This window comes from Phalangium opilio, unplaced genomic scaffold (assembly GCF_054372755.1).
Source record: "Phalangium opilio isolate 3A_F unplaced genomic scaffold, DU_Popi_V2 ptg000063l_1, whole genome shotgun sequence".
Classification (NCBI taxonomy): Eukaryota; Metazoa; Arthropoda; class Arachnida; order Opiliones; family Phalangiidae; genus Phalangium; species Phalangium opilio.
In genome coordinates, this window is record NW_028324180.1 from 5,155,183 (window position 1) to 5,216,130 (window position 60,948).

General features: G+C 37.2%; 4 protein-coding genes and 1 long non-coding RNA gene across 5 annotated transcripts; 4 read left to right on the plus strand and 1 right to left on the minus strand.

Annotated features, from left to right (window-relative positions):
- Positions 1 to 4,188: 4,188 nt before the first annotated feature.
- On the plus strand, positions 4,189 to 6,574 carry LOC149662798 (uncharacterized). Its single transcript, XM_089842319.1, has 9 exons — positions 4,189 to 4,338; positions 4,401 to 4,593; positions 4,660 to 5,035; positions 5,097 to 5,261; positions 5,344 to 5,530; positions 5,601 to 5,846; positions 5,934 to 6,099; positions 6,157 to 6,305; positions 6,369 to 6,574. Exons 1-9 carry the CDS (start codon positions 4,191 to 4,193, stop codon positions 6,572 to 6,574), a joined length of 1,836 nt encoding a protein of 611 aa, XP_089698445.1. The 5' UTR covers positions 4,189 to 4,190.
- Positions 6,575 to 7,180: 606 nt separating this feature from the next.
- On the minus strand, positions 7,181 to 8,041 carry LOC149662799 (uncharacterized). The gene is made up of 3 exons (XM_089842320.1): positions 7,800 to 8,041; positions 7,507 to 7,725; positions 7,181 to 7,432 (listed from the first exon to the last, which is right to left on the minus strand). Exons 1-3 carry the CDS (start codon positions 8,039 to 8,041, stop codon positions 7,270 to 7,272), a joined length of 624 nt encoding a protein of 207 aa, XP_089698446.1. The 3' UTR covers positions 7,181 to 7,269.
- Positions 8,042 to 33,452: 25,411 nt separating this feature from the next.
- LOC149662800 (uncharacterized) lies at positions 33,453 to 35,133 on the plus strand. Its single transcript, XM_089842321.1, has 3 exons — positions 33,453 to 34,314; positions 34,369 to 34,487; positions 34,561 to 35,133. The coding sequence occupies exons 1-3, from the start codon at positions 33,453 to 33,455 to the stop codon at positions 35,131 to 35,133; spliced, it is 1,554 nt and encodes a 517-aa protein (XP_089698447.1).
- An 81-nt stretch (positions 35,134 to 35,214) lies between these two features.
- On the plus strand, positions 35,215 to 35,763 carry LOC149662801 (uncharacterized). Its single transcript, XM_089842322.1, has one exon. The coding sequence runs from the start codon at positions 35,215 to 35,217 to the stop codon at positions 35,761 to 35,763; it is 549 nt and encodes a 182-aa protein (XP_089698448.1).
- A 2,646-nt stretch (positions 35,764 to 38,409) lies between these two features.
- Positions 38,410 to 39,805, plus strand: LOC149662802 (uncharacterized). Its single transcript, XR_016368669.1, has 3 exons — positions 38,410 to 38,839; positions 38,921 to 39,250; positions 39,311 to 39,805. It is a non-coding gene; the product is annotated as an uncharacterized LOC149662802 (long non-coding RNA).
- Positions 39,806 to 60,948: the final 21,143 nt, after the last annotated feature.

The following is a 60,948-nucleotide window of genomic DNA, read 5'->3' on the forward strand; positions in this document are numbered from 1 at the left end:
TCAGTATGATATTCAAGTTATTTTATTTTTTTATATTTTATTTATTTACTCTTGTTCACTAGCGAGCCCCGGGTAGCCAAGAAAATGGGGCTCCCGATGAAATTATCACTATTTACAAGTCTGTTACGAGCCCAACCCTTGGGTCGCCTTGTTCTTTCCTGCGCCTTCATCAAAGAACCGTTTACGTAGTTTTCCCCCTTTCTTCGTTATTTTTGTAAATTATCTCTTTTGTGAGCTGAGCAATTATTTAAAATATTTCAAATTATCACGAACACCCTGAATAAAGCTTATCAAGGAATCATAAAATGCAACTCCAGTGTTTAATGACGGTCAGTAACAACACGGATTCAAAATGATATTTCTTTCTCCGAGGATTGCGACTTCTGAAAATACATTTCCATTGAATTTTAAGTTTCTTTTCGTCTTTTTCTTTCTTACTTTATAAATTACCAAAATGTTTTTGTTTAAAGGATTTTTCAACATTAGGCTGCCGTTACATCTCACCTGGCTTTTCCATGGTGTCAGTGACGGTATGTTTCGGTAGAGAAAGAGGGGGAAATTTATTTTTTGGTTTTTTATTTTCTCAATTTTTGAAAACTAGCTGATTACGGGCCCCTCAGATATCCGGGCCCTAGGCAATTGCCTAACTTGCCTAGTGGTTAATCCGGCCCTGCTCGTCCAGCAATTGCTGGCCAAAGAGATTATTTGCAGGCGGCGGCAGGGGTTTTTATCCCCGCCAACAATTAGTTTTTTATCTTTTACAAAGAGCTAGTGGCACTTAAGGCGCCACTTGTGAGAAAAAATGTAACTAAGAAATAGATGAAGCAGACGACTGCGGAGGAACGTGGAGGACGTCGTTACAACATGTATACAGCCTTACCTTTATATAAATTTCTCTGTAAGAAGTTTCGCCGTTCCCCAGATATACCAAACCGTTTTAACATCAAAAAACAAAAACTTCCAGTTAAGACTTTATTTTAATTGTATTTATGAAAATATTTAAGTTGAGAAAAAAATTATTTTTGTCGGTAGAACTGCGACCGTCCCCTTTTTCCTCTTCCGCCCCTTCCCCATCTTCCTCTACCACCTTCCTGCAAGCCGGGATAACTGTCGTGCTCCTCTTCTTCTTCCGCCATGTGGGCTCCCTGTGGGCAAAAATATTATACCATTATCTCTTGATGTCTGCCCCTTTTACGTTATGTATTACACATGGACCGTGATTATATCTTACACCCCATAATGAGACTCCTTTACTCATGGCATTCAAAACACCTTACGCCCGGTAAATTGGTAATTCAAAACGTCCTTAAATTACAAGAAATCCCATACCCCAAAAAAATTAATTTTCTCAAATTAGCTTCACGAAACATAGGCCCATAAAACTACTTTGTTCAGACAATTAATACTTACAAATTTCTTGGTGGCCTCTTCTAAATTATTAGGGCATCTTGAAATTGAGGTCCGAATAGGTTCGCCTGGTCATTCCAGTCCTCAACGGACATCAAAGCAGACACCGTCCTGGCCACTAGCCGTGGCCTAACGTGCTGGATAGCGTTGCTTCGTCTTAAAGATCGCAACTGCGTAGTTAGTTTTCGTATCTCTTTCTTGTGTTTTTCTTTTTCCTCCATGTTTTCCACCGTCTACGTTAAGAAAATAAAATTCTAAGTTTGTTGGACTACGTTCATAATACGTTCTTCGTAATTACTTACCGCAATGTTTATAAAATTTAGGCTATTAATGCCGATTTCCTCTGCTTTAAAAAGTGCTCTTTCGATAGTGAGCCCCTCGGGAGTAAGCAGAACAGCAACAAGATTATAAATTTTGAGGGCATTCATGTTTCCGATAAAATAAATTTGACTAAGAAAATATAACCGCATCCTCACCAACTAACCAATACTCTAGAGTGACGGAGAACAGAATGTCTACGTAGTCTCGTAGAGCGAATCGCGAACCCCTATATAGATACAACCCGGACGTTCTCACGCTATAGGGTGCCCTCAAGCGGACCGAAAATGAAGCTCATGCCGTTTTCCAATAGGTGCTAGTAATCTGCCACCAAGGAGCACAATTTAATATGACGTAGCTGTATTTTAAGTCATTCACAAGGAAACTTTCACTCACTACTCAGCAAAACTTGTTGCAACCATAAGAGTGTAGAGGGATTTTAAGACCCCTAAATAACGTGTAGGGTGGTCGAAAGGACCCAAAACCCCACTTCACGGAGGTCGCTAGGTTTTAGGGAGAGAAAAACGTTCTGTCGTATGAAATGGAAAGTTTTCTGAGTCACGCTCTCCCCATACCCCTTTTTTTGTATTGAAGCTAGTTTTTTTTTGAAGAAAGAAAGGCAGAAGTAAAAGAAGAGCGCGAGTGGAAGGATGTACTTCCTCACGAAACATTAAAATTTTCAATTTTAAACCTAAAGAAGAGTATTCGTGATTATTTCGGAACTAATGTTACAACAAAACTACTCCATGGAAAGCGGCATTAATTTTTTCTGCGTATTTTAAAGGGTATGGGCAGCTTTAATTTCATATCATATTTTTTATCTAAAATGGACTAAACTTAAACTTTCGAGTCTCTTCTTTCTAAATATCAAGTTTTTAATTTAATTTAACAAACATTTCTATACTTAAAATTAATTTAAAAATCGCCAAAACACCGTTCTGGAATATGCTATACCCTTGGCTTTCCAGCTTGTTTTTAGGGGGATTGACGTCAGACAACGGACTCGGCGGACTCCCAATTGATGTTATGTGTCGTCTGCTACTATTTACGGCTACCGGCCCGCCTTAAATCTTTGCTTGTTTAAAGCGTGTACTTTTTAGTTTCTAAATTAAATATAAGGGACCGTCCATAAACTACGTCACGCCAAAAAACGCATTTTCTGATCCCCCCGTCCCCCCAGATCACGCTTCGTCACGCTTTTCTCAGACCCCTCCCCTAAAAACCACGTCACATTCCTTTAACCACCCCCTCTGCACTATGATTTGTCTGAATTTACAAATTTAATTTGATTAATTTCTTAAGTGATATGCCGCTCTCGCAGAAATATTTTGCTCGGCTGAAAATTCAAAGTTCTCTTCCGTTTTAAGCTTTTTCCCTCTGATTGACCTTTAGAATTTTAATGTCTGGATGTGCTTTTTATAAGCTTAAAAAAAGTTCCATAAAGCTTAGTTAAAGGGGCACACTTTTTAGGTTTCGACACTGTCACCGAATTCAGACTAATCGAGCTTGAGATTTCGAAAATTTCCCAAAGAATCGAAACCATTTCAATCGGCAGGGGGATTTGATTCATCCTCAAAAATAATAGGAGCGAATAAACAGAGACATAAGAGAGTTTACGCTGTTTATTTTAAATGCGCTATACAAAGGTGTAAATAGTAGAAAATTGCTTAAATTTTCTACTATCTAAGCGATGATGGAATAACAATTTTGGTAAATTATTGTAACGGTGGACTATGGAATGTTGTCTTTCCCTCTTCTATAACATAAGAGAGCCAATCGGCCTCTTACTGACTTCGTAACAAAATCAATGCTAAATGTGACGTCACGCATTGAAGAACCCCTCCCTCCCCCTTGTCACGGACCGTCACAAATTTAGAAACCCCCTCTCCCCCATAAGACTGTGACGTAGTTTATGGACGGTCCCTAAAATACATATCAAATATGTCTAAACAGCATACGACTTGCATAGTTCCACAATGTAAAAACAGCAACTTAAGTAAGGAGGATATTTCGTTTCATATGTTTCCTAAAGATCCTACTGTAGCAGAAAAATGGTTAGAAAATATTGATAGACCAAATTGGCAACCCAAAGCTAGATCACTCGTATGTTCAGCTCACTTTACAAATGACTGTTTTGAATATAATCCTGACGTTGTAAAAACCTTGGGAAAGAAAAAAAGGGCCCGTTTAATTACCTCGGCTATCCCAACTATTTTTCCTTCCGATTGTTTCATAGAGAAACATGTTGAACCTTCTCCAGGCTGCAGTGGCAGTGCAGAATTACTTGAGAGACCATTGCCCTTTAAAAAAACCAGCGCAACAAGCCCTATGCCATACCGAAGTCGCGCTTTTGGTCTTAAAAAATTATATTCAGAAACAAACGTGGCACCATCAACTAGCGGTCCGATAAATTTAGAAAAAAAACTGTGGATACACATGTTGAAACCGGTATAGATTGTGACATTATGGTTGAATCACTGAAAGAACTTAGTTACAAACCCCAGCACGAAAAATTGTTGCGGAAACATTCTGAAACTCGAGACAAATACATCCAAGTTTATAATATTGGCAAAAGTGTTGGTATTCAAGCTTTTCCCAACATACGGCATAAAGGTATTGTAATATTTGTAGTTAGATTTTATTTAAAAGTTTAATTTGAGACAACTTTAATTTAGCATGCCAAACGACAAAAGAAAACAGGTTGAACAGTACCGGAACCCAAACGGATTTTATGAATAATAGTACAACTTTGATAGAAGATAAAGAATCAGATATTCATGACAGTGTTGATGAAAGTATCGAGCCTGACCCACTTGATACTAGCTTTACTCCTTCAAGTCTTGGCTTCGGAGATACTAGTTTCATTCGGTATGTATTTGTAATACGTGAAATACCCTTTATAAAGTATAGAAAAAATCTTCATAATTACCATAGGTATTCGGATCATTTGGATCATAATACTGATGATCCTGTGTTAGAACCGAAATTCTTAGTTTTTCAGTCAGCGTTATTAGTATTGTTCAAATTTTGTTTTTCGTGTTTGGCACCATGCACTCAAACTCTATCAATTTTTGGATCACTGCTCACTGTTAAAGCTGTTTGCGAGAACAATCATACTTTTATTTGGGAAAGTCAACCAAAAATCATGAAAAAACCTTTGGGTAATCTCTTGACTGCGGGAGCCATCCTTTTTGCTGGATTAAATCCTACCAAAGTTTTGAGAATGTTCAAATCCATTGGTATAGCTATGATTGAGAAAAGAGCTTATTGCAACATACTAAATGCGTATCTGATTCCTACTATTAGAGAAGTAAGTTGATTTTGGTGTGTGGGTGACTATTATTTCAAATTTATTAGTGCCATTGTCGTAGGCATGGATAAGACAAGAAGACGAGCTATTAACGTCATTTGAGGGCAAAACAATTGATATTGGTGGAGATGGTAGGTGCGATTCACCAGGTTATTCAGCTTTATATGGCAGTTATTGTTTTTTGGAGAGCACCACTAAAAAAGTCATACATCTACAGCTGGTCCAGGTAAAGTTCCGGATGAAAGACTTTATATGGACTTTTAAATTATTGGTAGTTAGGCAAGCATTCGGTAATATTCTTTTATTAGTCTACTGAAGTTAAGAGCAGCCAGGCAATGGAATTGGAAGGATTACGTAGAGGTTTAAGATATTTGGCAGTCAGTGGTATAACAGTTGGAAGTCTCGTAACCGACAGACATAAAAGTATTCGGAAGCACATGAGAGAAGAGCATCCCACTGTAAAACATTTTTTTGATTGCTGGCATCTTGCAAAAGGTAAATCCCTCAAACTCATAGAAGTAGAGTTAATTTTCAATTAATATAATTATAAATTATATTCATCTAGGGGTTAAAACTAAAATTGACGCTGCAGGAAAGAAAAAAAACTGCGAAGTTCTTTTGCAGTGGAAGCGTAGCATTGTAAACCATTTTTATTGGTGTGCAATATCAAGCTACGGAAACGCGGAGTTAGCGAAGACCAAATGGCTTTCTATTCTTCGTCATGTCACGAATCAACATACTGGTCACGGTGGGTTGTTTCCAGAGTGTGCTCACGAAGAAATACCCACACTAAAAGAATGGCTAGTGGAATGTAAGATGACAAAAAACATATAATTAGTTAGGGGTGTGCGACTACTGGCAATTTCTCTCGATAAATTTTAAACAATAATAATTGCAGTATCCGAGCCATACAATAGACTAGCTTATATTGTCAAGCTCGCAAGCCATGACATAGGTCAATTATCACCCACTGTCCAAACATCAAATGTTGAAGCGTATCACGCTGTAGTGTTACACTTCGCAAGCAAGAGTGTTTATTACCCCTACAAAATTATGGAAGCTAGGTAAACTTATATTTGTTTAGTTTTCCCATATAAGACAACCATAATTTGGTTTTCCAGATTGTTCCTGTCAGTCTTACATTTTAATGAAAATTCTAACAAAGCTCAGGCTCGTAAAGCAGATGGCACTTTGCGTTTCAGCGTTTCTTTTCCCAAAGCAAAACAAGGGGAGTATAGTGTAAGACCTATCAAGGAACCATCTACTTACGGTAATTATATAAAATGTTTCAAGTAAATTACGTTATTAATTTTTGGTTTATTTTCAAATCTAGATTATGTAAACAACTTATTCACAATGGTAATGGAAAGAGCGGAATTGAGTATGAAGGATGCAAAAGATTTATATGATGGAGAAGTAGATCCCGTACCGATTCCCCGACCATTAAGTGCTCAATATGTTCACCCTGAAAAATCCGTGGCTATTGAATCGTACAAGCAAAAAAAACGTTTTATAGTTGAAGAGAATCAAGGCGAATGAAGCTAATTACTAGAAGTGGGAGTTTCAACATCACATTCCGTAATTAAAAATAATAAAGATAATTTGATTACTAAAACTTGTGTTTTATTATTTGTTGCCATCGCCATCGTAAAGTACTAGAAATTAAGTTATATTTCCAGGTATAGGGTCTTTTCACACGTGGATGATTCATACCATTTACAAGAGGAGGCTATATGTAGGGCAAAAGTGTAGACTATTTTGCCCTACATATAGCCTTGCCTCCTCGTGTAAATGGTATGAATCCTCCACGTTTGAGAAGACCCTATTCAGTAGATGTTCGATATTAGTCTCCATAATCCATGGTTAACTGTACCTATATAATTAAAAAAAAATCAGTTAATATAATTAGTAATAATTATTGAATTGTAATAAAACGTGTATGTTTTGGCCTTGCAAAACAAGTTTCCAACACTTGCCATGGGGAGGCAACATACTCCGCCCATGTTCACGATGTTATACTATTTAAGAGATTATATCGGAACTTCAAGTGTCACAAAACAGTAAATACCTTCAAAATAGAGAGTCACCAATTTTTTAAATAGCCTCCTCATTACAGGGTATCCGACTTTAAGTCATCATGCGTTATGATTCAGTTATTAAAAAAATCCCAACTCTAAATTTTTACAATATTTTACTGTCTAATGGCCCTTAAAAGGGCCGTTTTTTAACCCAATTTAATCGTTAATGCGTGGGTAATGAAATCCAGCAAATTCTTCGGATGGAAATGCGTTTCTTATCTTCGTCAAAACGCAGCTAGGAATTGGGAGTCTTTGGCCCCGTCTCAAACGCTTGTATATCCATCTAGTGAACTTGCGGTAGGCAATGTAGCGGTAGGTTCTTAAATGAATATTTAACCGGTCAAATGCTAATATCTTAGGGCACATATAAAAAAATGGGTGTAGCTGGTATACCTGTGAATTGTAGCATCATTGGGCATAACAAAGTTGTTATCACAATACTCATAAACGCCCGCCTCTAAGCTATAAATATTGAGATAGACATACTCCGTGCCTGGGTGCTGCGTAATGCAAGTGTGTTCTGCTTGGATTTTGTCCCACACTTTTCTTACCTCCTGGCAACACGTACTCTCTTCCACCGAGCTCATCGGAACACAGAACCCACAAGTACACCTTGTTTTTAGAAACAAAGTTCATTATCAAACGTTGTTTACAATATGATAGTCTTTATTAACTTAAATGATTACCAGTTATTGTTGTTTAGTCGTTCATGCCCTTCTATCTCTGGCTCCTGGGCAATTTCATCTGGTGGCTGGTTAACTCGCGCCTCAGGTTCAAACTGATAGGGTTGAGCACCTAGATTTCCGTGTATCCTACGCCTAACAACGGCACCCTCCCCGTCAGACTCAGACGAACCACTTAAGGTAATCGAAAAATCCGACAAAACATCGACAGGATTATCCGACTCACTACTCGAACTTGAAGACATTACAGGCGGAGGTTAATTAACAAACTTTCCGCAAAATTTACTATGTAGGTCTTCAAAAGGAAACCGTTAAGTTTTTATAAGAATCAATGCATACGACGCTTCATTATACGATAGTAGTGGTGGGGACTCCGGGACTCCCAACTGAAGATTTATTTTTCCCCCGAGTCCCGATCCAAATACCCCCTAGTGAAATGCCTGTTGCTGACGTCATACACATTGTTAGATGGCGGCCTATTTTAAAAAATGGGGGTAGGAACTCTACATATTTAAATACATATTACGAAATAACTACTAATCGGAGAGTTAAAATTTTGATATTTATCAATTCTTTGAAAGAGACTCTATCTTTTTTTAAATGAATGAAAGGTTTTTCAAATAAAGCTGCGCATACCCTTTAACGTTGCCAGGCAACGATTTTAACAACCAATTTTTATGCCGTATTATTCAAGGAGATCTAAGTGCGTTCAACGCTTTATTGATTAAAATTAAAGCGATTAAAGTTGAAAATGGCGGTTTTTACCTCTCCGTGTGACGTAGTCCAGGAGAGGTTCTGTAACGGCCGTGTCTGTCTGTGTGTGTGTCTGTCTGTCTGTGTGTGTGTCTGTCTGTCTGTCTGTGTGTGTGTCTGTCTGTCTGTCTGTCTGTCTGTCTGTTGTTACACCCACGTGATCGCGTTCGCAGTTTGCGTATCGATGCAAACGTGTTCGCCATTTCCGAACTGCTTTCACAGTCACGGAAATGACTCCTCTACTTGAGTTCTCCCACCACCATCTTCTGGTCTTTGTCCATTCCACTTGGACACCAGTCTGTTCTTACTGGCTTCTAATCACCACCATCTTCTGTTCTTTGTCAATCCCACATTGACACCAGTCTGCACTTACACTGGCTACTAACACCACCATCCACTGGTCTTCCGTCTATTCCACATAGACACCAATCTGTATCATTCGCTTCGAACACCACCATCTACTGGTCTTCCGTCTATTCCACATAGACACTAATCTGTATCATTGGCTTCTACTTCATTATCATCGTTTGGTTTTAGGATATACGCGGCGATCAGCTAGGGTTACGAGAAACGTCTAGCCTCCCTAAGGTGGGATCGCCACCAAAGGTTTTCGCAATTGCGCTTTTTCCTTACTATTATAATGGAAACGAATCGTATATATTATACCCCAAAATTTGAAGAAAGCGGGCAAGAGGGGTACCCTTCACTTTAAACGTCAATACTAGCAAAGTTTGAGATGATAATAGGTATAACTTTATTTTAAACGATTTAACTATTATTAATGTTAATTATTGAAGATTAAAATAATTAAAAATAATTATATTTATTTAAATATTAAAGATAAACCTCTCGTGCAAAGAGAGAGATTATCATTGCCTCCTATATCTACCAAGGCCCGTGCATGCGATATATTTCCTTCATTGCCTCCTATATCTATCAAGGCCCGTGCATTGTGATATATTTCATTCATTGCCTCCTATATCTATCAAGGCGCGTGCATTGTGATTAAGCATGGGCGAATACTCGAGTAACACGAATAACTCGATCGAATATCGAGACGAATAACCGTCTCGATATTCGATAAGCCCCATTTCGGGTATTCGAACGAATATCGAATAGTGAATTTTACTATTCGGGCCTGCTATTCGTTAAATATTCCATTAACTATTCGAGAAAACAAAAATATTAACCCTAAAAATGTTTTAAAAAAGTAATGGCAGTTACACTTTTTAATGTATAAGTTTCTATGGGAAAATAGGCCTGAAGTGCTACTACTCTATAGCGCATCTAAATTCTAAATATAATTTAAATTGATTTTAATTAATCCTTCTATTTCTAGGACTATTCGATAACTATTCGATAAGGGCAATTTTAAGTTAAGCCTAATTATTAGATATTCGGTTCCCAAACAACTATTCGTCTCGGTATTTGATAAGAAAATTTTTCACTATTCGATATTCGTCTCGACAGTCATAAACTGGTATTCGCCCATGCTTAATTGTGATATATTTCATTCATTGCCTCCTATATCTATCAAGGCCCGTGCATTGCGATATATTTTTCAAAACAACAACAAAAATTGGAAGCTCCTCTCAGAAACATAATAATTTCTTTTCTCTGTAAAAGAAATGAAAATATGGATAATATTGCGCTCCTTCTTTAATAGTATGAATCCTTGCCTGTCTATTAATATTTTACGTAGGAGTAATACGTTTTTAGCGAAGTCTAGAGAGGATAAACATAAGCGAGATTGTTTCGGAAAAAAAATACTGCTTCCACTCCTTGTTACTGTTGTATAGAGTAATCATGATAAAAGCTTAAAAAATTACGAGAGGACAGACCTTTTTACCTCTCCGTGTGACGTAGTCCATGAGAGGTTCTGTAACGGCCGTGTCTGTGTGTCTGTCTGTCTGTCCGTTGTTACACCCACGTGACCGCGTTCGCAGTTAGCGTATCGGAGCAAACGTGTTCGCCATTTCCGAACTGCTTTCACAGTCACGGAAATGGCTCCTCCACCATCTTCTCACACCACCATCTTCTGATCTTTGTCCATCCCACACGTACACCAGTCTGTTCTTACTGGCTTCTAATCACCACCATCTTCTGTTCTTTGTCAATCCCACATTGACACCAGTCTGCACTTACACTGGCTTCTAACACAACCATCCACTGGTCTTTCGTCTATTCCACATAGACACCAATCTGTATCATTGGCTTCTTCTCCATTATCATCGTTTGGTTTTAGGATATACGCGGCGATCAGCTAGGGTTACGAGAAACGTCTAGCCTCCCTAAGGTGGGATCGCCACCAAAGGTTTTCGCAATTGCGCTTTTTCCTTACTATTATAATGGAAACGGATCGTATATATACCCCAAAATTTGAAGAAAGCGGGCAAGAGGGGTACCCTTCACTTTAAACGTCAATATTAGCAAAGTTTGAGATGATAATAGGTATAACTTTATTTTAAACGATTTAACTATTATTAATGTTAATTATTGAAGATTTAAATAATTAAAAATAATTATATTTATTAAAGACAAACCTCTCGTGCAAAGAGAGAGATTATCATCGCCTCCTATATCTAACAAGGCCCGTGCATGCGATATATTTCCTTCATTGCCTTCTATATCTATCAAGGCCCGTGCATTGTGATATATTTCATTCATTTCCTCCTATATCTATCAAGGCCCGTGCATTTCGATATACTTTTCAAAACAACAACTAAAATGGGAAGCTCCTCTCAGAAACATAATTTCTTTTCTCTGTATATGAAATGAAAATATGGATAATATTGCGCTCCTTCTTTAATGGTATGAATCCTTGCCTGTCTATTAATATTTTATGTAGGAGTAATACGTTTTTAGCGAAGTCTAGAGAGGATAAACATAAGTGAGATTGTTTGGAAAAAAAATACTGCTTCCACTAATGGGTTTATACTCCTTGTTACTGTTGTATAGAGTAATCATGATAAAAGCTTAAAAAATTACGAGAGGACAGACCTTTTTTATCCTCTTGTTTTATTCTTAATAAGAATATAAAACAAGACCTATTAAATTTGCGGGAGCCATTCTTGAGAATTTTTCTTTGCTTGTAGGTTGTTAATTTATCTACCAGAAAATATTTGTGTTTTGAAGTTGGATATTAAGTCAAATTAAGTGGTTGTAAAGAGCCAGAAGGTTTTTGCCGCTTCTTTTTGTGAGTATTTGATTTTTGTATGTAAAATGGAGGAAGATAATGTTGAGAGAGGATGAAATGCGGAAGCGCAAAGCGCGGGAAAGGATGAGGGCAAAAAGTCGACGTTTTCATTGGATACTTAAGTTTATATAATCTTCTCGACACGGAGAGGTAATATTTTGGTTTTCCCAACTTGTTTTATTTTTCCTGATGGTTAAAAAATTTTTAAATATCGTTTAAAAATTCATTTGATCTTAATTAGCGAATTAAAATGGGAAAAAAACCTTTTGGGGGTGCCTAAGGGAGCAAATGTTTTAGAAAAGCATTCAAGAGGTTAAAAATGGCTTTTTAATCGTGATTTGTGAACGAGCGTTTATCATAGCACAATTGTTAGGATAAACGTAATGATTAGTTTTAAAGAAAATTAGTATAGTAATTGATGTGTTATACGGAGACTTTCGTATAATAAATATTAAAGCGATAAAAGTTTGAGATTTCTAAAATTTTGACTTTTCTTGTTTTAAGGTTGTTACAATTATTAAACTAACCCTTAGACACCCGCCGAGTGTGAGATATTTTTTCAACCAATAATAAAATGGGATCTTTACGGCGGCGATTTGAAAAAAATCTGTATTTTACATGGCGAGGGGCGATTTTTTGCCTATTCTAAGAAATTTAATGTTAATAAAACTTAACTAATCATGATTTAAACGAATTATTAATTTTCTAGAATAATAGTAAACAATATAGTAATCCCGACTCTAATGGTCTTTCAAATGTTTAATGAAATAAACTTTAATTTCTGTTCTCACCATTGAGTGACTTGTGTCTATTAGGGGGGAATGGTGAAATTAGGCCCGAATAAAATAATGGCAGATGGACGGGCCATCGTGGAGTATAAAAGGCTGCGTCAAAAACACAGACCTGATCTGCCACTTATAAAAATAGCGGAGTCGGAAGTAAAGAGAGGTAGAAAAAGGCCGGCGTCGAAGAGTGTTTTAGAAGGTGAAGGAGAGCGATCTGGTGAAACGGCAAAAGAAAAACCACAAAAAAGATCAGAGTTGGTCTTCAGAGTATAGACATTTTTCCCTTAAAAGGAATTTGAGAATGGAGATGGAGTAACGTGCTACGAAATAGCGTTTTACAATTGCTATTAATGGCTGCGTTCAGTAACCGGCATCAAAAACATCGATGACTAAAAGATGACATCGATGTCTTACTGAACGGTTTTTCGCGTCTTTGGGCGTGACGTCATGATGCTCATAAGCTGCCCATCAGAAAAATCAGCTGTGAGAGTAGGTTTTTTTGATGAGCATCGGATTCATGACGTAAATTTCGTCATTTTGCGGCGCGACAAAAAAAATTGGAGGGAACTACATCCGAATCTCCTGGAATTTTAAATAATAAAGAATTGACAAATATTATCCTTATATATAATAATACTAAAAAGCAATATATTATTTCGGTAAAAAAGGATTATGACAGAGTTTTGATTTAATTGATAAATCGAAGTACAATATCTTTGTAAATAGTTCGGATTTATTATTTAAGCCTCTACCGTAACGTTATCATAATATCGTCGCCATTAAGAAAAGCATCGATTACACAAAATTGTGCCGTTCAACAACTGCAACGTCATCATGACGTCAAAAGAACACCGATTTCATTTTTCCAAACATCGATGTTTTTCCTGATGAGTGTTACTGAACGCAGCCAATGATTCCGGAATTAAGAAACATAATTAAAGGGTATAAAGGATCATTGAGCGATAACCCTATTTTGACTTGCCTTCGTCACACTATTGAGCATGTAGAAAATTCAAATACGAGTTCCTGCGACGGTGGTATCAATTTGCGAACGGCTGTTGGTCTGCCTTTTACCCACAACCAACAATAAGATGCTAGTGAATTCTTATGGGTTCTCTTGCCAAAAACTAAGCGAATAAATGAAAACTTTTGACTCTAACGCTCTTCAAGAACTATTATGGACAAAGTCGCAAAACGTTACCAAATGCCCCAGTTGTCACCTTGAAAACAATTCCGGAAACATTATCCAAAGCTGCATCTTCACTCCTCCATTGCCAAACCTCGCTAAAATTGATTGGAAACTTCTAGTCGAAAGGATGAGACTAAAGGCTCGTTTACATGTGCGCGAGAATTAAGCTTAAAGCGGAGAGTAGAAGTTGAAAGTCGAATCTTTTTCTCGCGCCTAAAAAATCGCGTCTGCCAAAAGCGTTTGTTCCCGCTGCTCCACCCGCTCCTTCGTTTACATACGAGCTGGGCGGTAGCATGAGCCTAGATTGCAGAGTTGCCTTTCAGTCGGAAGTAAACAACTAAAATGGCGTCGACTGTCGTTAGTTTGCTTCTGGTTAAAAAGAAACTATTGGTTTTGAAAAACATTCGATATTTATAATAGAATGGAACGTCGTTGGTGGGTACATCCTATATGGAGATATAGAAACAAAGAAGGCTATTTTCTCCTTTTGGATTAACCTTATTTATATATATTTTCTCTACTTGGGCTTGAGAATAATGTTGTTTTAATTGTCAAGCTTAAAAGGATGAGGCAAATGATTACACGTATTTCAAAAATTTTATCTTGTTCTTTTCTTTCTTTTAAAGACATTCTCTATGGTGGTGCCTAGGCCTATTTCGCGAGATAAACAAACGCAAAAATATCAAACGATATTCGGTCCTTGGCTATTATTGGCTTGGAAAATCACGTGACTCTTTGCGACAAGCAAACATGAGCTGACAAATCTACCACGGCAGATCGGAGCTTATTCGGAGAACCCGCTTCATCTATGAGCAACAAGCGCGACTTAAAAAATTCTCGCTTGTTTGTAAACGGTACGCTAAGGGAACGCAAACCCCAACACGCCTCATCTCTCAGCTTTACGCTTCGACTTTTTCCATTTCTCGCGCACATGTAAACGAGCCTTAACAATGTTGGCATGCGAAACTTGTAAACGCAGAGAAATGGATGAACATGATATATTGATTTCTGCCGGTAAGTACGTAATTCTATAGTTTCCAGGAGATACCGTTGTAAATGGTCAACTAATTAAGATTTAAACCAAAATATCGGGATTCGAAAACCAGAAAGTGGTTTTAAACCAGAGCGTTATGGAAAGTATCTTTCTAACTTGACCTCTTTATTTCGAAATCTATCGGTGACACCGTGGGAAATGTCGAGACTCTGGGTTCCCCCAAATTAAGCAGTCTTTCAAACGAAACCCCTACCATCGAACTGTTTTTACCATAGAAATACACACTATTGTTGTCTTTTTAAAGCTTTCCGATTAAATTTATGGTTGAAAAAAATATGTACATTTCACTTGAAATAAAAATTTAATTCATACTTGTTTTGCTTCATTAAGTGGATAGAAGTAGTATAAATAGCGCTTCAGATTTATGGAAAGTAATTTTTCTAACTTGACCTGTCCGGAAGTAAATACGGAATAAGACCATGAAGTCTAGCAAGCCCACCATCTGTAGAATCATCTATACCGCGACTTTAGGGATAATAGCCCCGAATTTAGTATTAACATTTAAAATATTTGCGACGATTGTTCGAAAATATCGCCAATCATGGCATAATGGAATTTTTCTCGACGAACCAGCATGGTGGATAAGAGTTGATCTTCCTTACCACGCTAATTTAGAAAACATCAGGCAAAAGAGACTGAAAAAGAGTCGGGAGTAAGTTAATTTATCCGAAACTACTATATTTTATTTCTGTTTCTATTTATTTTTTTTTTCTTAAGGTGGAGAAAATCCCGTTGCCGGTGGACGGCGAGACGGAAATGGTGGAAATCCTAATTTTCTTAGGGTTTGAAGTTGACCTTCCATTAGCAGTGGTCACTCAACCTACCATTTTGACGTTAGATCTACCATCCTTCCAACCCATCCCATATGCCGTGCTGTCTCTGCCGTCCCCCCCCTACAGGCTACACATGAAATCCGGGGTGTCGAGACAATAACCGAACCGTCGATTGTCCCTGAATTAGGTTCCGCCAGCCATAGGAAAAGACCTCAGTCTACAGGTTCAAAGAGATCTAAAAAGAAAAGGAGAGTGAAGCCCATCATCGAGACGGACAAGTTATAAAAACAAATCAATGAGATAATGACCCAGATATTGGCAGATCCTGAACAGGATTAATTTTTTTTCACTCTTTCTTTTCATTTATATACTAAACAATAAAAAAAGTTAATAGACGTAGACTCTCCCTTTTCATTTATCTAAACACACTTTTATCTTTAAAGATAAGACAGAATGAAATCTCATAAGTCTCAAAGCAGTTCGAGGAGTAAGTTCACTCTGCCATTTAATTTTTTGATTAAGCATACATTTTAACACCCCAAATAGCCAGTGCGAGATTTCTATAGTCTCAATGTCGTTCGAGGTGAAGTCGCTATATAAACTACCGAAATATTCCTCATTATTACACCCTCCATAAACGTATTAGTATTTCATAAAACTGGGATAAATGTTTCTGTGTAACACTTGTGATAAGCGGTATAAGAGTGAAAACGTGCTGTTAAAACACGGATGCAAGCAGCATGACGTTTGTGATCGGAAATTTGAGATAAAATATATGTTGGAAATACACATCCGCGAACAGCATGGCGATACTAAATATTCCTGTGTTAGGTGCGGAAGAAGTTTCGCGCGCGAAGCTCATCTTAACCGTCATTCCCAGATACACAGTCGAAATCCGTTACCATCACCTCAAAGGTCTTCCGTCTCTACCCAACCTGACGATTCCTTTTCAGAGGATTATCCGATGGCAACCTCTTCTGAAGAGCCCGCCTCTGATAATTCCTTCACTAACAATGCCGAGGAGATGTTAGCTCTGGATGATGCCGTTCTTAGCGCTAGATATTACCCGCCAGATATTCACACCTACTTCAAACTCTTTATTACCCCTCTAATCCTCAGTTTAATTAAGTATTTGAGCGATCACATGTTTAAGAGAAAGGGTATATAGTGGAATAAATTGATTCGAGCACGTTATACTAAAGTCTTGGACGATGGTACAGAAGTTGAACACACCCCATACATCCGAAGCACATCTTATAATTAACGAACACGTTTTGTCAGGTTTCAATACTACATTTATTTTATCAGCTATCAACGATTTTAGTACGTTTTATTCTCCTTGTAGAGCCGAATGACCAAACCAAACTGTATATTTTTTAATTGAAAGTAAAATGCACATGCGTAATGTTTTTAAAACGATGCAGATATTTCATAATGAAATATTTTTACTAAAGCTATTTTGGTGAAAAAAACTAAGATAAGAATTATTTTCAAATATTAAATCTTTTATAATCATGGCATCCCATTGTTCTAGGATTCTTTTTACAACCGTTTCCAAAGACAGCCATCTTGTTTGACATGGTCGAAGTATTTTCTGGGGCTATATTTTTACGAATTCCTGGAATTCTTTGAATTCGGAAACTCTTTTTGCGCTATGGCTAAAATACGAATAAATGTCTCTAGGGAGATCTTCGATTGTACGCGGCAATGTCTTGCAGGCTGACGAAGCAAACAGATTGAATGAATGGCAGACGCAACCCATGACGTATAAATTAGGACAACGCACTTTTAAATGAGCTTGAACGCCACTTATGTTCCCCATCATTACAGATGCATTATCTGCAGCAAATCCGATCAAGTTTTTTACATAGATATTTTAAAAGGGTAGATACGCAATTCAATGGGAGGTCGACGCGGAAGGGGCAACGAGCAGACAACCGCTATTTTCTGGGGGTAGCCGTATAAAGCGACATCTATCGGTAGCTTTAGAAACTAAATTAGGTATTAAAGTCATAGGAGTCGTGCTCTGTTTTATTAAATAATTTCTCTTTATTTAACTGCTTTAGACATAGATTATTTCTCTATTATTATTCGCCAGGAATAAGTAAAAAGAAATCTTAAATATTAAATGGTAATAATCTGTACTCGTAACGTAAACGTAAGGTAAATGAATCTTTAAATAAAAATATTGTTTTTTGCCAAGGCTAATTCTTTATCTTTACTGGGTAATGGTAAACTATTTTCTGCCCTTGAAATAAAATTAGCTTTGACAGTTTATGCCTGATGGCTTGGCCCTTCAATTAAAGATTCTTATCCTTCGCCAATTTTTAAAGTCAGTACAAGTTAATAGGTTTTTAATTAAAGTGGTTGCATGATGTTCAATACCTACTTCAACATCGTTGATATTGACAAGATGCTCTTTGTGAAACGACCTTTCATCCGGAACTTGGACATCAGCGGGTTTGTTCATATTCTTAACGGGTTTATCAACATCAATTAACGTAGGCCTGTCTTTTTTTAACATAATATTTCTGAAGTTTATGCGCTACTTGACAACTTCTTCCTCTTTGAACTATCGAGTCTCTACTTCGGAACCGTATTTCTCAATTTTAATTTTTTTCTCTAGGTTAACTAGGGTAATTAATCAAGAATATGGGCTATAACCAGAGAAATTCTGTTCGAGTGTAATGATTACTCTATGCTAAAAACTACGCGTGAGGCGTGAAGAATTCAAAGTCAGATGGTCACCTGGAACTTCTTTTTCAACTTCGTGCAAATAAAATAATTATTTTAAAACTCTTGATTGCATTAATGTTTTAAATAGAGATCATCGTTTTTAATTTTGTCGCCATCTATGATGGAGAAAAAATATTACGGAGACATAAAAGACATAAAAACGGAAGATTAGCTCCGCCTTCGTCGTCAGCTCCGCCTTCGTCGTCGTCTCGCCTTCGCTCTCTTTAAACTACTCCAGAGCAATGAGATAGAATATATATATGAAACCTAGAGTCACAACGTGAGATCTCGAGATCGACGTTTCGCAATACACCTTTTATCGAGCATGAATCTTTATCAAATACGGGTGGCGCCACCCTAAGAACTTTTTTTATTAACGTCTGCTGCTATAATCTGTGTAACAAGCTGTCAAGATAGTTTTTAAACGTGTTAAATAAAATACGCATACGCGAGTATTTGAATTGTAACTCTATCTATCTCATAGAGATCTATCTCATTGCTCCAGAGCCGCATTGTAGCCGTAACAGGCTGAGAAATAAGGATTTTTTTTTTTTGCTGAGCGCGTGATCGAGTTGGCTTCGTTTGATTTTTGCACATAACGACTTCTAAAGCCTTCCGTTAACGGTAATCAAACTTAATTTTCAGTGATTTAAACTATTTTTCGTGTTATCGCCGTCTTTTGGTTTTACCTACTGGCAGCGTTTTGCCATAGGTCTTGGAAAAGCTCGTATTGTTTGTTCCTCGGGACTCATGACGGGGCTTTTCTATAACTGTGTTTGAGACCTTACTAAAAATACCTCCACTCTCATGTTTTCGCTGTTATTCTTTGAATTTCGGTAATTAAACGTGCGGACTCGACATTTTTTGTTGCTCACTGCATTCCGCTAACGGTGTTTAATTTTTTAATTCGGTTTCATCGTTATTTGGCTCATTTTCGCCGAAAGTGACGCTGTAACGCCGACGGGGATATTGCCTAGTCCTATTCTCAGACCGTCCTGAAAAGTTTAAAATTCATTATGCCGTCTGCTAAACATTATGAACTCATTTAAATTGTGCGGAAACGTGTTGTAAACTAATATGGGTCATTCCAAGGACACGTGTCTTTTGTGTGACCTCTTTATGTTCGGCTCCCTGTCATTGTAGCCGTAACAGGCTGAGAAATAAGGATTTTTTGGGGTTTGTTGTATCTCGGCTTTTGTTGGGGAGATATTCTTTATACGATTTCAATATTAATTAGCAATGTTACTGTATATAAGTAAGGCATTAATTATACAGTGCCTAAATATAGTTTTTGTAATAATTATCCTTTGCTATTATATCAATATGGAGTTCATTATACATTGCTAAAATACATTAGAAAGCGCGACAAAATTGTAAGGGTTTCCTTGGAACTCTTGTTATTAATACACCGTTTGCATTTTTGTAATTCTCTTTCTAAGAAAAGCTGACAACAAACAATCAGTCTTAGACGCTGCCCAATTATCAAGGTTTATGGCCTGCAGTAAATCAGGCTTAGAAAACGGAAAGCTACATTTTAAACCATACATAATACGGGAGAAAATTAATCATATACCTCTGAAATGAGAGTTTGTTTGAGGTAGCTAAATCGTTTCGACAGTGTTTGAAAGCACAGTTTATAACCCTTCTTAGATTTAAAAACAATGCATTGGGGAAATACTTCCATGACTCTTTAATGTTAAACCAAAAATCAAAGAAAGTTTCATTAGTAAAAACATTTATTCCAAGTAAATTATGTACGTTCCATGTTTGAAAATATTTATTAGCGGTTAAATGTGCGCTAGATATTGTAATTATCAACCTTTATCAACTGAATAAACCCCTTTCCAAAATATTACTAAATTGGAAGTTTTTCCCCTAAATCTCGCTACCTTTTCCAAATTAATGCTAATTGGCTTATTAATTGCCACATTTAAAACAATATTGCTATTTTTGTATCTTTTTACCCTAAAAAGAAGCGCACTTTTAGCCACTCGTAAAAATATTTTTTAAGCCTAATTTGAATCTCGCGCGATTTATTTGTTACCACTTCAATTTGTCTCCGATAGATGGCGTTTTATACGGCTACCCTCAGAAAATAGCGGCTGTCTGCTAGCTGTCCCTTCCGCGTTTTTTTCGTTAAGCCTAAGCCAGCGAAGTGGATCTAGACCCTTCATAGTCTATCTATAGTATATCTATGGTTTTCTAGTGGAAGCCCTAACGCTCTAAAAGTTCCAGAAATTTTTTAAATATCGTTTGTGCGTCTGCTTTAGGGACTTCCACTAGTCCCATGAACGAATCACGGACGCGATTAATTTCCTCGTCAAAATATCTTGCAACAAAAATGTTTCAAGACATTTGGAACGGTCATAATATTATTCTTGGATAATTGGTAATTATTAAGCTATATTGCTTATCTCGCGCATGACTAACAACTGACCCTCCACAAAATTACTAGTAATAAAAGGGAGGTAGTACGTGCCAACAATATATTCATTGCAACCGGATTTTATTGACCAAATTATTTAAACCAATTTTATTTTATATGGGAAGGTGTCTGTTCTTTTTTTTTCAATTTCGAGTTGGGATAGTTTAAAGTCACAAAGCCCAATCTTTTAATAATTGTTTTTTCATTTTTCTTTTTTTTTTGTAGAAGATAGTGGCTATCCATTAAGTGGTCCCCATAATAGGGCCCGAAGAGGGTACTCCGGAATTTTGGTTTATGTCAGCTTTTTTAAGGCTAGATGTACCATTGAAAGGTGTAATGGATGTCTATAGCAACGCTTTCGGTGTTTGCTGAAAGCTAGGGCTCTCCATTACAATCCGAAATTAGCGGTACATATCATTATTGCATGTGTTGTTTTACATAACATGTGTATGGCGAATGGCCTTTGCGAAGACATTGACGTAGAAGACGACGATGCCCCATATGTGTTAGCGTGTTACTATAGAAGATGGGAATTAAGAAAAATAACAAAACAGAAATTCAACGCTCGGAAAACTTCATTCTTTCAATTAACACCTGTTAATTTTGTTATAAATATGACAAAAATAATACAATAAATACAACGAAAGTTGAAGAACTTTGAATACACTTATAAAACTTAACATCCTTCGTAAAGTTTTTATTTAATTTAATCCTTAATAATTTCTTACCACATTATACAAGCCGTTAGACCAAGAGCCAGTGGCCTGGATCTTACCTCATAAAGTACAAAAGGTCTGACTATTGGAATGTGTTTAGTTTTGATGGTCATTAATAGATCTGGCCGTCTTACGCGTCACAGCTGGGGCATTTGAGGGGGCGTGGCCATGTTTGGCCCTAATGAGGTATGATTTCTTACCTCATGAGGTACATGAGCAAAAAAGGTGTCAAATGATAGAGCTGGAAATGGGGATTCCAAATATATGAAATCTGACGTCATCAAAGGGGGCCATCAATAAATCAGACGGGGGTTAAAATGGTCGAATGAGGTATGAATTCTTACCTCATGAGGTACATGTATGAATCCGGTGTTGTTTGATAGATCTGGTCGTGTTAAGTAACAGAATATAAAATCTGACTGGAAAATACGCGGCTAAGGTTTAATCTGACGGCTTGATTCTTGCGTCAGGCCATGAAAGCTTCGTGCCTCATAAAGCTAGATTCCCACTCGACCGAAAAAAACCGGGGCAAATCACGCAGCATACGGTAGAAATTTTAGCTTACGCTGTCGTCCGGCGAAAGACCGTTCACACTACGACTGAATTTTGAGTTTCGAAGATATATTTTTGGGTCACGTGACAGGTAAGAGTGGTTTCCATAACATTTATTTCGCACTCTGAATTGGTATCTCCGTCCCATTGTCGCTTAGAGCGTACAAGAGATATTATCTAACCTCCTCAATAAAGACTTCCTTATTAACATCTTTCCTCTATTTACTTCCATTAGTTAAATTTTTCTTCCTTCGTGGAATGTTTCCGACAAAAAAAAACATGGCGGCTATCAATCTATATAGCGTATGCGTGCGCTCTTGAAATTTATGACACAGTCTGTGGGATAATATCATTGCCTGAGACACCGGCGTAACGCCGAACACTACCGAAAAATAGAAAACAACTTACGCCCGGCCGAGCGGAAATTCCGTCGGGCTCGGCCTAAAGATTTTTTGGTCGAACCCCTTACTTCCTGGTTTTCGTCGTGTTTTCCGTCGAGTGGAAATCTAGCTTAAATGCAGCAAGTGTTATATTGTAAAAGCAGCCCCACTAATGTCAAGTATATTAAACTTACCTTGTTTGAGCGAGTTGCCTCTGATTCTAAGGAGGTAATGTGGTAAAATATTTGGGACTGTGATAAAGAGATGAACTTAAAGTAACAGGCGGCTCCATTATCACCCCTAGCATGCTGGTTAATCTTCTGGACACGAATTTCACCTTGCCAAAGGCAGGAACCAATGAGACCTAATGCACTCATTGGTTCCTGCCTTTGGTTTAACTAGCCTTTGCCAAGCTTAGCCAACGTGTAGCAGAAAAGGCATCTTTCACTGGCATCAACGGAGCCGCCCATTGCTTTAAATCGGCATCATTTAATAATAGAGCTATTTCAATTCGGGGGGTAAGGAGAGTTTTTGAGGCAGGGTTTCGCCAGTCCCCGCCCAGGTGCCTTATTGTGCGCAAACTTTAGCATAGAGTTCTACCACGGCCGCACGGAGGGAGGGTGAAAACCAGCTCCGTTTATTGGCAGGCCCAACTGTGACGTTTTCCCCTTCAACTGATATAGCTCTACACAGGCCCATTTTATTTCAAACTCAATGAAACCTTCTAAGGTTCACTTATTATTTAATGCAAAGAGAGATACAAAAATGTTACATTTTAAACGTCATCTGGTTCATCATCCGAATCAGTCTGATAATCAATATTTACGGTTTTATCGTCATAGTCATGAGGTTCATTTTGTGGTGTTTCTTCTAAAGAGTTAGGAACTAGGTCACCATTGAGTTAATAGGCCTTTCCGAAATAAACCAAAGGAATCCTGGGTAAAAGGTCCGACAGCAGTTAGTTCGAGTCAGTTCCGTTCTAGCAGCAGCCAGTCACACCAAATTTACTTTCACAGTCGCCTTGCGTGGCGTAGCATGGTTTTCACTTGACCGAAAAAAACGACTTTGCAGCTGGACGTCAAACGTCAGATTTGCTTTTCACGTTGTCGCCCAGCGTTATAGCGTTTTCACTTAGCGTGCTTCCCGCAAATAATGAAACCATGGCTTACCAGATAAACTGAACATTACACCAATTGCGGCCCATCTATTTTCTTTCTTTTCTGTAATCTCTGTGTCTAATATCATAAATATATGGATGGTTACTAACCTCTTCAATAAAACTTTCAGGATTGAACTTCGGCATTCTCTGGGATTTGTACTAGTAACCGATACGATTAGGAACGAAATAAATAAAAACATGGCGGACCGCGGACGTCTTTTTCCGAACAAGCGTGGTTGAAAATGACGTTAAGACTCAAGCTTATTGCTGATTGACTCGCGCAGAGCGTTAACGTTGAACGCGACCGAAAAAAATAGAAAGCTAATATCGCCAAACTCAACATAATTTCTGTCCAGCGTAATCATGTTTTTATTCGGTTGTCGCTTGACGTCGGGCGAAAAGTCGTGATTTACGCCAAGTGAAAATCATGCTGTACTTTTATTGGCCGCTTTCTAAGATTTAAGGTCGTAATAGTAATTTTGTACTTTCGTTTGCTTCAAAAACTCTCCTTACCCCCCCGAATAGAAATAGCTTTATTTAGAAACGATGCCGATTTAAGTTCATCTCATTTATCAGAGTCCCAAATATTTTACCACATCACCTCGTTAGAATCAGAGGCAACTCGCTCAAACAAGTTAAGTTTAATATACTTGATATCAGTGGGGCTGCTTTTACAAAAAAAACCCTGCTACATTTAAGCTAGATTCCCACTCGACGGAAAACACGACGGAAGCCCGGCAGAAAGGGGTTCGACCGAAAAATCATTACGCCGAGCCCGACGGAATTTTCGCTCGGCCGGGAGTAAGTTTTGTTGTATTTTTTGGTCGTGTTCGACGTTACGCCGGTGTCTCAGGCAATCAAATTAACCTACTGACTACGACATAAATTTCAAGAGCGCACGCATACGCAAGATCGATTGATAGCCGCCATTTTTTTGACCAAGGCTTATCGGAAACATGCCACCAAGAAATAAAAATGAAACTAATGGAAGGAAAAAGAGATTAGACGTTAATAAGGAAGACTTTATCGAGGAGGCTAGCAAATATCCCTTCTTGTACGATCTAAGCGACAATGGGACAAAGATACCAATTCAGAGTGCGAAATAAATGTTATGGAAACCACTCTTACCTGTCACGTGACCCAAAAATATATCTTTCAAACTCAAAATTCAGTCGTAGTGTGAACGGTCTACCGCCGGAGGCCGGCGTAAGTTAAAATTTCTACCGTCAGCTGTGTGATTTCCGGCGATTTTTTTAGGTCGAGTGGGAATCTAGCTTTATGAGGCACGAAGTTGTCATAGTCTGACGCAAGAATCAGGCCGTCAGATTAAACCTTAGCCGCGTATTTTCCAGTCAGATTTTATATTCTGTTATTTAGCACGACCAGATCTATCAAACAACACCGGATTCATACATGTACCTCATGAGGTAAGAATTCATACCTCATTCGACCATTTTAACCCCCGTCTGATTTATTGATGGCCCCCTTTGATGACGTCAGATTTCATATATTTGGAATCGCCATTTCCAGCTCTATCATTTGCCACCTTTTTTATTTATGTACCTCATGAAGTAAGAAATCATACCTCATTAGGGTCAAACATGACCCCGCCCTCCTCAAATGCCCCAGCTGTTACGCGTAAGACGGCCAAATCTATTAATGAGCATCAAAACTAAACTCATTCCAATAGTCAGACCTTTTGTACTTTATGAGGTAAGATCCAGGCCACTGGCTCTTGGTCTACGTCGATATTTTGTATTTAAATACGGAACTTTGTGTAATAAAATGGTAAGCGCAAAATGACTAGCAATGGTAGTACGTAGACGAAAGCCGTTTTAATTTTCTCGTGGCCAAGCGTCCGAGTTAAATTTCACCTTCAAGGAAATGGTTAACACAAGTCATGCACAACATGTAGTTTAATGAAATGGTATGCAAGGAGGGAAGGAGTGTCGTGGAGGTACATCTCCCATACTTCCCGAATGTAAGGAAACTGAAGGAAAAATTCTGCAATTGCGGTGGGGTGATGGAGGTGAGTAATGTAAGAAACTTTTAAATAACTTATAAATAAAGAGAATGAAAATGTAATAAATATGTGGGTGGGTGTGCGTGCGTTAGGTGCAGCTATGGGACCCGAGAACCTCCACTGAGAAACGAGCACGGGGGGAGATGTTTCCAAACCTTTTCGTTGAATCGATAGATGTGACAACATCGTCCCCATCCGGAGTTCCTGTTGCACCTCACCAACTTCAGGAATTCACAGTAACCGTACCATCAATGGCACCACCACCAACTCAGCCGCCAACCCTAAGACGGTCTTGTAGTCAAAAGAGACCAAGATTCCAACAACCAACGGAGGACTCTAGACCGTCCCTAGAGGATGGATTCTTAGACGGTGTCGGTATTTCAAGTTTATTTTGAAGAAAAATGAAATAAAAAAAGCAATTTAAGATAATAAAATATTTTCCCAATTGGATAAAAAATTACTACTTGTTTATTTGCTAGAGGGGAAGCATACATTTTCTTTTCTTATTTAATTGCTGTTAAATATGCAAAGTCATCATAATATCATTTAACATAGTATTATTGCAATAGTTATTAATAATTTTTGAAAGACCACCCTTTAGACATTACTAACAGGAAATATATTACATGGAAACCGCAGACGAAGCCCCAAAAAATTGCCTTGTTTACCATAACTACAAAGTAATTACTAAATGGGAAAATTTCTTGAAGGGCAAGTCCCGAACCAACGGAATTTTAATATACATAATTTTAAAAAAAATAGTCCAATTCTATTGTCCTTATGGCAGTAGTAGATGCTAATTACAGATTTATAACCGTTGATGTTGGGAGATACAAAAATATTTATAAAAAATTAAGATTAATTGAAATTAAATAAAAGATTACGGTCGCTATACGAGGTCCAGGTTTACCTCCAGAAAAATAATATAGCTAACCTAACCAGGGAAGATTTTCCTTTTGCCCGAGAGTCAATCTCAGTTTTCCCTTGGGAGCATGGACGAACCAATACTGAAGGACGGATGGTAGAGTGAGAAAGTTGAAAAATACTTGTTAATTCGCCTTCTAGCGGCAGATAGTAACAAACCGGATTCGGGGGAATCAACGTTCCCGAATACGCGTAGTATGGGGCTCTATGGGCTGCCATCGGTCCTTCAGTATTGGTTCGTCCATGTTGGGAGCTTATCTCCCAAGCCTAAAACATAACTACTAAACCGTAAAATTTCAAATGGACGAGGGAGGACGCGAGGTCAATCGACCGATCTCTTTTGATCCGCCATCAGGCGCAAAACCAAAACCACGGAAAGCAAGGGCCCAGTCAACACTGAAAAAAAAATTGTGATAACCCCTGTTAAACATTTTTTGGTTTCTCGGGGTAACCTTTGTTCCTTTTATTACTCAGTATTTCGGATATAGAAAAAAAATATATGTAAAAACAGTTCCTAAAGAGCGGGGATGCAACATGGCTGCCAGATTCCTTGGAGTTTCTACTCCTTGGATCTGGCAGTGCCTAGTGCCTCCATGTTACATGCTTCTCCCCCTTTCTTTAGAAGTAAACTTTAGGATTTTTTTGTAACTAATTATCAGCATAGAATATACACAAGAGAGGAATAGAAGGTCGTTCCCTAAACGCCTCGGATATTTTTCATAGTTAACTTCCGGTTTGTTCCTGGGAGGAGTTTTCCCAATGTCGTCTTCTTACAAACGTTTTTTTAAGCTGATTGCTGAGCTGATCACGAAGATGTTAAACGTTGATCAGAGTGTGGCGCACTCCTGTAAGCCAAGCTTCTGGGCGGCAAAGTTTGAGGGAATACGACACATGTCGGCGATCCTACCCTTTGGGTGCCGACTGTCCCGTGTCCGCCGGAGGTGACTTACCCCAATTCCACCTTCCGTCACCTCCCAAGTAAACCTCATTTCCTTCCCTGCTTATACACATACGACCTAGCGGCCCCCGTCAGTGCTGGGCCGCGTAGGGTCTCCCGCTCAATTCTTCCTGGTGCTCAAGGCCTAACGGCTAAGCACTAGTGTTAGTAGGTGGACAAAAAAAAACGTTGATCAGCTTAAAAGTATGTAACAAACTAACTAATTTGATATTTTTCTTAAAATTAAACGGTTAAATTGTTTGTATGTTTTGTAGTGTATTTCCGGAAACGTTTACCTGAGGTTTGTTCAGAAATTGAACGGGAACAGTTAAATTCAAACGAGGAAATAAATAATTGGAAAGTTTTTTTTTAATATTCCTCTAAAATATGGAATACGAATCACGATACTCCGGTCGTAGATCATATATTAAAACAATTCGAGCAATTTAAAGTGCTACAGAGTACCATAGAAAATGTTTTTATCTAAAGTACTCTACCTATTTCCTTTAAGAAAGAAAAGAGGATTTATTACTGTCGATAATATTGTCAGCAAATCCAGTGCCGTCTTATCCATTGGGCCCGTTGGGCACTGGCCCAGGAGCCCCTTAAGAACAGGGGCCCCATAATTGTCAAATAATAGTATAATACTCATTTTACATTTCTTGTCATATGAAAACCACTAGAAAATATAAACTACTCTCCATCGGCCATTCGGTCTTTTCAAAGAATAATTTCGCCTTCGAACTTGAAAAATGTAAAACTAAAAATCTGAGACCTATGAGGTAGTCACCCATTGCCAAGGCTTTTACATTATCCCCCTCCCCATGGCCTCACTTCACAACCGCACATCGGCTTATTTACTTAGTTTGAAACCTTCACCCTAAAACAGACTCAGTTTAAACTGTCATTTTGCCCATGCGCAGAGAGAAAACATGGAATTTTCTGGCTCATTCTCGGTGTTAGGTGGCACGTGGGGTACAAGTCTATTTCTTTCCCTGCTGAAAGTAGACAACTCTGTTTAAAATATAATGCCTCTTATGAATAAAATTATGGCTGAGATGTTAGACAAACTATAAATAGAGATCGACTTCGTTCCAATTGTAAAGGAATTTTCAAGGAAGAAAGTGCGCAAATGTATCTGACTTGACTGTTAAATTTGTAGTCTTTTGTTTGAAGGAAATAATAAATATTTTTATTTCTAGATTAATGTTTTGTATAGGGAATTAGGGGGCCCAATATACTGCACTGCCCAGGGGCCCATATAGCACATAAGACGGCCCTGAGCAAATCCAGGATTCGCAACATTATCCAAATGTGTTCAAAAAACATTTGTGCAAAGAATTTATACAACGGTGTTTTCTGACATAATTTCTATTGCACAAATTGGATTAGAAGAATTTAAAAAACATACTCATGAAATGAGGGCAAAAAAAAAGCTTTGGGTGTGAAAGATTCTTCCTGGAAATCACGTAATTTTCAAATAAATGAAGATGTACTTCGGTATGTAGCCGGGTTTTTAGCAAGATCATTAAAAAAGAAAAATTGCCCGAAAGAGATTTTAGATGAAATAGAAAAACAAAGACAGAACTTATTAGCTGAACATGATAAATCTGAACGATGGATAGGAATGGTCAACAGAGGAGGACTAATCAGAGTTGAAGAAGTGTTTTTCAATCTTGTCATTCGAATGAAAGTAATCTCAGACAGGCACTATTCCAAATCTTTCAGCAATATCACCAATATCAATATAAATGACATCGCAATAAATGAGATCCTCAAAGATCCAATTATTTTAGAAAATTGGGTAAAGATTGGTAAGATCGACACAGGTAAGAAGTGGCTGAAAATTGTAGCCGATCCATTTTTGAATACTCGTGGGAAAGTTCTCGTTGGTGACGTGTTTCAGCATTACTAGTGTTCAATAGTAGTAACTTTTTAGAAACATAGTTAAAAAACAGTAATCTACCAAGTAATTTTTTACTCTTATTTGTATCATAATTTTAGACTTAAACTATTTTAATGTTAATATTAGCAAAATTGTAGGACAAAACTGTATGTATAAATTGACTTAACTGGATGATTTTTGTTCACTTTCGTAACAACTCTTGACTTAGTAACATGTTTTTAACCTAACGGAATCAAATAAATGATGAACACAAGTTAATGAAATTACTCTCTTTTAATCTCCTATCTGACCACACAAACATTTTGGTCCGTCGAGCCGGATACGCGTAAGTCGCGCATAGAGTAATCGTACATATTACTTTAACGACACCAGTATTCGTATATCGTGAGATTCAGTACCGCGAATTAAAGAGTCAGTAATCATTCATTGAACTACAACCATGGACAGTTACCTCAACAGACGACGAATGGTCAAGGGTAGACCACACAAACATTTTGGTCCGTCGAGCCGGATACGCGTAAGTCGCGCATAAGTAATCGTACATATTACTTTAACGACACCAGTATTCGTATATCGTGAGATTCAGTACCGCGAATTAAAGAGTCAGTAATCATTCATTGAACTACAACCATGGACAGTTACCTCAACAGACGACGAATGGTCAAGGGTAGAATCACCAGAATCGAAAAAATAGTTGCCGATCATGCCAATACACCAAAAACCTCAATCGCAACAGGGGTATACAAGGAAAAGGTTGACGCACTTGCAGTCGAATTAGAAGAAGTACATGAGAAAATTGGAACAACATGCACGCCGGACGCCTTTGATGCCCACGAGATCGAGTACAATCAACTTGTCACCCGTATGGAATCCTTGGTCATATTTTTCAATACTCTCACTACTCAAGGTCCGGTAGCTCAACGACTACTAGCAGCAGACATCAAGCAACCAAAACTAGAGTTACCAGTCTTCGGAGACAGTTATATCGAATGGTTTCCCTTCCACGATTTGTTTACCGCAACAGTTCATAACAATGATTCACTATCTGGAGCACAAAAGTTTCAATACTTGAAGTCGACCTAACGAGACGAAGCAGCGATGTTAATCAAAACAATACCAGTAACCGACGTAAATTATATCGAAGCTTGGGAAATTCTACTCAACCGCTATAACAACAGCCGAGAAATTATTAACGCCAGTATCAAGCGCCTGTTCAGCCAACTTTATGTAAAGCTAGATTCCCACTCGACGGAAAACACGACGGAAACCCGGCAGTAAAAGGGTTCGACCGAAAAATCTTAACGCCGAGCCCGACGGAATTTCCGTTCTGTCAGGCGTAAGTTGTGTTCTATTTTTTCGGTCGTATTCGGCGTTACGCCGGTGTCTCAGCAAATGACATCATAAATTTCAAGAGCACACGCACACGCGAGATCGATTGATAGCCGCCATTTTTTTGTGGTTGACCAAGGCTTATCGGAAACATACCACCAAGAAAGAAAAATTAAACTAATGGAAGTAAAAAGAGATAAGATGTTAATACGGAAGACATTACTGAGAAACAGAAAATATCCCTTCTTGTACGATCTAAGCTGCAAGGGGACAATGTTGTGGAAACAACTCAAATCTGTCACGTGACCCAAAAATATCTACCGACAAACTGAAAATTCAGTCGTAGTGTGAACGGTCTACCGCCGGACGCCGGCGTAAGTTAAAATTTTTACCGTTGGCTGTTTGATTTCCGCCGGTTTTTTTCGGTCGAGTGGGAATCTAGGTTTAAGGAAGAATCTTCAACTGCATTGCGACGTCTCATTGACACCACAGCGGAATGCATCCGATCACTCAGGGTCTTGAAGGAACCAGTACAACATTGGGATTCAATTCTGGTATATATCTTTGGCGAGAAACTTGATAATGAGTCCCGACGCCAATGGGAGTTGTCGCTAAAAGGGACAGCCATGCCGAAGTACGAAGATTTCACGCTATTCCTGGAACAAAGTGCAAGGGCATTGGCTGCCTCTCAGGCCGCAAAAAACACAAGGAGCAGAAGCCAGCCACCTCAAAAACGAAGCACGGTGTCACATCATGCTGCCGTACGAGACATCACGTGTACTATTTGCAACCAGTCACATTCATCTTCAAATGTCCACATCTTGAAGGCCACGGTTGAAGAACGTTGGAATATGGTCAAGAAGCATTCACTGTGTTTCAACTGTCTCAAAACCGACCATCTGCTCAACGACTGTAAATCAGGAAGCTGCAGGAAGTGCAATTCGAAGCACAATACACTCTTGCATCAAGACACGCAAGAAAGGAGTTCCATTCCAAGAGCAAACTTACATCCAGAAATAGTTTCGCACGTATCCGGTAATGTTCGTGGTGTATCGCAAGTGATACTCCCCACGGCAATTATCCAAGTTCAAGGTAGAGCTGGACACACTTGGTCAGGCCGAGCGTTATTGGATTCCGGATCACAAGCAAGCTTCATATCAGAGCAGCTCATTCAAAAGCTACAACTTAAGCGAAATCACCATCACAGCATCATTGGAGGAATCGGCGCTTCTGGAACAAGTCAATCACGTGGTTGTGCAACACTAAGTGTACGTTCAAGTACAAACTCAGCTGCCAATATCACGGTCCAAGCTCTGATTCTCCAACAAGTGACAGAAAGACTTCCCAACTTCGCCTTCAACACTCTACATTGGACTCGTATCAAGGGGTGACAGTTAGCAGATGCCACGTTTAACAGCCCCGGATCAATAGACATATTACTGGGAGCTGATGTCTATTTGGATTTAGTCCAAGATGGAAAGGTCGTGGGAAAACCGGGGGTCCTGGAGCTTTCAACACCATTTTTGGATGGGCAATAACTGGTCCTATGGGAAGTCCGGATACAACCATAATTGCGGCTCCACTCCAAGTAAATCATTGTCATCTCGAAAGCCAACTCGCCAAATTCTGGGAACTGGAAGAGGTCGGAGCTGGACGAATCCTTACGTCTGCTGAAAAACGCTATCTTTCAAACCACCTATGATCGAGATTCCTCGGGAAGATACATTGTAAAGTTGCCTATCAAGGACACTGAACAGGCCTGGAGAATCAAGGGTATGCTATCGATTGGCCGTGTTATCAAAACAGCATTGTCCAAAACGGCTTTTTCATAAACGCGTTTGCCATTATAGCCATTTCTCGTTTTAGCGCATTTTGATTACAGCGTTTATATCTTGAGCGTACGAAAGTACGCCTTTTCCAAACTATTGCTGTTTATCTTTATTAACTTCCCAAAATAATATGCCTTTTCCAAAAAAATATATTTTATATTTACTTCCGATATAACTTTACTCCTTTTTGCATAATATTGTTCTTTGTCCTATATACTTAATATAATAGAGATTTCCCTCCATATCAATTACAGTTTGGGCGGAAACAGCAACCGCTGTTTTGGGAAATAGCGCTGTATTGAGAACCACGGAAACAGCAACCGCGGTTTTGCTTGTACGCGGTTTTGCAAATTGCTGTTTTGGGAACCGCTTTATTCCAAAACGCTCTTTTGAAAACCGCTCAACTACCCGTAAACCGAATCAAGGACCATAGCACTGCGAAGATTTCTATACCCAGAGCGAAGATTACAATCGACTCCGCAACTGTACGACCAGTACAAGAAATTCGTGGAAGAATACCTTTCATTAAAGCTCATGGAACTCGTACCCCCAGAAGATCTTTAAACGAAAAACTCTTATTACCTACCACATCATTCGGTCGTCAAGGAATCAAGTACAACAACGAAGGTTCGAGTGGTCTTTGACGGATCAGCCAAGGCATCGAATGTCCTTGAACGACATGCTACTTGTTGGCCCGAAATTACAAGATGACCTTGTAAATCTATTGATACGCTTCAGAACTCACGCCGTTGCCTTGACTGCCGATATAGAGAAAATGTGTCGTCAAGTCCTGATTAGTTCAGAAGACACCAACTATCAACGAATTCTTTGGAGACGAGCAAAGGAAGAGCCTATTCAAGATTATCGTTTGCTTACGGTGACCTACGGAACTGCCTCAGCACCCTAGCTACAAGGGTATTAAAGCAATTATCAAAGGACGTGAAAACAAGGTATCCACTAGCTTCTAAGTCATTTGATTGCGACTTCTACATGGACGACCTCTTATCCGGTGCCAATGATACAAATGCAGCACTGGAATTACAAAGGGAATTACATCGAGCCACAAAGGAAGCCGGATTGCCATTAAGGAAGTGGGCGTCAAACGACTCAGCCGTCCTGGAAGCGTTACCATCAGAGTGCCGCGAACTTACTGTTCCCTTGAACATCGAGAACGCTGAATCAATTCAAACATTGGGGCTACAATGGACTCCTGCTACTGATGTCCTGTCATTTTCCGTCAAGTCTCCAAGAATCACAAAACGTTCCATCTTATCGGACACGGCAAGGGTGTTTGATCCGTTAGGATTAGTATCGCCAGTCATAATTCGAGCTAAAATCCTTCTTCAAGAGGTGTGGCAAATCAAGGTTAATTGGGATGAAGAATTACCAATGGATATGGTTAACAATTGGCACTCCTTCCGTGAAGACTTGCGAGAAATCGAAAAACTGCAGATCAAACGATTTATCAGTCAACCACACGTGAAGCTTTCAAGTATCCATGGATTTTGCGACGCATCAAAAAGGGCTTACGCAGCAGCTGTGTACCTGAAAACTATCAACAACGCTGGACAAATCAACATTCAACTCGTGGTCGCTAAAACTAAGGTCGCTCCACTTAAGGAAACTACCTTACCGAGGCTGGAACTATGTGCTACTGTCTTACTTACAAGACTCATTAAGCTAGTTCAAACATCTCTGGAAGTTGCCATACCGGCAGTTCACGCTTGGAGTGATAGCCAAATTGTTCTATCATGGTTGTCATCTCCTCCTCAACGTTGGAAGACTTTCGTGGCAAACAGAGTTTCGGAAGTCCAAGACGCTCAACCAGAAATACATTGGCACCATGTATCCGGTCAATGAAATCCCGCTGACTGTGCATCCCGCGGCATTAACGCTTCTCAACTAGTACATGATCCGTTATGGTGGCAAGGACCAGAATGGCTACGAAAGGAATCCTACAATACGACCGAGGCTTTGATCGAGCCAGCTGAATGTCGCATCGAAGAAAGAACCACCACTACCATCGTAAACCACTGCAAACTGGACCAGAGTCTACTCATGAAGTACTCGTCACTCAATACTTTACTGCACGTCACAGCATATCTACAACGCTTTATCCGGAATTGCGAAGACTTCCAGGGAAACGGGACCATTAACGAAAATTGAACGCGACATGGCGTTAAACCACTGGATAAGAGTTGTCCAACTTCAAAACTTTGGGGGCGAGAAACAGCGGCTAGAGAATCAGCAAACCCTTCCATCTAATAGCAAAATTATATCACTCACACCCTTTGTAGACCAGACAGGCATCTTGAAAGTTGGTGGACGGCTGCGGCACGCAAAGGTCTCCATAGATCAGAAGCATCCAGTAATTCTGCCTCGAAGAAGCAAACTCACAGACCTCATCATTAACCACGAGCACATCATGACTTTTCATGGAGGCGCTCAACTAATGCTAGCCTCGCTACAATCAAAATATTGGATCGTGGGTGCTCGTGACGCAGTCCGGTTTCATGTCAAGCGCTGTATGAAATGTATCCGACAACAAGCTCAAACTGTCTCTCAACTAATTGGTGATTTACCAGCGGCTAGAGTAAATCCAGGAAAAGCCTTTCTCAAATGCGGAGTCGACTATGCCGGACCGTTCCACCTGAGGGTTATGAAGGGCTGAGGATGTAAAGCATTCAAGGGTTACATTGCTGTATTCGCCTGTTTCACGACACGAGCCCTACACCTCGAACTGGTTAGTGACATGTCAACAGATGCTTTCCTCGCAGCATTAAAACGATTTGTCTCTCGTCGAGGCAAATGTAATGACATCTATAGTGACTGTGGGTCAAACTTCATTGGAGCAAGTAGAGAGCTGAAGGATTTCCTAACGACCATCTCGAACACAACGAAGAATCAAACGGTAACCAGGTGGATGATTGACGAAGGCATTAGCTGGCACTTCAACCCTCCAGCGGAACCTCATTTCGGCGCCCTCTGGGAAGCAAGGGTGAAATCAGTGAAGTACCACATGAAACGAGTCATTGGCAAAACCCGACTGACCTTCGAAGAGATGCAGACGCTTTTATGCAAAATTGAAGCCTGCCTCAATTCAAGACCACTTACACCTATGTCATCCGAGCCCACGGATCTTACTGCACTCACACCGGGTCACTTTCTAATCGGAACCGCACTTACAGCTATACCGGAACCAGACCTTACATCAACAAAGATCAACCGTCTCTACAGGTGGCAATTAGGCCAGCAGCTTGTACAACATTTTTGGAGACGTTGGCAGTCCGAATATTTATAGAGATTGCAGCAGCGACCGAAATGGCTTAAACCGACCCGTAATTAACAACCTGGAGATCTAGTGTTGCTGAAGGAAGAACTCCCACCAACAAAATGGAAAATGGGCCGTGTGACTGAAGTACACAAAGGGAATGACTAGTTGGTGCGTGTAGTGACAGTCAAAACTGCTGATACAGAACTCATACGGCCTTTCGTGAAATTATGTTTATTGCCCTTGGACCCTTAATTCTGAGAGAGCGGTAGCTCTCTTAGATAAGACTTCATACTGCTTTTAATGTATAAGGAGGGTTTTTTGTTTGGATGTAGTTTTTTTTGTATTGTATTAATTCATTCGAAAAAATTCCACAGAACTACAATTCGGGCCCTTAATATGTGGTTAAAATTTCAAAGAGATCCATAAATTGGTTTATTTTAAAAAAAATAAAGTTGCTAAGGGTGCTTTTCATTTCCATAAAATTAATCACACCTTTTGATGAAAAACAGGAATTTTTCACATAGAAATAACATGGGAAATTTTTCGAAAAAAACAAATCGGTTATTCGTGATTTAGGAAAACTATACGTTGGTTAGTTTTGGGAACGGTCTTAAATTAAACTTTAAACTATAATCTAGGATCATTTTTCTTGTTATTAAGAAACATTAAGTATGTTTAATTTTAAATTTCAAAAACTACCCCAATCTGCGATATTTTGGCATGGATACACTGTTTTATTAGCAAATATCAGCGCAACCAATATTGGCCTTTTTTACGTATAGTTGCCTCATAATAATCCGATTGTTTATTCTTAATGCCTTTTGGTTGAAATGGCCTATCGATAGTGAGATAAGACTGCTTTAATAGCTCTTTTCCCCTTTTTCACCCCGTTTGTGGCCGCCATTTTTTTAAGGTAAAAAAATTTGAGAGTGGGTCCTTTTTCGTTGTCATTTTCATATATTTTGAGGATTTGCTCATGGATGGATTTTAAATATAATATAAAGTAGGTTTCAAGCTTTAACATAGGCCCAATTTCATAATTTTCCACCTTTTTATTGTCCCACAATCTATTTCTAAACTTGGCACTTTTTTTAAGGCGGTGAAACCCGTGAAATTGCGCTAAGCCTTGGCTTACCGTTAATTTTGCCATTTAAAAAAATGTTTACCTCTCGTTGCCCGTTACTTAGCCTTCTCGTATCGTCGAATTTTTAAAGTTTAGACTTTGAAAGTAGTGCTTAGTTTTCTTAAATATTACTTAATTGTATAAAATTTTAATATTATAATTGCGTAAAACGAATTCAATGTTTTTTTGTTGATGGAACGCGCCTTGCATTTGAATTTCGTTCCCTCGAAACTACCCCATTTAAGTTACTGGCCGGACTCCGCCGGAGGCTTTTTCTTTATCGCCGCGGTCGCTCCTTCAGCCCCGAAAACAGCTGTAGTGAGAATTATTATTTACTAAAATGTATACGCTCAGTGTGTTGTTGTGTTTGCATTTTAATGCTTCTAATCGTAGTGCGTGTCGAGGTTTACGAATCCAACGTGTGTTGCGAAATGAAAATCAAGGGTGGATACTATATGATCTATGCTTTAAAAGGAATTTGACGGCCACATGCAGCCAAGCAAAACGGTATTAGGCCTTGCCAAAACTTGACTGAGCTAGTGCACCTTGTCAGATTATCACATATAATAAATTCACCCTCGGATATCCTGTGACGAGGAGATGGTTTTAAAGTTACTAACACTCGATTTTGGAGGTAGATATTGTCTTGTGACACTTGAAGTAACGATTTAATCTCATAAACAAACTAACATCATGAGCCCATATCGTAAATTAACCGATGTTGATATTAAAGCTTAATTGAAATACTGATACCAATTTTTTTAACTCAATGAATCTTTAATATCAACATCAAAAATTATCTACTGAAAGAGATAACTACTTATATTCCATTCAAATTTCTCGCAACATTTCAAATTAACGGATAGAAATGTGCAAATGAAGTTCAAACTGATTAATTGGGCAAATTGCTATATTGTTCACCGTTACCGATCACAGATAGATTTGCGTCCTTCAGTAGTGTTTATTATGCTTGTGAAATGGTAAGCGAATTAAAGTTTAAAATAGACATGAGCAAAAAGGGCTTTATAAATATCAACTCGGTTACCGAATATCTAAATTTGACTAAAATTAACAAAATATTCTCTTCATGATTAAAAATGTTGGAAGCAGCAAGCCATCTAATCCTTATTTACCTTCTTTTGAAAAAAATAGGTTGATAAATCTTTCAGATGATGATTGATTGATATTTCAGTTTCATCGAGTTTAAAAAAAATTGGTTCCGCCATTGGTTAATTTTCAATATTGACCAATCAACAATCACAAATTTTAATAACTAAATTACAAAAACCGGTTCAAAACCTTATTAGTTTTGAAACGATTAAATTCTAATTTTAAACATATATACTAGTTAATTCCTTAATTAATTAATAAATTAACTTTTAAAATTTAAATGCAAAATGAGTGAATTATTTCCCAATTAATAAAAGATATCCACCTATTTTCATTCTAATTAATTTCCCACTTAATCTTAATTAGTCCTAATAAGCTTAAACTATCAAATTAAGAGGTTTCTTAATTTTACAAAATTATTACAATCTAACATGCAAAAATCCAAGGCTTAAAAACATTTTACTTTTATATTAAACGTTGCAAAAGAATTGACCAATAAATACTAAGTAAAATTACGTAATGAAAGAGGAAGTGACACACATTTGGTTTCGATAAAGGTTTGGCGGGAGATCCAAATGTCGATTTGGATTTGGGTTATAGAATACAGTTTTAAGCGCCCTGTCCAAATGGAACCGATCCAAACGTTTAGATTTGGATCCTTGTCCAAATGATTTAGATTTTTAGAGGTTTCTCATATCATCTGTTTCCGAAGTCTGCTTAGTATTATTATTTATGCTATGATTTTATGCTTTATTTATCTTGTAAGCATAGGTAACAGTACCGCTAGTTAATTCAGGATCCACTTTTATCATATTATATTAATTATGGTTATTGATAATTGAAGCTCCGTTAGGTGCTATGCCACTTTACGTAAGTTAACAAACTAACAGTGTTTCTAACTAATTAGATTAGATTATTGTGAGTAAATCAAAGTGAGTTAAAAATTCCTAGGTCTCTGTAAATATTTCTCTTGAAAGAGTTGATGGAGCAAGTTTTATTTTAGCAATAGTTTTCTGCATATTGGATCATGGGCTATTTTCTGAATATTGGATCATGGGCTATTTTCTGAATATTGGATCATGGGCTATTTTCTGAATATTGGATCATGGGCTATTTTCTGAATATTGGATCATGGGCTATTTTCTGAATATTGGATCATGGGCTATTTTCTGAATATTGGATCATGGGCTATTTTCTGAATATTGGATCATGGGATATTTGAAGCCTGTCACCCAATAAAACAAACATTTCCTGCCCAGGCTCTTTCAACATTGGTTTTAGGTAACAATTAAATTTAAATAAATCATTTGCATAATGCACATTTTAGATTTTTAATTACAGTACTAACGCTTCCCACGAAAAGAATGTATAATTGTCAGCCTTTTCCAACAGTATCATTAGGTGTTTATGAAATTAAAAATAAATAATTTTTTTTGGTTTAATTATTGATGGTTGTTAAAGAGGTTTGGACTACCTTAATCTGGTCTCTGATGGAGAAAGCTCTGCGTTAGTGTAAACAATAGTTTTTAAACTTTGAATCATGGGATGGTTTAGTTATTATTTAGTGACAATTATTAGGTAACAGTTAAATTTGAAAATTTTTTGCTGTCCATAACTCCGTTTTAAAAATTATAATTTCTAATTTTGTAAAATAATTATCTCTTTACGATAAATACAGTTTATTTCCCTAACTTTCAACTTAGGCCCTCGACTATGGGAGCATCTAGTTGTGCTACCCCCAGATATTTTCTTATATCACTCTAAGAAAAATTAATTATGTTAGGAACGAAATGATTAACGCAAGTTGATGAAGAAATTCATTATTATTTAATAGATATTTTTAATAACAGTAATTACATTAATCACCCATTTATGTTAGTATAAATGATTTGTGTTAATATACAACATGTGATTTAGTGGAATAATTATAAAAATTGATGAAGCCAAAGCTAAGGAATTAAAATTGAATAGGCATAAAACAGCGATTAGAGCTCGACTTTATCTCGCCATTGTCAACTTCACTTTATCTTAATCCATAATTGAAAATTATCCACAGATCTTGCATGTTAAATCGTATTATATCCACAACTTTGTTTATAAACAATTGGTTATCCACTGATTTGTGGATTATGGATAGAAAATGTCGAGCTCTAAATGCGATATAGCTAAAATCAAAACCACTGGCTATTTATAATACAATATAACCTTTGTCCTATGTTTACTGTTTTGAAAAAGTACTGATATGATTTATTGTGTTAAAAAATAAAGAGTTGTAAAATCAGGATTGTTAGGCTCCACAGCTTTGTAAATCATTAAAAACACGTTTTATTTTGGAAGTAATTTTATTTGTTATATTTAAAACATAAAATAGTAATACAATTTTTTTAATTAAATAATTATTAATAAATTTCAATAACTGTTAATAATTTTAAATAATTTTTAATTAGTAAATTTATGTGAACAAATGTTAGTGAAATAATTATGTTGAAAAATTTTGGATGATTAATGGTTTATATTTTTAATGAATGATGAATGGTTATAATAAATTTAATTTTTGATGTTAAATGATGATGGTACCTAAAAACCATAGAATTCTATTATACGTTGGAACACGAGAAAGCAGTTGACCTGTATAATATCAAAAGTTCATAGGAAAACAAAAAGGATCATTCACTGAATCTTGTTAGCATCGTGTAATATGAGAAAACCACCATAACGCTTACAAAAGTGTTTTTTGTTTCCCTTAACAACCGTAGCAAGTGTCATAACTTAACAACGTCAATAAAGTGGACGATGTTATAGTTTGGATCGCTAACATTGAGTACTTATAGCTTACACATATTATAAATCTTTGACCTCAAAAAATTTATTTATTGGTTGAGGTGGGTCGTTTGCTTCTCATTTCACATGGTGCTATAGACTAGGGCTGGGAACTATGATAAAAGTATACTTTTGGTTTTCAACTATAAGCCTTTGATAATACCATAAGTTAATAAGATATGCTCCATAAGTATGAGATACCTCGTAATGCTAAAGACAGCTCGAGCTACTTCGAGAACGTCAAACGAGAACTAAGTACACTCGGTCAATTTTGTAGAAATTTCATCGTCCTATTTATTAGTCTGCATTACTAAGCCTTTGAAAGCGCCTCACCAGGAGTCCAGGACTGGGATTTAGAATCTATGATCTAGGTCACTTAATGACAAGCTTTAAGTAACCAGTGACAAACTTAATTATGGAACATACTTTATGAACTTGGGGTAATACCAATAGAGAGCCCTTCATGGTTAAATCAAAATATTCCTTGAGTCTTACTTTAAATTTCGAAATTTCACTGATTCAGAATAATTAATGTTTAAGTTAATTGAAGGTAATTTTACTTTTGCGGTGTCCCAATTCAATACAGGTTATTTTTAATAATACTTACAATTACACTGATAGTGTATTCATTTTTTCCACAACAACCTCTTTGTTCAGGCGCTTTTTCTTTTTCGCCCTCGGGGGCTTTTTTCTCCGCTTTACGCCCTTTTTTCACAGAATTTAAGTTAGAAAGATCAATATTATTAATTTTCTCTAAGGAATTTAGTTGCTCTATCAGCTTGTAAGTTGCCTATAGCGATTGAAGTTCATCTAATTTCTTATTCAATTTCAAACATTATTCAGATATCCTATTTTATAGCATAGCGCGGCTTCAGTGGATTCCCTTCGAAGTGACTCTCTCCTAAACTGCGAGTATAGGTTAACGAAGGATAGTATGCGAGATTTATAAGTACACTGAGAAATCCCTTCCACAAATCTCTCCTGCTTTTATCAAACCAAAACTGGAGTTTGTAAAGAAAATCACCTTGTAGGGATCCACTTGAGCCGCACTCTGCTTTAAGAAAGTGAAATCTGGTGAAATTAACGATTTTTTAGTCTTGAAAAGCGCAGCAGAATGGAAATTGGAAATTTTAATGGCAAATTTATAAATATGACAGTAAAAGCATGGACAAAAAAGGGCGTGAGTAAATTTGTTTTCACGCTATAGGATAGGCAACTCCCTATCTCGGACGACAGCTTATTCCGTATAAACTCTGTTACAACATCGGTTGACAGCACGCGCAAACCTAGGTCTATCTCCTAAAATTTTTGGCTCTTGTCTGCACGTATAAAGCTACGTTGCATAGAGACCTAGGTTTGCGCGTGCTGACAACCGATGTTGTAACAGAGTTTATACGGAATAAGCTGTCGTCCGAGATAGGGAGTTGCCTATCCTATAGCGTGAAAACAAATTTACTCACGCGCATTCTTTATCCATGGTAGAAGATTGAAGATAAGATTTTTTAGGGATCCTTTTCAGTATAAATTAAAAGTTACATCAAAACACAAGTCAAGTGGTTCCCCTATAAGTTGACTTTCCTTTCGAACACCGGATTTTGCTTGGCGGTATTTATAACAGCATAATTCCAGCCTGCAAATGTCTCTGCTTTCGCCAAGCCAAAACTGGAGTTCGTAGGGAAACTCAACTTGTAGGGGAATCCACCATATTCCCTTTCGCCGGAAGTTAGGCTTAGCTCGGGATTCATGGGGGTGAGTAACGGGAAGAAATTGGTCTGTCGTCCGCTACAGTACATATTTTTGGCTTATGTAGCAGACGACAGACGAATTTCTTCCCTTTACTCACCCCCATGAATCCCGAGCTAAGCCTAACTTCCGGCGAAAGGGAACAAGGTGCATTACGTGACTTTTGCGGTGCTTTAATCACTGTTCCAAATCGGGTGGTAGGAACGAAGTATAGCAAATTCTAAGAGCGGTTTTGATTTTAAAATATTCTACGATGTTTTTCCCAAGGGCCACCCTAAACAAGCTTTATAACTGGAGTGTTTTAGTAATAACCACTAAATTATATTTCTCCCCAATAAATACTGAAAGGGGTCATTCATAAAGCACTCTAATAATAACCTATTTATGGGGTTTTCCTTGTGATTCAATGTCGTACAAGTTACATTTTCGACCTAAAATCGCTAATATGTACTTTAGTCCTATCACCCTATTTATAAAGTGCCTAATTTCATGGCTTCCACTGTAAAAACGTTTGTCCTAAACGATGCCCTTCCTTATTAACTCTAGGTATGCCTCTTTATACAAATAAAATCTTTGTATGGAAAACAAATATTGAAAAATTGGCCACTACTATACAACCGACTAACTAGAACAACCTGATGATCTTTTTTCTACCTTTAATATTAGGGCAATCACGAGCTATATGGCCCGGCTCCCTACACTCGTAGCAACGCCTTTCGTACGGTTTTCCCGCATTTCTCGAGCGCGGATTTCTTCCACCGCGTCCGCAACGCCCACCGCGTCCACCTCGACCGTAATTGTTTACGTTTAGGGTAACGTTGCCGTTAAATGTGGCAGCTCTCAATCCTTCCATTTTTCTAAGCCTTAGCCAGTTAACAATAAATTTAATATACTTAATAAATTAACGTCGATTAGTTTGCTTACACTCGATTTCTTAAACTTGGTCATATAATTTCATATCGAGTTGTTAAATATATGACTTAGTTTAAAAAAGATATGTGAAATTACAAATTATTGCTAAATTGTTCATGAAACTTACTTGAGTTTTTCGATCCTCCAAAGTTTAAATTTGACGGTTGACGGTTTGGCCAAAGCACAGCCCACTCGATCATGCAAGCGCGTGCAACTTGCGTGATCGAGTGGGCTGGTGCCAAAGATACGGCCAACTTGTTATCAAGTTCTACGGCGTACGAACGAAATACAAGCTGGCCGTCCCTAAACCTATACAATATTTTTTACTAACCTATAGCAGTGCTGCCATGATCACAAAATTTCCTGCTAGCCTTTCAGTCTTTTATGTCTATGGTCTTTCAGTTGAATCAGTTTGGTAAACTTTGGTTTTACTCTTAAAAGGCCTAACTTTCTATTTTGACGCCACTTTCTTGAGATTTTGAGAATCTTGATGCCCTAAGGTAAATATTCTACCACAAGACTAATTATTGCTTTCATTTTTAAGTAATTTTAGTTAACACATTCTTATTTTGTTTTAATTTCGATTTCCTTATTCATTTTTTAAAATCAGGTTAAGCCTACTTTTTAAAGTGTATGTTCTCATTATTCTTTCATTTTTATATATATATATATACTCCAATTTTATTTAACGAAATCTGTGTGCCATTGCAAATACATAAGGATCTGTGTGTACCCTTGCAAATTCAACAGGATCTGTGTGTACCTTTGCAAATTCAACAGGATCTGTGTGTACCTTTGCAAATTCAACAGGAGGGGTTTCTTTAGTAACTGGGGCAAGTAGAAAATTATGCAGCTAAAATGATCACGTAGATAATAGTATGGACTGTGTTCAGATCTATGCAACATTGTACTAACAATAGTATATGGACATAACGTTAACAAAGTTAATTTTGTCTGTTTTCCATCGAATAATATGAAAATGTGGGGAATATTTTTGATAATTCGAGGCAGAGTGTAATTCTGTAGCCAGTAAAGACAATTTTAACTCAATATTACGATAATTTTGGTTAATTTTTGCATTTCAAAATGTGTTTTTATCCTAACTTAGCTAGACCAAAATGAATATATATACTAAGCCAAATCATCTCCACGGCACCGAGCTCAGTATCCTAAGCTTGGAGCAGGTAAATCCTGCTGCTTCGCAATCGTGGCTTTAACGGTCTGGAGTGGACCGAAAGTTAATAACACACATAAATTATGCCTACATTTAAGATTAGTGGAATAGTCAGAATTCATTACATGGCCTCTTTTTTTTCAGGGTTATTAGGGTCAAACACATTTAAAATCGAAAGTTAAATACACTGCCTATCTATCCTAACCTAGCCCAACCCAACGTTGTTTGGAGGTAAGATGATTATTTATGAGTATTAAAAGCCCGCCTCTTATCACGAACAATTTATTACCAATTATATTTTGGAAAAGGTGTCAGCTAAGTAATTTGAGAATAGTTTGAAAAAGATATCAGCCAACTATTAGGAGAATGTTTTGGAAAAGGTGGCAGCTAATTAATAGGAGAATATTTTGGAAAAGGTGGCAGCTAATTAATAGGAGAATATTTTGGAAAAGGTGGCAGCTAATTAATAGGAGAATATTTTGGAAAAGGTTGCAGCTAATTAATAGGAGAATATTTTGTAAAAGGTGAAAGCTAACTATGAGGACAATATTTTGGAAAAGGTGGCAGCTAATTAGTAGGAGAATAATTTGGAAAAGGTGGCAGCTAATTAAAAGGAGAATATTTAGGAAAAGGTAGCAGCTAATTAAAAGGAGAATATTTAGGAAAAGGTAGCAGTTAATTAAAAGCACAATATTTTGGAAAAGCTAGTATTTGTCGAAGAGGTGTTCAAACCAAGGACTTGAACATGCACCTGTGCGAGTATTTATGGCGCCGTGCAGCAAGTGGAGATGAAGTGTTTTTTCACTTTCTTAAATGTGTTAAAAATGTGTATGACCCTAATAACCCTGAAATAAAGAGCCCATGTAATGAAATCTGACTATTCCATTAATCTTAAATGTATGCATAATTTAAGTGTGTAATTAACTTTCGGTCCACTCCAGACCGTTAAAGCCTCGATTTCGAGGCAGCAGGATATACCTGCTCCAAGCTTAGGATACTGAGCTCGGTGCCGTGGAGATGATTTGGCTTAGTATATATATCCATTTTTGTCTAGCTAAGTTAGGATCAAATTCATTTTGAAATGCAAAACTTAACCAAAATTATCGTTATATTGAGTTACAATTGTCTTTACCAGCTACAGAATTACATTCTGCCTCGAATTATCAAAAAATATTCCCCACATTTTCATTTTATTCGATGAAAAACAGACAAAATTAACTTTGTTAACGTTATGTCCAAATACTATTGTTAGTACAATGTTGCATAGATCTGAACACAGTCCATACTATTATCTACGTTAGTATATTAGCTTCATAATTTTCTAGTTGCCCCAGTTATTGAAGAACAGCCCAACAGGATCTGTGTGTACCTTTGCAAATTAAACAGGATCTGTGTGTACCTTTGCAAATTCAACAGGATCTGTGTGTACCTTTGCAAATTCAACAGGATCTGTGTGTACCTTTGCAAATTCAACAGGATCTGTGTGTACCTTTGCAAATTCAACAGGATTCTGTGTGTACCTTTGCAAATTCAACAGGATCTGTGTGTACCTTTGCAAACATAAAAAGGTCTGCGTGTACCTTTTGCAAGTACAAAGGCGTTCTGTGTATACCTATAACAAATACAGTAAAAAAGTTCCACTCATTTTTGAAAAATTGAAATGTTTTCTCGAGAAAAACGAAAGAAAGTAAATCAGCGTTTAGTAATGCAAAAAAGAAGAGCGGAAGCCAAGCTAAAATTGCAAGTTCAGAGTAAATCATTGAAACATGATCAAACCAACAAACTTAAGTGTAAACGGTACTATCTTAAGAACAAGGGGTTCTTTAAAAGAAATAATGCAAAAAACTATGTGGGGCGTAAATCTCTACTTGAGAGAGGGAAAAAAACTAAGAGAACTACTCCGCCAGGTGGAGCAGCTAATTTGCGTTCAAAAAATACAAAACCAAATAAACGGGATAAATTTGTCTTTGCGAAAAAAACTCCTTAATGTGGGGATTTTCAAAACGAAAAACAAAAAAATTATTGCTGAAAGCTATAAAAGGTCTCTAGTCAAACGTCTAACTGAAAGACTGGCACCGTCAAAGTCTTTTGACACCGAGACTAAAAATAGACGCATGAAGTCTATCTCTTACAAGCTAAAATGCCAAGTGCTAGCTGGTAGAATATTGCATTTAAAAAGGCAATTGTATTCGGCTTACCACGCCCAACTAACAGCCGTTGTTAGTGAATTTAAGGATTTTGTCGAGAAAATGAAAGAAATTGGGTCCATTGATCCTGACAATTTGGCAGAAGTTGTGGGTGGAAAAAGGCTTCACAGTTGCCTGAAAGAGGCCTATTTCCATGAAACTACCTATTATCTGATTGGAAATAATGGTAAAATATTGGAAAATGACGATGAGTCACATTATGGCAAAATTTTTCAACTGGATTCTGATGGTCGTGTACGAAAAGTTCTGAAAGACCGTGCTACCAGCTCGACTAAAGAATTGTTTGTTGATGAAATGGGAAATTCCGTTGACATGAAAAACAATAACGAGACTAGTAACGTAGGAACGAGTTTTACAAGTTAATGAGTCGGGAGTTGTTACAAATCTTTTTAACATTGTTGAAACTGAAGAGAAGAATCCGAAAGCAAATTTTGTGATCAATGAAGGGGGGTTTATTGAAAACCAAAACAAAACTGTATACTGGGAATGCAGTGATATTTGTAATGTTCGAACTCGAGCCATTGCAAAAGTACTAGCTTTCGTAAACACAGTTGCCAATGCGAATGAAAAATCTTTGACTAAAATTTTTGAGTCTGATTTGGACCTTTGCGAATTAAGAAAAGAATTTTGCAAAAAATCAAACTTGTCTATACCATCAGATGGGGACCAAGTAGTGGTGAGAATAGTTCCGTTCCTAGGACACACTGCTTACTGCGCTGATAGCGAAGAGTGCCAAAGTAATTTGCGTTCTTTCGCTTAACTCGCTCCTCATTATTCGGGAATTAGAACTATTCTGAATAATATTTATCGCGTCAAAGCGTTGCTCAACGCTTTAACTAAAATTTCAACTGAAATTGAACGTGGTGATTACGAGTCTCTGACAAAAGTCATGGCGGATTTGAGAAAAATCCTTGTCACACGTGGAAAAAATTTGAATAAGGAACAAAACGATGCTCCTGCAGGAAGCGTTAACGCTCCTCGGCCGAGTCTCGATGAAAGTGAAATCTTGAGTCTTTACGAGAATCAATTCGCTCGGGCAATGCTAAACACCAACGAGTTTCACGGCACGCCCTGCGACTGCTGTTTAAGATTACTGATTTAAGAGCAGTAGAAAAACTGGTAAACATAGCTGTTTTTGAGAACGAGGCCTATCTGATTTTAAGAGCTGGCTGGATAATGAATAATTCCGACACGAGAGAAGCAGACATGCTACTATGTCGTTACTGCGCTACGGATTTGGGAAAGGGTAAAGTTCCCATCAGATGTTTTCTGAACAACTTGGCGGTTGACAATCCTCCACCAGATGTCACCAGTTTAAACATGTTTGAGAAAGTTTTAATTCAGCTTGTGAAGGCCTTCCACACTGTGGTGCGGTTAGGCACCAAAACCAACTCCAACATGCAGTTTGGCACGGTTAAAGCTTTAAAGGGAAGAGTAATTTATCTTCCAATTCCCGTGGAGAAAAATTTGAAGATGATTCCCAAGACATTGCCCAAAAATCACGAACTGCATATCTTGGTCAATGGCGTTCCCACAGCGGACAAAAAAGTGTGGCAACAGGTTGTTTGCCTCGAAAAAGTGTTGAAAGCATTCAGTGTGCTGAAAAAGATAAACCCTTTTTACAAAGACATTGACATTTCGACAATGAATGAGGAATATATTTGTGGCACGTAAGAAATTGATGGAAATGAAAATTCATTGACTCCCGAAGAATTACTGAGCGTAACAGATCCACTTGCGTTAATTAATGATGGATCTGATGCGTTGACACGCGCTTCCGCTGCGCTTCCAACAGAAGGACCAGCGGATAGTAGTCACGACGTCCAAGGTGACCAAAACGCTTCGAACATGCAGGAGCAGGATGGAAATCAGTCTAGCCTTGCCCCCGGCGACGCCTACAAAATTCTAACACAGCCCGAGGCTTTGTTGCGAAAACTATCTGAGGGTGAAGCCAATGATCTGTACGATCATTACTCTATTCATCCAATGAACGTTCAGCCACCGAAAGATTTACTTGGCGCTTACCAAATGAAGCGCGTCGAAGCCGAGCCAGTTAGCACTTGGGACAAAAACTTGGAATACATGAGCTTTGTTCATTTGAATTTTGGGAAATGAACCAACCATTTGGTGGAGTTGTAATTATTCTTGTTTTGGGAGACTTTTTCCAATTGCCTCCGGTTCAAGGAAATCCCGCTTTTATCAAAATCACTTCCGAAGAAGCCAGACTTAGATTCAATTGCATCGGAGGAAGTGATCTTTGGAAGTTTTTTAAATATGATGAACTAACGCAAAATGTTAGACAAGCCAACGACCAAAGTTACGGCGACATTCTAAGCAGAGTTAGAATTGGAAATATTTCCGAAGCTGATGTTGCAACCTTAGGAACTAGATTGGTTGCTAGAGGAAAAAACATCGAGGTGGCTATGGAGCTTTTCACTAAGCTGTCCAATGAAGGGTTTCACCCAATTTGTTTGATGCCTAAATTAGCCATGTGCGTAAAATTCAACTTTGAAATGCTGCGAAAAAACGGCGAGAAAGTTGAAGTCATTCCTTGTCAGGACAGACTCGCTGACTATGGCAGAAAAATGAATAAAAACATTCTCAGGAGACTGCAAGGGCTACAAAACGAACCGTCCAAAACAGGCGGTTTGGAGAGCGAGTTAGTTCTTTGCGTTGGCTGCCGAATAATGGTCAGAAGGAATATCAGTTTTGAAAAAGGCGTTGTAAATGGTACGATGGGTTTCGTAACTGGGTTCAAGAAAGACGAACATGGAAACGTTACTGGGATTTTTCTAAGAGTAGATCGCGAACCGAATAACGACAACGCTAATACTGACTTTTTAGTTGAGAAAATTTGCGTCAAATTTTTGCTCATGGCAAACATTTACCATCTATTACAGTTCGATCCGACTAAAATTAAGGCGGATGGACGAGCCATTATGGAGTATAACAGGCTTCGCAAAAAATATAGGCCAGATCTGCCTCTTTTGGAAATAACGGAGTCGAAAGAAAGTCGAGGTGGGAAAAGAAGTGCGCCTACACTATCTAAAAGCCTTTTAGAAGGCGAGGAAGAGAGATGTGAAGAAACACCGAAGAAGAAAAGGAAAGCCCAACAGAGTTTGGATAGTTTGCCCTTGAAGGGTTTAGCTAACGATGATCAAGTAACGTGCTACTCTAATAGCGTTTTGCAACTGCCGGGATTAGTGCCGGAATTAAGAGAATTGGTTAAATCTTACAATGGGTCATTCATTAAAAACCAGTTTTACGTTGCCTCCAAAACACGATAAACGAAATAGAGTTCTCAAGGTAGTTTCAGTCGTAAAGGGTTGGAACTGAGAATGGCTGTCGGAAATCATTTTACGCAAAACGTTCAACAAGACGCCAGTGAATTTTTGATGGTACTCTTGACGACACTAAGCCAAGAAATGGAAGGCGATTACTCTAAGGCTCTAAAAGATCTTTTTTGGTCAAAGTCGCGAAACGTTAGCAAATGCCCCATTTGTCAAGTTGAACAAAATTCGGAAAATATTGTTGAAAGCAACATTTTCAATCTTCCACTAGAAAACCGAGATAAAATTGATTGGAAATCTCTAGAAAAAAGAATGAGATTGACAGAGATGCCATGCGTATTTTGTAACAACCCAAAAATACAAGAGCGTGATGTATTGATATCCAGCGGGAAGTACGTACTTTTGTGTCTTCTCCGTGGCGATTACAAAGATGGTCGTCCAATTAAGATTTCGACCAAAATATCAAGTTTTGAAAATCAAAATGTCACTTTGAGCAAGATGCTTTTTAAAACTAAAGGAGTGATTATTCATAAAGGTCAATCGTTAGCCGAGGGACATTATGTGAACTTTGTGAGAAAAGACAACGGCTGGTACGAGGTCAGTGATACAATGATCAGAAAAAGGGAGAGATTCGTCAGTAACTTGACTGACGTCACTGTTCTGCTCTTGGAAAGAGTCCAGACACATTAAAGGGAATCTAACGTGCTTGAAGAATCCATATCAAATTTACCCCGGGTAAAGCCTAAAATTTCAATATTCGTACCAGAAAGGAGCATCATATCTGTCAAAGATATACTAATAGTTTCATATTCCCTTTAAAGTATTTTATGATTGCATAAAATTGTTAATTCTCGAGAAAGTTAAAGGTTTACAATGGTTCGAGATAAATTTTGATGTTGCCCAGACTATAATAACTGTAGGGAGGATTATAGGGCCATGCTATTGTTATGAAAAAGGATGATGATTGTTGCATTAACTTTAGAATTTTCCAGTGAAGTAATTTTAGTACGCTGTATTATTCTTGCCCCAATGGTATTTCATGAAAAAACAAGTTAAAAACGTAGCCCCTTTTGGTAATGCCATGTGATTAAATAATAATCTTTAATAAGCTGGTGAAAGTCTTGACACAAACGCATCCTTTTAGTTAACATTGAACAGTTTTTTTGGGCTGAGATTAAAACACTCTAAAGCTGCATTTTCATGGAAGCGTGTACCGAATTGTTAGTGTGGGCGTGAGCGAAAACCGGTTTTGCGCTGGAGCTCGGAATACGCGCATAATTTGCGTTTCCGCTAAAGTCTGAGGAACTTTGAGCGCGTGGTTATTTTCATGCTTTTGAGAGAGCTGGCGCGAGGAGTACACCAGCGCTAGCTTATTGTTGAAATTTCATTATTGAAGGTTTTTAAAGATGGCGGTTCAAAAGCAAAGCAATCGGAAGAATCTTTTAAACGCTCTTTTGCGCAAGAAATTATTATTGATTGCTTTGCTAGTACTGAATCGGGTGCCTACCAAAAAAAAATACCGCAAGAAAAGATGGTGGGTTCATGCTATTTGGAGGTAAAGAAATAGAGAAGGACATAATACAACACTGGTAAATTTGAGTATGAGCAAATAAGCCAATGATTTCAATCTTCATAACATATTTGTCGTTTTCAGTTGAAAGCTATGAGACAACATGACCACGCATATTATTAATTTTCGTTTTTCAAGTCTCGCATCCTTCAAGGCTTTACTAGCCATAATATAAGTTTACAATAAACTATTGACACTTTTCTAGTTCTAAATTTTATTTTCCTAAAAAAACCGACGGTCCCAAAAAAAATCCGTACCACAGTGACAGGCTGCTGAGCTCTTTTGTTTTCGATCTCTCTCCAACCCCTACTGCTGATTGGTTGCAGGAAGATCACGGGGCTGTGACGTCAAGCTGATAAAGTTAGCTCAAGCGAAAATATCTATCTCGATCTGATACGAGCGTATTCTCAATAACCGCTAAATCTTCGTAAAACTACGCTACGCGCGATATTTAAAAGCGTTCATGAAATTAGCAAATATGTTAGCGTTAACGGATTTTTAGATTACGTTTACGCTAAAGCTGATTTTTTTTCCGCTACACGCTACCATGAAAATGCAGCTTTATTCAAATTTTAAATAAATATTGATTAAAATTAATATATTCGAAGAGTTCTCTAAATATCAATTTCGCAACTACCATTTTTCTCTTTTAAGCGCGCTATATTTTATGAAACATTAAGACGCTTATAATTTTTTTTTTGCATTAACAATTTCAAACCGTTCAAAAAAATCCACGACATTTTATAAACTAAATTAATTTAATTTAATATTATACTGTTTTAATTTCAACCCCTGTAGCGAAGATTTTATGTTTAAATATTATTTATTAATATAACCTTTTCTTTGTATAACTTATCAATAATGTGTACCCGACCCAATCTAATAGCACTTACAAAAATTTATTTTTAAACTACATAATAGCCATATGAACTTATTAATTTGTCCCACTAACTAATATCCTACTATTGTTGGAGAATTTGTTTTCATAAAGTTTGAGAATTATTTCCCCAATTGCGGTTACCAATATATATATATATATATATTACATTACCCTTGTAAATAAAATAACTAAAAGATTTTTTACAATTAACATTCCAGGAAGTTTTGCATATTCTCTTTGTGTTTCTCACCAGCTGGAGTAGTCTGAGCGATGGGTGGCATTGAGTAAAACCAACAGGTGTAGAATTTGCAAAGCCTTCTGGAATAATTTTTTTCTTCAAAATTTTATAACCTTTTCATTGTCCCTTTGGTAACCCACGCGCAAAACAATAATTGTCATGTTCTAGCAGCACTGTTTCCAAACTTAAAGCTAAGAGTTGCCTGACAAAATTTAAAAAATTGACCCTCAAAATCTCATATTTAAATGAACATATAATAGCCAGTAAATGGTAAAGTTTTCTTTCGCCTCCTCCCCCTCCGCCCCTTTAGATAACCAATATAACGAAGAATAAAATTATTTCGACATAAATGCTACAAGCAGTGCATATTTTCAACTTTGAAACATGCAATTTAAAGACTATTTTCGTACAATTATAAGCGTATTGTATCAACACGTGCCAGCTGCTAAGCTTCAACAGAAAGATAATTCATCATAGCCTTTACCAGTATAATAAAAGGTTAAAACTACACAGCTAAAAAATATGATCATCATCATTATAAAAAACAACACCACAAGACTTCGATAGATAGATCAAGAAATATAAATATTCAACTTCTATGCAGAAACAACAGACACTTTAGACTGGCGTGTTCAAAGAATGAGAGCGACTTTGGATTAAAAAAGCAAAGATATCAAAGAAATAACCTTCGTATTGGTTGAGCGAGTGTCTATAGAACGTCAAGCCAAACAATACATGTCAATTATTTGGTTTACCTGCATAATTATATGAAGGCTTGGCAAGCCTTGCCTTCAAGTTCATCAACACAATAGAAGTTCCTAACAGATATGAATTCGCTAAAAAACTTTTTTGAACAAAAGTTGCTTCAACGTTATTAAAATTTAGAACAGCAATGGTTTGTTACTAAAATTATGTACTTTACTATGTTGGGAGTTAGGGCGCACTCCTGTAAGCCAAGCTTCTGGGCGACAAAGTTTTGAGGGAATAAGGGACTTGTCAGCATGCCTACCCTACAGGAACTGACTACCCCGTGTCCGCGGGTGGTGAAATACCCCAAATCCCCCCTCCTTCCCCACCCGATTAAACCTCAAGTACTTCACTCGTAACTCTAAAAAACCCAACTGTGATTAACCTTGGAGTTCAATTTAAATTTCCATCGAAACGCCTTATGAACGTTATTTTACGGACGTTTGCCAAACAAAACAAGCTCGATGGAATTAGTAAAATAAAGCTGCCAATTAATGACGTTAAGCAGTAATGCTATCTGAGTTCAAACGTAATAAATATAAAAAAAATAAAATGGACTGGAGATGTCGCTACCAAACACAAGGCACATCATTAACTCTCTGAACTAAATTGCAGATTCTACATTAACAAAACAAAATCACGCGCGATGGAGCTAGTAAAAAACCTACCGATCAATGACATTAACCACTAACGCCATCTTAGTTTAGTAGTGAAACACAAGGCTCCTCATTAACTGTGAACTAAACTGCAGACTCTACATCAATAAAACAAAACCAAGCGCGATGGAACCAGTAAAAAAAGCTACCAATTAACGACATTAACCACTAACGCCATCTTAGTTCAATAGTATTAAAAAAAGAAAAAAAAAATAAATCAACTGGATTGAAGATGTCACTAACGAAATACAAGGCGCTTCATTAACTCTCTGAGCTACACTGCAGATTCTACACCAACAAATCACTACCCTTTTTAAAAAGCACCTTTAAGTATATTAGCAGTATTTTAACAAACTCCCCCTTCCCTTTTTTACACCTAAAATAATTTAACATTAAAACCCATGCTTACTATTTTCTGGCTATTATATATTCTCAATTTTACAGTCCTAGGATTAAATGTGTATAAATATTTTTTCATCATCGAATTGAGAGATTAACAAAATGATTAACGTTTATGATGAACTTTTCACACTTTTTATTTCCAACCTTCACGTATGACTGTCTTTGAACATTTTTTTAATCCCTCTCATGTATTCATAGTGAAACTTACATTTTAGATTCAGTTAAAATTAATTATAGTTATTCATAGCTTTTCCCTGTTAAGGTCTATTTTTGGCCAGTTAGGACGCAATCACTAATTATTCTCAAAATCCTTTCTGGTGTCCAAAATAATTTATTTTCCTTATAAAGTTATGAATGAAACCCTTTAAAAAATACGCAACTATTAGCTTTAAATGTGAAAAACAACATTTTTATTTACTGGAAAATAATTATAATGAATACCATAAATAAATAACAACCAGGGAAATATAATTCCAAATTGCATGCTAAAAATAAACGTAGCAATTATCAAACCAAATGTGTTTTTAAAATAAATCTTTGGCACATTCCAATAAAATAATAATCATGCGTGTTTTAACTTTGAACAAAAGGTTTAACCAAAATATTCTTAAAGCAATTTATTGTTTTAATGATTTGAAAGTAATTATTGAACAGCCATAACCTTAAAAAATTACAATTTATATTTTATAAAATAAATAATACTATTATTTGACATCAATAAACTACTGTAACTCTCATTTGACTTTATTTATCAAAGGTAAAATAGTTACCATTAGTTTCATAAATACTACTAACAAATTGTTGATCCTATTATTTCCTATATTCACAGGGCCCCCAGCCGAATTTCGAAAATATTTATAGGAATTATAGGATTTTTTTCATGAAAATATAGGATTTTATAGGACAGTTTTCCAGAATTATAGGATTATATAGGACACTAAAATATTAATTTTATTTTTTTTAAAGAACCAGTACTGCAAACAGGGGCCGAGCAATTAAGCAAAATGTTCAAAAACATACCCTCCAATTTTCGAGGCTCATAACTCTGTTTCTACTAGAGATACGGGGATGCCCTTTGAGTATGTTATAGTACTATTTGCCCCCCATCCAACCATATTAAAAACTTGGGGCTACGACAAAAAGGGTTTCCAGAATTATAGGCTTATATAGGACAGTAAAATATTATTTTTTTTGAAGAAGAAGAAGCAGTTACTGCAAAAAAAAATTATCTCCCGCCTTTTTTTGATCAACAAAAGAAAACCAATAGACTTCCTATTGGCTGCTTACATGCAAAACTCACCATGGTGGTGCACACTGAACATTCAGTTTATCAGAACCATAATATACCGAGCTATGTTTAACTAGTTAGGCTACAATATTAGGGAAGCAATCCCCATTTTATGATATTTTTTAGACTGGAGTCCTGGTTCAACCGATAAGCTGCTTAAAATTCGCCCAAATTTCAAAATTATAGGATTTTATAGGACAATTTCAAAAATATAGGATTTTATAGGAATTATAGGACCTCTGAGGGCCCTGTATTCAATGAAAAATCTAAGCACAGTTCCATTGCCAGACTCCCATAGTACGCTGGCTAATCATTTGTCATCTATCCCAATGGCTAAATCCAATTAAAATTGTACTTAAGGACAGAGCGAAAAATAAAATATGCCAAACTACCACACTGTACGGAAAAGAAAATCTTTTTAAGACGCGTTATATTTATATTATATTCTAGGAGAGCAATCGCTCTCTTAGATAAGACTTGATAACGCCTCTAATGCTAAAGGAGGGTTCTTTGATTGGCCGTAACGTTTTTCGTATTGTGTTTGCTGCTTTGAAATTTTGCCAGTGAACTAAAATTTGGACCCTAATTTTGTAGTTAAAATTTCAAAGAGATCCAACTAATAGTTAATTCTATAAAGAAAAAAGTAGTTAAGGGTGGTTATAGAATCCATAAAATGAATCCGACATTTGGTGAAAGATACTATATTCTTCCATAGAGATAACATGGGATTTTTTTGAATAATGACCTTATCTAGGAAGGCATATAAAGAAAACTATTCATTCGTTACGTTAGGGAACCATCTTAAATGAAAGATAACATTCCATAGAAGTGCCTTTCCTTAGTTTCATTAATATAAATTTAGTTTAAGTATTGATTTTTATCATTATTAACAAATACTTTGACTTACGTTGTTTTGGGTATTAGAATTACGGCGTATTAACACTGTTTGAGACACGCATTTTAGCCCTAATTTTTTATATTGGACTTACGGCGTTTTTGTCGTGATTCACGCCGTGAAAGGGATATTAAGCAAGAAAAACATGGCGTTTAAGCTCGGGTGCTTGTAGGTACTTGTGGGTACTAGTGGGTGCTTGTAGGTACTTGTGGGTGCTTGTAGGTACTTGTGGGTGCTTGTAGGTACTTGTGGGTGCTTGTAGGTACTTGTGGGTGCTTGTAGGTACTTGTGGGTGCTTGTAGGTACTTGTGGGTGCTTTTAGGTACTTTTGGGTGCTTTAAGGTACTTGTGGGTACTTTTAGGTACTTGTGGGTGCTTTTAGGTACTTGTGGGTGCTTTTAGGTACTTGTGGGTACTTGTGGGTGCTTGTAGGTACTTGTGGGTGCTTGTAGGTACCTGTGGGTGCTTGTAGGTACCTGTGGGTGCCTGTAGGTGCTTGTATGTGCTTGTAGGAACTTGTTGGTACTTGTGGCTGCTTGTAGGTACTTGTGGGTACTTGTAGGTGCTTGTGGGTACTTGTAGGTGCTTGTGGTTACTTGTGGGTTCTTGTAGGTGCTTGTAGGTGCTTGTAGGTGCTTGTGGGTCTTGTAGGTGCTTGTGGGTACTTGTAGGTGCTAGTGGGTACTTGTAGGTGCTTGTAGGTACTTGTAGGTGCTTGTAGGTACTTGAAGGTGCTTGTGGGTGCTTGTGGGTACTTGTGGGTACTTGTGGGTGCTTGTAGGTACTTGTGGGTTCTTGTAGGTACTTGTGGGTTCTTGTGGGTGCTTGTGGGTACTTGTAGGTGCTTTTGGGTGCTTGTGGGTACTTGTAGGTGCTTGTGGGTACTTGTGGGTGCTTGTAGGTACTTGTGGGCTCTTTTGGGTACTTGTAAGTACTTGTGGGTACTTGTGGTTGCTTGTAGGTACTTGTGGGTACTTGTAGGTACTTGTGGATGCTTGTAGGTGCTTGTGGGTGTTTGAAGGTACTTGTGGGTGCTTGTGGGTACTTTTGGGATCGTCTTTATGAAGTTTTAAGGATATCTGAATTTCATATTGGGCTTATGACAATTTTGAGCTAAATGTTAAACGGACACAAATCAGCATTTTTAAAAATTTTGTAAAATTGTCAATTTGGTCCTATTTCTGGAATTTTTAGGGGGCGCCTCGCGTTTCAATATATGATTGTAAAAAATTGTATTATGTTAATTAATTACAATAAGAATACAAACTTTTATTGATTTACGTTTTTTTGAAGTATCATTATAAATAAATGTCTGATTGAGCTAAAGTTATGGTCCTCTTTATATATGTTTCTGCTTAGTGCAGATTTTGAAAATGTAAAACAGTTTCTTAACATTCTTAATAAAAATGAAGACTGAAGGAACAGATATTAATCAAAAATGTCTTGATTAGAATCAAGACCTAAAAAGTATCGATAAGCAGGGTTGGCAAAAATTAAGTTTTTTTTAAAAAAAACAAAAGTTGTGTTTTTTATTGTTTAAAACACGATTTTTTGTTTTAAACTGTTTTTTAAACAAGTAGAAAAAAACAGTAAAAAAACACAAAAAAAACTAGTTTTAAACATGTTTAAATCACTCTTCCAGATCTAATTGTCTATATCGCTGGTCTCCATTTAAGCCACTACTCCCGCTAGCGCAAGGCGCTTATTTTCACAACCTACTTGATTAAAAAATGGTCTTGGTTTGGACCAAGACGGAAAAAAACAAACGATAAGAGTGACGTTTATCAATTGACTGAAGTCCCGATATTGCAATTTTTCTTTATTTATATTAATTTAATCCTTAATCAATATTTAATTCAATCAAACTACAAATTTACGCATTTTCAAGAACAAATTAGATTTTCCGAAATTATTTTATGATATTAATTATTTTGAGCGTTCAATATTGAATAAATTTAGAATTTCAAGGTGTAAGAAATTGTCCGTGTGGAATTAGAACCAGGGACCACTTGAACCCAAAGCAAGTATTATACACCTAGACCAACGTACCACGAAACGTATAGAGAAGTAAAACACGAAAATAAAAATACTCCTCAATTTATAATATGAAGCTCTAAGACGCGACCTTCCGGGATTTAACCTGGTACCACTCGCAACCAGCGCGAGTATCATACCCCTAGACCAACGTACAACGAACATGTACTGCAAAGTCAAACAGGAAAATCAAGAGCTCCTAAAATTTAGAATTTGAAGGTGTATGAAAGGGTCCTTGTCAGGGTTGGCAAAAACTTAGTTAAAAAATTTTGTGTTTTTATTGTTTATAACACGATTTTAAGTTAGATTTTCGGAAAACATTTTATCATGAAATTAATTATTTAAAAGGGAGTACGTGTTGAGGATACAATATTTAATATTTGAAAAATTCTACTGACTGTTTAAAAAAGAGCAAACGATCTTTTCAGAAGGAAAATATAATTTTTTTAATAGCGGATACAAAATGAGTGTGATGCGTAAATTTGTACATTTAACCCCTAATGTCTAAATGCCTGATTTCTTTTGTGGCCACTATTCAGTCATTTCCGCTTCCGTACTTCCGAGTTTCTTGGTCAGAACTCATCATACATTTGAAACTTCACCACCCCTTACTTATTTGTAGGAGCTCATGTTTTCCGTTATCGGACTAGGCGTATTAATTTTAGCACTGTCAAAGGCCTGGCTTTATAGATTACGCGTAAAATTTTTAGAACAGTAAAATGTACCAACAGTGTAGAGAAACCACATAGGAAAAATGTTATTGCTTTGCTTTAAGTAGATGACAAAATAAGTTATCCTTAATCATATTTTTGAATATCAGTCTTCAATACAGATTGGTAATGGATAAAACAACTGGTAGGGTCTCCAAACAATTAAACACACATTTGAAACAGTCGAATAATTGGAAGGTTTTGACTGGAGCTTATTATTTCTATTATTTAATCTTTTCGCTCATTTTCAAATAAAAAAAAAGTTAAAAATATTCGAAATTTTTCTCCATAAAAAAACATGTTTTAAACGTTTTGTTTAAAACGTTTTAAACAAATTAAAGTTTTTTTTTCATGGCTGTTTAAAACAAGTTTTAAACCAAAGTTTAAAACAATTTGTTTAAAACTTGCCAACCCTGTCGATAAGACTGAGGCTATCACTTGTCTGAAGGAGCAGATATTAATTTTTCTTTTTAATTGAAACTTAAATGCATGCTTAAGAAAAAACAACGTTCCATTACCGTTTTCCGTTGAAATAAATTATTTTACTGGTAATAAATTTCCAAAATTTACTTATCTCGGCTTTTCGACCACAATTACATTCCCCGAAAACATTTTATCATTACATTAATTACTTTTGGGAGATAACGTGTCAAAATAACCTATAAAACAATAAAAATCTGTAATAGCGGTCTGTTTAGCCATGACAACAACCTTTAAAAGTTACAAGGCCTATATAACCCTTTCGAGACTAACAGGACCTGAGCAAACTATAGCTTAACCTGCTATTAGTACGACCAGGGAGAATTGATGTAAACTGGAGTTGAAATTGCATCATGTGCGACCTGCGGCCCTGAAACTCTCCCATAGTCCCAGTGTGTGTAGAACAGGGTTGGCAAAAATTAAGTTTTTTTAAAAAAAAACAAAAGTTGTGTTTTTTATTGTTTAAAACACGATTTTTTGTTTTAAACTGTTTTTTAAACAAGTAGAAAAAAAACAGTAAAGAAACACAAAAAAAACTAGTTTTAAACATGTTTAAATCACTCTTCCAGATCTAATTGTCTATATCGCTGGTCTCCATTTAAGCCACTACTCCCGCTAGCGCAAGGCGCTTATTTTCACAACCTACTTGATTAAAAAATGGTCTTGGTTTGGACCAAGACGGAAAAAAACAAACGATAAGAGTGACGTTTATCAATTGACTGAAGTCCCGATATTGCAATTTTTCTTTATTTATATTAATTTAATCCTTAATCAATATTTAATTCAATCAAACTACAAATTTACGCATTTTCAAGAACAAATTAGATTTTCCGAAATTATTTTATGATATTAATTATTTTGAGCGTTCAATATTGAATAAATTTAGAATTTCAAGGTGTAAGAAATTGTCCGTGTGGAATTAGAACCAGGGAC

Bases quoted from the DNA above. Each gene is read 5' to 3' on its own strand.
- LOC149662798 (XM_089842319.1), top strand. From the start codon at position 4,191: ATGGTTGAATCACTGAAAGAACTTAGTTACAAACCCCAGCACGAAAAA. The intron at 5,531-5,600 runs GTAAATCCCTCA...ATATTCATCTAG, and splicing joins TTGCTGGCATCTTGCAAAAG to GGGTTAAAACTAAAATTGAC. The intron at 5,847-5,933 runs GTAAGATGACAA...TAATAATTGCAG, and splicing joins AAAAGAATGGCTAGTGGAAT to TATCCGAGCCATACAATAGA.
- LOC149662799 (XM_089842320.1), bottom strand. From the start codon at position 8,041: ATGTCTTCAAGTTCGAGTAGTGAGTCGGATAATCCTGTCGATGTTTTG. The intron at 7,726-7,799 runs GTAATCATTTAA...TCTAAAAACAAG, and splicing joins CGACTAAACAACAATAACTG to GTGTACTTGTGGGTTCTGTG. The intron at 7,433-7,506 runs GTATACCAGCTA...TATTCATTTAAG, and splicing joins AATGATGCTACAATTCACAG to AACCTACCGCTACATTGCCT.
- LOC149662800 (XM_089842321.1), top strand. From the start codon at position 33,453: ATGGACGACCTCTTATCCGGTGCCAATGATACAAATGCAGCACTGGAA. The intron at 34,315-34,368 runs GTCAATGAAATC...CTTCTCAACTAG, and splicing joins ACATTGGCACCATGTATCCG to TACATGATCCGTTATGGTGG. The intron at 34,488-34,560 runs GTAAACCACTGC...TGCACGTCACAG, and splicing joins AAAGAACCACCACTACCATC to CATATCTACAACGCTTTATC.
- LOC149662801 (XM_089842322.1), top strand. From the start codon at position 35,215: ATGTCAACAGATGCTTTCCTCGCAGCATTAAAACGATTTGTCTCTCGT.